The following is a 60,948-nucleotide window of genomic DNA, read 5'->3' as shown; positions in this document are numbered from 1 at the left end:
TGTTTTATATTAGTCCAAATATTTGTTTTCTTATTGTTCAGCTATTTCAAATTACATCACTGTGAACTGTAATCCAATGGAACTATCAAACAACATTCATACTCCTAAAAACATTTTCAGATAAAAAAAAAAAATGACTTTTGTTTCTCAGTTTGTAGTCAGTGAGATTATCAACTGCATTTAAAAGATTTACATGATTTATTGCTCATTGTATCTCTACTCATATCTCTCTTATTTTCTGAAATGTTTTTTTTTACATTTTGAAACATAAAAGGGTTACCTTTTATGCTTCAAAATGTTAAAAATATAATTTTTAATAGGTGTAAAAATAAATTCTATATTAATTTTAGAAAACTATTCATTAAAATTAATTATATTTAATAAAATGAATACATGCAGCTTCTGCTCCAGAACAGATGGGCTAATCTACATTCTGATCAATGATTTTCAAATGTCTGATAAACAACTGCTTTTTAACTGTTTAATAAAATATTTTTTAAAACAAAAAAATATTTCATTTTGACTATTAATGCCTCGCTATTTGTCCCTGTGGTGATGTCATCAGAGGTGAGTGGTTGCTTATTCACAAGCAGCCTGAAATAAAAGGTCACGTTCCTTTTTCAAAATAATTTCTTTTTTCCTTCTTTTCTTGCGTATTTCTGTTGTGTTTTTAATGGGAACGATTAGGGGGAAGAAGAAGACGCGAGTGACGCAGGTGAGACAATAAACATGTTGACAGGACAAGCTTCTGCATTTGTGTGCTATGACGGTTGTGTCCACTAGGTGGCGGTAGAACTCGCTGATATTTGAATCCTAATTGGAAAAAGTCCTGCAAAAGAAAAAAAAATACAGCGAAAAACATTTAAAATAGTTTGATGTCCTTTATTTATATATAAATTACAAACATAATGTCTGACATGTTTATTTGTGTAAAGCGGTGGACAAAGCTGCTCCTATGATCTATGGTTTGATATAATGTTGTGCTCTATTCAGTATTTCACATTGAAACTTCCAAGTTTGTCCATCTGATGTGTCGTCTGAATTTCCTGCGAGCCTTTAACGAGGTTAACAAGGTTGGTTTTTGATGTTCATTAATAATTTGTGATGCGGGGGCTTGTATATAGCTGTGAAGGCACCAGGTCTCAGGGTACCACGCCCGTCTTCGTCCACTTGACCCATGATGATGTAGTCTCCGCCTACCGGGAACCAAACAGCAGTGATGAGGAAAATACATGTTGGACTAACAGGAATTCATTTGCGGATGCAAATATTTGATACCTTTGCGGAACAACGGGCACTTCTTGCACAGTGATGCCAGGATCACTGAGGTGGTCTCTCCGTCCTGCATCGTGGTTAGCTGACCTGGTTTATAGTCTTTGATGATTGACACGTTGATGTTGATGGTGCCACGGGGCCCAGGAGCCAGAGAGGTAATCTTCCCAGTTATCACTGGCATAAGGAGGGTTTGATCAGAATCCAACACTTGACTGGTTAAACTTTTATCTTACTGTATGATTAGCGACAGACTTACCAAATCCACTGGAACAGAAACCCGTCTTGATCGTTCCGATCCTTTTACACGCTTTGGCACATAGTGGATGTTGAGGGACTAAAAGCATGTGACAAAAAAATATTTGATAGATAATAGATGGACAGAGAAAGACCATTTTTATAAGCTCTTACTTACTTGGTCTCTTTCCGTTTGGCCTTGTTGGTGGCGCCTTCCTGGTCTGACCACTGGTGTCCGGCACCCGGCCCCTTGCTGGCTTTTTGGGTCTATTTGTTGGTTCAGGAACAGGAGTAGCTGGGTATTTTGTGGTTGGGGCCGGTGGCTGTGCAGTGGTGACAGGGTCGCCTGGTGGAGTAGGTTTGACAGTGTTTCTTGAGGGAATGGACCGCGCTCCAGTGCCTACATCCACTACAGGTACTTGAGAACCATGTGGGATGCTGGTATAATAAGCCAGGAATCCATCATATGTCACACTGAGGTCGGACACAAACTGCACCAAAAGCACGTTGCCACTGCTAATAATTGGCCTGAAGAATGATGCACAAAAAGGTTCAGTAGAATGTTATAAAGAGTTTATTCATTCCAACAAAACTCGACAACACACTACACAAATTTCATGCATGTGTGTGTGCATGTTAATAAAATAATGTCTGTATAGTTGTTTGCACATTCAGGTCTTGTCTGGCAGGGCAAATGATCTACCGCTATAAGCAACAGGTTGGTCGTTGTCGTGCCCTAACGTTCTTGAAATGGAGCAATATCTCCACCTGGTGGACATTTGCCATTAATGTAGGTACAATAGAATTTCACAGAGAGCTCTTTTTGAAAAGTGCCCACTCCAGTAAAGAAGAATTTTGTCAGATTAAATGATAAGAGACAGCTAACATGAGAGCTTTTTCCAGTCCGCACACTAATTGCTTCTGGATCATTAAAGGGCAACCGTGCAATTTTGCCATCAGGTGAAAGTTGACCAAAGTAGAACTCAACACAACAGCAGTTGCATCTCATTACAGCAAATTGACATATGTTCAGAGAATTTGCTATAAACAGCTAGAATGACCCAATTTGGAAACATCCTCTACTTACGCCGGGGCCTGATGTCCACAGTATTTTCCAATTAGTTGAGAGTCGTCTTTCTCGCCACCATTATAGAATGCCACATAGTCATAGCGGCAGTAGGCGTCAGGCTCCGTGACAAACTTATCAAACGTCACCTGGATCACCTGATACCCAAACAGAAAGAGAACTGTGACTTGAACAGGGAAATGAGAGCACGTGCTTGTTGACGATTCAGGTTCTTCGTGCTACAGACCATATTGGGATCCACGGTGATTAGCCACGAGCAGCTGGTTCCTGCTGGGTATTTTTTATCAGGCCAGTTGGGTGTTTTGATCTCTCCCTGAGCCTTGGTTATCTTCCCCCCGCAGAACTGCTCATCTGTTAGAAGGCAACAAAAACTCTCTAACACAACTAATAAAGACACCAGCAGGCTGCACCCCAAAATATAACAACATACCATCAACATAAGGTTTGGTTCCACTGAAATAAGCCACAAATCCTCGACTCTGCGTCTCGTCATCAGACACCATCTGTAGCATCATAGAATTCGTGGTGGAAATCAGAGCGCCAGGACGGAAGGTTCCACAAAAGCGACCCAGCTTTTGCCCCGACTCGGAAAGGCCATTGTAAATGTCCAGGTAGTCGTAGCGACACTGCGCGTGAGCCTCCAAGTCAAAAATACGGAAGGAGAGCATGACCACATTCCCCTCTGGGACCTGAAAACCAAAAAGATGCAGTGAATCACAGGCTGAAGGTTCAGGAAGGTTCTGGTTCAGTGTTTCGGTGACTCACAGTGATGCGCCAGGTGCATTTACTGTTGGGTTTGTAAAAACTTGGAAATCCCTCACTGGCCACAAAGCCTGACTCTGCAACCAGGTCCCCTCCACAGTAGAACACAGGCCTGTGGGAACAGAGAGCAGAGATCAGGGACACAGAGGCGGGAAGACTCACGGGAAGGGCTGAAGACCAGGAGCCGCGATTCACACAGGACTAAAAATATGACCTCATTTACTGACCCCGTTTACTGAGGCTCAGATCACTAACGTCTGCAGCACAGCTTCCAAAGTACTGGCCAGGGGTCCCAAATTTGTACTATAAGGACATTTCATGAGACCCCATTTGTCCAGACTTTAGATTGTTGTTGATAGATTGTTTTGTGTGATTCCAACATGAGATCACATGTCATTTTGGGCTTAACCTTTGCTTTTTTGTGTGTGTGTTGATTCTATAGGTTTTAGAGCCTTACATATCCTACAGGCCGACTCTTTTTTTCGGCCTTTTCAGTCTCCAGGTCAGACGTTTTTGTCAGGTCCTTGCAGAACCTCTGACCACACGTGGAATCTGTGTTTTCCAGTCAGATGGTGAGATGACATCACTTTCTCTATCTGTTGTATTGATTGCGAGGACATTTTTAGAAGGATGACAAAGTTTGTTTTTTTTTAGGTAGTCACAGTCTTTTATGCTTTTGTTTACAGAGTGTGTTTGGCTGTTTTTCCCTATGAATTGTGCTTGTTTTGTAGTTGTTGATATATATTTTTTTATTGTTTTACAATTTTATATTGTTGCATGTAAAAAACACTTGGTCACCTGATATTTTAACTGTGAAAAATGCTATATATAAAATGATTATTATTAGTAGTAGTAGTAGTATCATTGTTGTTGTTGTTGTTGTTGTTGTTGAATGGGTGAATTAATGAATTTATTTTATTTATTTCAAACATGTAAACAGATTAAAAAGTGAAAAAACATTTTTTATTATTATGATGATGATGATGATTAGTATTATTAGGGGTGGTGACCAAGCAGTTAAGTACGCGTGTCTCTCGTGCAGAAGGTTCCTGGTTCGAACCCACCCCTGCCCACTCTCCAATAAGTTGCATCATGAATGTCATCCTGCATAAGACTTGTGCCAATTCAACATGCAGATCCACCTCTGCTCTGCTGTGGTGACCCCAAGTGAAAACAAGGGAGAAGTCAAATGGACATACTTGTATTATTGCATTAGCAGTAAAATTGTTAGTATTATTGTTGTTCTAATAATGACAATGATAATAACGTTTATTTAAGCAGACAGAAGTCCACTGAGATCAAAACCTCTTTTACAAGTATGACCTGGCCAAGAAAGGCAGCAGCACACATCACAATAGACATATTAACAGCATCATGAGAAAATTAATAACAAATAAAATGCAAAAATACAAAAAATGTGGTCTCTTTTTAAAGCCCATTTTTAATTTTTCTCAGACTTATACTTCAGAAGAAACTTTAGATCTTCCAGTTTTTTGCTCCACTTCTTCATCCCAAATCACCCATTATATTATACAAGTTTTTGGTGAAATGTTCCAGTGCAGGTTGTTCTTAAAAAGAAGATATAAAGTGGGAGAATCGAGCCTAGATTTGATCTGTTTTTGTCTTTGTCTGTTCTACTCCACCATGAACTTTATAACTAGTGATGATGCACTGTTTCGGCAATTACAGCCACAGCAACCTATAACTCCTTCACAACTGTTATGAGTGTCTTGGTGGCTCCCCTCACCCCAGACAGATTTACTACACAGTGCAATACTGTTTGTATTTCTTAATGATCGGCTGAAATTGACATGTTTTTAATCATCTAACGTGAACTTTCTACATGAAAATTTTCAAAGGAGAATGAACAGAGTAAGAATTTCATTGTGTGGTTTTTACGGTTTTTACTGTGTACATGACAATAAAAACTCTTAACTTAAATGAAGTCCAAGCTGTTTAGAATTGGAAATACTCATGTATTCATCACCAGACTTGTCTAAAGAAACATGGATGTAAAAGTGATGATTTAATTCTCTTTAGGGTTATATTAGTTTGTCCAATTACATATGGGCTGTGAAAATGGATGGACTGGACATTAACAAAATTTAACCCATCAAATTAAATGTGAAAGTCAACAGCACAAGTACGTCTTGATTATGTCATTTCAACTTCATTATTTTGGTGCAACGAAGCAAAATTGCAGACGGCATCACTGTCCAAATACTTATGGACATGACTGGTTTGTGGGAAAACTCCCCCCCTCCCCCTTTTTTTCCTCCTATAATTTTGTAGTGGAAAAACAACAATAGTAAAATAAGAGCTCAGAGAGCAGAACCCCAGCAGAGCCAGGCGCCTTCTGATTCCAGCCAAACTGCTGCTCGGGTTCAAACCCACAAACAGAAAGAAAAACATTCACAGCTGTGGCGCCTCAGCCACTGCAGAGTCAGCACGTCTCCCACAAGCCAAAAACCAACAGCAAAATTTGTGCCCAATCAAACAAAAGACTAGAAAGAAGGAAGTTAAAGCCATTTTCTTACATCACAGACAAAAAGTAAATCCTTTAAGCTGTGACAAAGTATCCTCACCACGACTCGCCTGAAAACCTCCAGAATTAAGATTTAAAGCGTTTCTTGATTGGAAGCACGCAGAATGACCTGACCTGGTGTAATTGGTCTGCTGCTGTTGGCTCTGAGCCGTCATCCATCCTAAAGTCAGAGACAGCAACACGGAGACGCAGCCCACATGCATCCTGAAGCAGCATGCACACAAACCAGCAGAGTGCTCCAGAAAAGACCAACGACAGCAGGAGGCATGAAGTGAAAGACGAGGAGGAGGAGGAGGCCTGTGAGAGTGGGCGGGGGGGACTGAAGGACGGGGAAGAGTCTGGGAGATGGAGAGAGAGATGCTGAGAGGACAGCCCGGGTGAGAAAGACACGGGAGGTGGAGGGGGTGATGACGTGAGTGCAGACGAATGGGGGGAAAAAAAAAAACACTTTAATTAAAGCCAGATGTTTGAATATCACAGAGAAGCAACTCAGCTGGATTAACATCCCGTGCAGCGAGGAATGCAACCTTCCACGTGGTCCGGAGATAAACATGGACTTGAATAGACATTAACTCTATGTGATGCACATCCAGAGTGGGTGATCAGATGGCAGCAGAGCCTGAGGCACTGTGCACCTCAACAAGTCGGGACAGAAGTCTTTACATTCCACAGGAAACCTGAGGGGAAGTCGTTCCCAAACACGGCCGCTTTTAACATCAGTTACATGCTGAAAAGACAGCGCCCCACCCCGAAGGAGCAAAACGACAACAAAAAAGTGTCCTTGCTGCAGGAAAACAAATGATCTTGCCCCAAACCATATTACCCTAAGTCCCAGGGCCTCCTCTGGCTCCACAACATGTGAGCCAGGCAACGTCCACCGAAATCCACCAAGGCAGGAATAACACTCGATGGGGGAGTATTGTGTCTCTGAGTCACTGATGAGCAAACCCGCTGGTCTGCGTTCCTGGGGCCTGCAGAGGGGGTGTAGCTGCTATAATTCTGTGCAACCAGTCACCTTCAGGAGAGCGTGCGCCCGCTTTGATAAAAGATGGGAGAACGGAGGACGCTTCGATAAAAGACAGGAGAACGGAGGATGCTTCAATAAAAGATGGGAGAACGGAGGACGGATCGGCTTCAAATGCACTTACGGGATCCAAAAAAAACAAAAAGCATTGTGTCTCCAACGGGGCTCTTGGTTACAGATACAGTCAGTCCCAGTGGCAGGTCAATATCATTCAGTCACTCTTTAATTTTATGTGTGTGTGTGTGTGTGTGTGTGTGTGTGTGTGTGTGTGTGTGTGTGGTGTGTGTGTGTGTGTGTGTGTGTGTGTGTGTGTGTGTGTGTGTGTGTGTGTGTGTGTGTGTGTGTGTGTGTGTGTGGTTGGGGGTGGGGGGGGTACCAAGGTATCAAGGTGTCTTTATTATTCTCGATGGGGCAATTTGTTGCGCAGCCAGCAGACAGAACACATTCATACATACACAGAATTAAACATAACATGAAACAAAAACACACACCAAAAAAACCCACTGCAATTTCTAATATTTAATCCCTTAATACAATACAAGTATGATCCTTGTGTTCCTCTGTATATGACCCATATTCATAGATGTCAAGTCATGAAGCGCGCCGAAGGACAGGTGTTATGTGGATCATAGCTGACATGGGTGACATGACCTTCAGATTGACCTTCAGATCGCCAGCTGAGTGTACACATGATAACACAGTCCTTTTCTCCTGGCACAGCCTGCTGATGTGCACACTCGCTCCAGGCCGTTGCAAAGGCGATATATGTTTTTATGTATTTTGACGTGAAGACAGCATGTACAAGCACGCGTCTCACGGTGGAGAGTTGTAAGGTCATGTCCGTCATAACACGGTACATGTTCTCCAGCTCTGACTTGCAGGTCACGGATCCCAACAGCTGCTGCTGTTTGTGGATATGCCCACCTTTTCGATCTGCGCACAGAACAAAGTGTCACTCTCTGTTTCTTTGTTCTGTGATTATTTATTTTATGTATTTGTGATGTACTGTATTTATGGATGTAGTTATTGTAGTATTTATTTATATTTATATACTTGTCCTGGCTCTGTTCCCTGTGTTTCAATTCAATTTATTAATTTTATATAGTGCTAGCGATCTGACAGGATCAGGCTGACACAGGGCAGACCGACTGCATTAAAAGGCACAATAAAAGAGTAAAAAAATAAAAAGCATAGTAACACAGTATGCTAGCCATAAGAGAGAGAAAACAAGTGTATCTTAAGTTTGGACTTGAAAGTCTCTACAGAATCTGACTGTTTTATGGATGGATGGATGAGATTTATTGTCATGGTCATTACAAGTGCAACAACAATGAGATTACATCCACACTCAAATTGCCACAGACAAGATACAGCAATTAATCCATAATTATTACTTGTTTACCGTAATAATGGCACACATCAGAATTAAAGACAACACATATACATTTGACATTGTTTTGAGGCGATGTGAGTGTGTGGTAGCCACAGCAACATGTCGTCGCACCACCGCTAGCCTACTGCAGTTAAAACTGCACAGCCCCCGGAGGGGGAATGGAGTGGCGTGAGCGGGGGCCAAGATGGGGTGGTGGATGGGGACAGGAGGGGGGTAGGGATGATGTGGAGCATGCTTCAGTCTCTTGTCCTTGTGTGAGTCAGTTGTTTTTCTGTCCATGTGGGAGTTAGAGAAGATAACGGGCAGCTGAATGTTCACCAAGGCCGTAGACATTCTTCTGGAGGAAAACAATGGGGCATTTTATCCTTCAGAGGCTGATAATCCTGTCATGATTGTGGTTGAGCAGTGATAAACACTTTTGCAGTCTCACATGAACAAACCAGATCCCAAATTAGGAATATTCCCCGGTCTCTGAAATCTTCATCTTCATCTGCAAGGTGTGCATTTGCTCCAAGATTTTATCCAATTTGCATCTGAGTTCAGGGGTTAACACAGTCTGAGAATGCATCGCCTTGCCCAACTCATTAATCATGATGGACAGGTGAGGGGTCATGGTTCTGGTGGCAGCCGTCTTGCCAATTTTCCGGTAGGTCAGGGCAGCACATAAGCCAATAAGTACCAGCCCTCCTACTATGAAACCAAATACAAATAAATCCTCAATGTCCTCCACAGAGAATGGCGCAAAGCACGTCTCCCAGGCGTCGAGAACATAGCCCGCAGGGTAAGTTCCATCTGGGCATGCAGGTCCCCCGGCCCTGATCTTCTTGTAGAAAAAATGGGTTCAATAGCATTCAGAGACCAGCTGATCAATTCCATGGTTAATCCAATATAGCTTGAAGAATTCACAGTCTGGTGAAGTAGGGACTTTGAAGATTGGAACAGAGATAAGGGAGAGAGGAGGAGATGCATCCGCCCTCGCCGGAGTCCCAAGCTGGGGGGTGATCGGGAAGCACGACCTCCCCAATCTGAACCCGAGTGGTGTTCAGTTGTTGGACTTCTGTGCTAGTTACAGTTTGTCCATCACAAACACCATGTTCAAGCACAAGCGTGTCCATAAGTGCATAAGGATCTCCTCAGTCCCATCGTCACGTCTTCTGAAGAGGAAGCAGAGACTGGGGACTCAGAGGCGGAGTCATCCATTACCCAGGCAGAAGTCACCAAGGTGGTCAGAAAGCACCTCGGTGGCAAGGCTCCTGGGGTGGATGAAATCTGTCCTGAGTACCTTAAATCTCTGGATGTTGTGGGACTGTCTTGGTTGACACGCCTCTGCAACATCGCATGGTGGTCGGGGACAGTGCCTCTGGATTGGCAGACCGGGGTGGTAGTCCCTCTGTTTAAGAAGGGGGACCAGAGGGTGTGTTCCAACTATAGGGGGATCACACTCCTCAGCCTCCCCAGTAAGGTCTATTCCAGAGTATTGGAGAGGAGAATTCGACCGATAGTCAAACCTTGGATTCAGGAGGAGCAGTGTGGTTTTCGTCCTGGTCGTGGCACACTGGACCAGCTTTACACCCTCCATCGGGTGCTCGAGGGTTCATGGGAGTTCACCCAACCAGTCAACATGTGCTTTGTGGATCTGGAGAAGACATTGAACCGTGTCCCTTGGAGGACCCTGTAGGGGGTGCTCAGGGAGTACGGGGTCCGGGATCCTTTGCTAAGGGCTATCCGCTCCCTGTACGACCGCAGCAGGAGCTTGGTTTGCATTGCCGGTAGTAAGTCAAACCTGTTTCCAGTGCACGTTGGCCTCCGCCAGGGCTGCCTTATGTTACCGGTTCTGCTCATTACCTTTATGGACAAAATTTCTAGGCGCAACCAGGGTGTAAAGGGGGTCTGGTTTGGGAACCACAGAATATCATCTCTGCTGTTTGCGGACGATGTGGTTCTGTTGGCTTCGTCAAATCAGGACCTTCAGCGTGCACTGGGGTGGTTTGCTGTTTGACTGTGAAGCGGGATGAAAATCAGCACCTCCAAATCCAAGGCCATGGTTCTCGACCAGAAAAAAGGTGCTTTGCCCTCTTCAGGTTGGTGGAGTGTCCTTGCCTCAAGTGGAGGAGTTTAAGTATCTTGGGGTCTTGTTCATGAGCGAGGGACGGATGGAGCGTGAGATCAACAGATGGATCGGTGCAGCATCTGCAGTGATGCAGTCGATGTATCGGACCGTCGTGGTGAAGAGAGAGCTGAGCAGGGGGGCAAAGCTCTCGATTTACCGATCGATCTATGTTCCAACCCTCACCTATGGTCATGAGATTTGGCTCATGACTGAAAAAACAAGAACGCAAGTACAAGCGGCCGAGATGAGTTTCCTCCGCAGGGTGGCTGGGTGCTCCCTTAGAGATAGGGTAAGGAGCTCGGTCACTCAGGAGGAGCTCGGAGTCCAGCCGCTGCTCCTCCATGTCAAAAGGAGCCAGCTGAGGTGGCTTGGGCATCTGTTCCAGATGCCTCCTGGACGCCTCGCTGGAGAGGTGTTCCGGGCACGTCCCATTGGGAGGAGGCCCTGGGGAAGACCCAGAACACGCTGGAGGGACTACGTCTCTCGGCTGGCTTGGGAATGCCTTGGGGTTCCCCCAGAGGAGCTGGGGGAGGTGTGTGTGGATCGGGAGATCTGGGCGGTTTTGCTTGAGCTGCTGCCCCCGTGACCCGACTCTGGATAAAGTGGAAGAAAATGGATGGATGGATGGATGGATGGACATTTCGGTGCAAGTATAAGTACCAGGCTCCAGTTCCACTTGGAAGATGTACTGGTATCGTCTGGAACAGTAGGAAACGACAGTTCACTCTTATGCGGGAATTAGAGGGCGAGACCAGCATACCTGAAGCATAAGCTGCAGGAAGCTTCAGCATCATGAGCACATGGCTGGAGATGCATTCAGGGTCAGCAGTAAGGCTTGGTCCTTCAGGCTCTGTCTTCACTTTCAGCAAGGCTGGAAGCTGGCGAGGCAAAAATGTGGAAAGCAAGGCACAGGCAGCAAAACATGCACGTCTCTGGATCTAAGGTCACAAAAGTATTTGCTGATCATCTAACAGATGCTCAGAGTATAAATCGTCTCATGGGTAATTAGTCACTCATCAGAAAACAGCTGAGGCTAGAAACTAAGGATACCATCTAGTGGGAAATAAAACACATGACACAAGTTAAAAACAGAGTCCAGTGCTGAGGCCGGGGGAAATCCTGACAAAGTTTCTAGACATCCAGCTTCTCACTGATGCACGGCAATCTTCTAAAGATTTTATGTGAATGAGATTACCAGCAGTTATTGGCATGTACAAATGAGCATTATCAGTATAGCAATGAAAGGTAATCCCAAAATGCTGCAGTATATGCCCAAGGGGTGCTATATAAAGGGAGAAAAGCAGGGGGCCTAAACAGATCCCTGTGGAACCCCAAATTTCATGTCACTAAGGTTAGAGGTAGTGTTATACAAAACACAGTGACAACGACTGGACAGGTATGATGTCAACCACACAAGGGCACTTCCAGTAATCCCAAAATAATTCTCCAGCCCACTGAGTAAAATATGATGATCCTTGGTATCAAAGGCAGCACTGAGATCTGTAGTGGTATTTGAATCCAGTGCAAGCAGAAGGTCATTCACTACTTTTGTGAGCGCTGTCTCTGTGGAGTGATATTGTCTAAAGGCAGACTGCAGTGGCTCAAAAAGATTATTCTCAGTAAGGTGGTGCACGAGCTGCCGTGAAACCACTTTTTCCAGAATTCTAGAACAAAATTATAGATTTGATGTCAGCCTATAATTTTTTCAATGCATTATTCAATTTCAATTTAATTTCAATTTATTTTTATTTATATAGCGCCAAATCATAACAGAGTTGCCTCAAAGCACTTCACACAGCTAAGGTCTAACCGTACCAACCCCCAGAGCAACAGTGGTAAGTAAAAACTCCCTCTGAGGAAGAAACCTCAAGCAGACCAGACTCAAAGGGGTGACCCTCTGCTTGGGTCATGCTACAAACATAAATTACAGAACAATTCATAGAACAATTCACGGACGAATATACAAGAAATGCTATTGGCGCACAGGACAGGAGGGTCGCCAACATGAATACAACTCCCATCTCTGGATGGAGCTGCACCTTAACAGAGAGAAAAAAACAGAATCAGGCATCAGAAAGACAAAAAATACTGTATAATTTGCCAGCATTAAACAACAAGAAAAACAGAGAAATACTAAGGTGATCGCCGGCCACTAGCCCTACAACTTCACTAAAAGACCCAGAATTTAGGTAAAGTTGAGGCCACGGCCCGCTCCAATTACTAATAAATGAATTAAAAGAGTAAAAAGCGTCAAACAAAACTGTACCAGTATGCTAGCCATATGAAAGGGAAAATAAGTGCGTCTTAAGTCTGGACTTGAAGTCTCCACAGAATCTGAACTGTTTTATTGACACAGGAGATCATTCCACAGAACAGGGGCACGATAAGAGAAGCCTCTGTGACCCGCAGACTTCTTATTCACCTTAGGGACACAAAGTAGTCCTGCACCCTGAGAAAGTAAAGCCCGGGCCGGTTATGTAAGGTTTAATTAGGTCAGCTAGGGTAGGCAGGTGCCAGTCCATGAATAATTTATAGTTTAGTAGCCAGAAACCTTAAAAATCTGATCTCACTGGGACAGGAAGCAGTGAAGAGACGTCAAAATGGGTGTAATGTCGTCGAACTTTCTGCTTCGTGTCCAAAGTCTGGCTGCAGGCATTTTGAACCAATTGGAGACCCCTAATGCTAGACTGCGGTAAACCAGAAAAATAGAACATTGCAGTTGTTCCAATCTAGACGAGATAAATGCATGGATCAGGGTCTCAGCATCAGCCATAGACAGGAGGGACGAATCTTCGCTATATTTCGCAGGTGGAAGAAAGCACAGGTCCTAGTAATATTGTAAGTGGAGGCCAAAGGACAACGAAGGATCAAAAATTACCCGAAGGTTCCTCACTTTGTCAGTGTGATGTATGACACACGAGCCGAGGCTGAGCGTTAACTGGTCAAATTGATGCCGATGTCTCACTGGACCAAGAACCATCATTTCAGTGTTATCAGAGTTTAAAAGTAGGAAGTTCTAGACATCCAACTTCCCACTGCTGCAAGGCAATCTTTAAGGATTTTATGAGATTACTAGCAGTTATCGGCATGTATAACTGAGTATCATCTGCATAGCAGTGAAAGGTAATCCCAAAACACCGCAATATGTGCCCAAGGGGTGCTATAAAGGGAGAAAGCGGGGGGCCTAAGACAGACCCCTGTGGAACCCCAAATTTCATGTCACTAAGGTTAGAGGTAGTGTTACTGTACAAAACACAGTGAGAACGACTGGTCAAGTATGACGTCAGCCATGCAAGGGCACTACCAGTAATCCCAAAATGATTTTCCAGCCTATCAAATAGAATATGATGATCCACTGTATCAAATGCAGCACTGAGATCTAACAGCAACAGAACCATAGTGGTGTCCGAATCCATTGTAAGCAGAAGATCATTCACCACTTTAGTGAGAGCCATCTCTGTGGAATGATATTTTCTAAAAGCAGGACTGCAGTGGCTCAAAGAGATTATTCTCAGTAAAATAGTCTATGAGCTGCCGGTGAAACCACTTTTTCCAGAATTTTAGAGAAAAATGATAGATTTGATATCGGCCGATAGTTTGTCATACACTAGGGTCAAGATTAGGTTTCTTAAGTAATTGTTTAATCACTGCAGATTTGAAACATTTAGGAACAGATCCAGAAGTTAAAGAAAGATTAATAATTTCCATAACAGTCGGCCCAAGAGTGGACCACAGGTCCTTAAACAGTTTTGTTGGTATAGGATCAAATAAATAGGTTGTGCTTTTTGTTGACATTACAAGTTTTGTCAGCATGCCTAGTGAGATACTGTCAAATTGTGTAAATCTAGGTAATATCTCAGTAGTGGTCAGTGAGCCGTAACGCGTTACTTAGTAACGCGTACTCTAATCTGACCCACTTTTTTAGTAACGAGTAATCTAACACGTTAATCTTTCCAAATCAGTAATCAGATTAAAGTTTACTTCTCCATGTCACTGTGCGTTACTATTATTTTTACATTGTGGGTCGATAACAGCATTAAACTTGGTCTGTGGGCAGGAGGTCGGGTTCGACTGAACTGCCCATTTAAGCGAGCTGTGAGCTTTTCATCCGCGTTTTTTTTTGCAGCTGCTCGACTCGTCCTCACCTCTTAAAGCGCGGTGATCAGCACACCTGCACTGAGCTTTACAAAGACATTTTATACTTTTTTCCCTCCTTTATTTAGAATTCTGAGCTGAGCTGCTCCGTATCGTCTCGTTAAAAACAGCTGATCCTCCGCGACGCGTCAACAACTAACACTATTTTCCACTCAAATGCACCTAAACTCTCTTTCTGAGGACCACATGATGTGGAAAACGCAATAAACTTTCTTACCTGTAAATCTGGTCCTGGTTTCTGCATAAATAAATGTTATCCATTCTTTGTGCTCAAACGCCAAAGCAGGGGCGAATCCAGATGGAATGGGGGCGTGGGGCAAGGATGTGCCCCCCACAACACCCCTAGATTAAAGGTCCAGTTTTGAAGCCGTTTTTTACTACAACTACTAATACTGCTTAAAATAATAATAATTTCGACAAGTAAAATGTTTAGAGAAAATTTAAATGTTAGAAAAGTGTTAGAATTTATAGTTTACATTTATAAACAATGTAGGTTTGAAATTGCAAGTTTTACTGTTACAGTGCTGTCAACAGTTAAATATGAGGGCAAGAAAGAGGTCTTTATTTTACTTTTTATAAAACAAGTATTTGTTTTCATTGAAGTCAAGAAAGGGTGACTATAAAGTGAGTTTGGCAAAACAGGTATCATTGTCATGTTGACGTGGGTTGTTGTCGGCAGCTGGGGAAAGTAACTAAAAAAGTAACTAGTAATCTAACTTAGTTACTTTTACATTGAGTAATCAGTAAAGTAACTAAGTTACTTTTTCAGAGGAGTAATCAGTAATTGGATTACTTTTTCAAAGTAACTGTGGCAACACTGGTAGTGGCACCCACATCAATAGCAGGGTGTAGTGGCTGGATTAAGGCATGCCAGGATATGTTTAGCCTGATGTCTTCTATTTTCTTCCCAAAGTAATCCAGGAAACCTTGTGCTGTAAAAGGAGAGCGAACTACAGGTGGCTGTCCATGCAAAAGTGTTGCCACCGTGTCGAACAAGAACTTTAAGTTATGCTTGTTTTTGTTGGTCAAATCAGTGTAGTAAGTCCGTACCAAATTCATCTAAGAATTCAGAATATGGGCCAGGAGGCCTATATACAGTGACAAAGTAATACGACTGATTTTTATTCTTCTGACCTTGGCAATGTGTAATATCCTGAGCAGAGTGGAGAATCAGATGCTCAAACGAGTGATATTTGTAACCCCCAATGGCTAATAAGCTAAACCTAAATTTATAAATAAGAGCAACACCCCCGCCTTGCTTCACATCACGAGGGACGTGACTAAATGTATATGCTGGTGGGCAGGCCTCATTTAAGGGGAGGACAGCTGTAGGTTTAAGCCAGGTTTCACATAGCCCAATCATATCTAAGTGATGATCAATAATTAGATCATTGATCAACAATGATTTTGAGGACAGTGATCTTATGTTAATGAGACCCAGTCTAAGGACCTCAGTGGGGTTGACAGTTGCACTGTTTGGGTTTAGGGGTGGTTCCAGAGTAGCATATATAAGATGCCTAGAAGTAGGTTTAAGTTTAAGACATTCCACGCGCGTTGTAGATAGCAGACACAAAATCTTTGCTCTTGCTGGAACAACCACTGGGCCATCCTCAATTTCAACATCATCCAATATAGTAATGGGTATTAAGTTTGGAGAGCATATCCCTCTACGATTTTTATGGACATGACTACGGAAGCAGGCCACAGTCTCAACTTAAATTCCCTCCCTGGCATATAAACTGCACTATCACCATTGTGGATTTTCTGCACTAAATTCCCCGCTAAGCTAATGGATTCCACACCCACATTTGTCATAAGCCTTGCAGGGTCTCTAATCACCTGCTCCGTGGCCTGCTGTAGATTCCTAATGTTACCCTCCCTGTAGAGCTCTATCTATGTTCGCAGACATGATGCTGGAGCTTTCCCCAGTAGGGTGGAGGCCGTCCGGCATCAGCAAGCCATGGTGGCCCCAGAATGAAGGCCAGTTATCAATAAAGCTAAAGCCTTGCTGTCTACAAAACTGCGCCAGCCACCTGTTTAACGATGTCAGCCTGCTAAACGGCTCATCAGTACCCCGGGAGGGGAGGGGACCAGAGACTATTAATCGATGCTGACACATCTTTCTGGCAAGGTCACAAGTCCTCTCTATGTCCATTTTTGTGACCTCTGAGTGCTTCATCCTGATATCATTGGTGCCAACGTGAATAACTATGTGACTATATCTCATGTCATGTTCCTTCGTCTGTCTTCCCTTCTGCAGCGTCAGCACCCTAAGATGAGATGCAATGTCGGGAGCTCTGGCCCCAGGAATACATTTAACGTCCGCCGGCATCTGTAACCTGACTTTGCGGGTGATAGAATCCCCTATCACTAAAGTCCGGTACACTAGGGTTCAAGATTAGATGAAAGTATTTAGAGATACACGATCCTAATTCTAATTTTGACCTAATGGGGGCACCAGAGGGAAGGTCCTAGGGTCACCACAAATCAATCGACTTCATCCTCAGAAGGTCCATGAATGTTTCCAGACAATTTTAAAAAGAATCGATGAAATCTCTTGGAGTTAGCACGCTACTGTGAAAACTCTGTTGTGGCTACACGGTGGCGGTCCATGAAAAACCATAATAGTCCCTCCCTGACGCTCATCAGTTTGGGGATATAATAATACCACTGCATTTCTCATCCTTAAAAATGTACGATTATGCACCGGGATTAGACCTGATGATTTAGAGCCTGAGCTACTAATAAAACACATGCGTGGCAGCCATCTTGGAAAATGGCCATCTCTACAATGCCCCTATAACCAAAAATTATCTTAGGGTATCTTGAGCACTGTGTCAAATTTCATGCTTTTATCGTCAAAGTCACGATTCATCACATATCTGCTCCACTATGGAGCATCTGATGAGATTCTGTTACAGCTTCTGCCCTCAAGATGAAAGATTTTTCAAATTCCCTGCAGCTCCTCACAACACCAGCGGGTGAAGCACCAACTTGTCGTGCACGGTCATGTTGATACATTTTGTTATCTACTGCTACATTCCTGCTGCTCGTAGCTGTTTATAGAACTTAGTGCAAATTATTACACCATAACATGTAGAGACAGGTTACACACCACATTTCCACTGACAGGTACACGCTGTGTGTGTGTGTGTGTGTGTGTTTGTGTGTGGTGTTGTGTGTGTTGTGTGTGTGTGTGTGTGTGTGTGTGTGTGTGTGTGGTTGTGTGTGTCATGTGCACTTTGTGTGGTCCTCCCCCTTGTTTGCACTTGTGCACTTAATCCACACTTTACCCTGTAATTGTGTGCATACCCCCCCCCCCCCCCCCACGATGTCTTTGTGGCACCGTGGTCCCTGGAGGACAGACGTCTCTGGTCTCTGCGTATGTTTGTGTTGGCTGGTATGATGTTAAAGTTGTAGTCGATCTGTAATAATTTAGCATCAGCCACATATACGATAATATAATTTAAAAGTATTTAAATGTATTTATTCACAACCTGATTCGGAGTTTATTTGTTGGGAAATTCTCTCCAAGTTGCATATTGGGAGGGTGTTAAATACATTTGCATACCAACACAGACAGTGCAGCAGATCAGCGTAAGAATCAGTCGTTGATGATAGAAGCATCAAATTTGGTATAGAGACTTCTGAGAAGTCCTTTTCTTCAAAAAACATCTTTAGCCTCATAAATCTTAATACGCGGGCTGTTTTCAACATGACCACCAAAAATAGTATGCAAATAAAACCCATTGCCAAGCAAATATGGGTGATCTTCATTTACAAAACTAAGGAGCCCTTCACACATAGTGTGAAGTTTGGACAAAGTGCACACTTAGTGCACATGACGCAGGATCGTGTGCAACCTATGTGCCTCGTACACCTGCTGCTAACAACTATTTGTGCACACAGGCACCTGAAAGACAAAGTGTGCGCTGTGCAAAACCCATCTGACCCTCTTGCAGCAGGTGCCAGCCAAATTCTAGGTGACACGCACGAACATCTAACACTGCTTGCATAGCACTTAGAAAATTGTGTGCCAATCGCACTCTTGGCACAACAGCAGACTGCAGACAACTACTGTCGTACTCACAAAGAAATTTGTCTAAGTTCCACACGAGTGTGGCTTTGGTGTGGTGCTGAAGCTGACAGGAGGTGTGTCCTCCCACTGAAGCGCTGCAGAATCTGTGGATCTGGACACTCCAGCTGGACACCACGTACTGTCTTTGGGACGGACATGGACAACAACTGCCCACTGTGATGCATGTGGTGCCTTTTTGCTGTTAAATAAATAAAAACATAGATCACTGTGGCGACGTGTTGCAGCGAGCAGCCCCACACGTTACACACATGGACAGGCTGCTCCTAGTTGAAACGGACCATCAGATCAGAACATGCAGCAGGCATTCTCACTGTCCACATCACCAACTGGAGCTTTGTTCCACATGACGCGGTGTCCTGCGGCGTGTCGTCCACAAGACACTCGCGTGTGTCCGTTGGAGATGCGCCAACAAATGTGGACATGATGAGACGAGTGAACTGCTTCTCATTCATGTCATTTCATGACTGTATGTCTGTGACCATGGTCATTGGCAGAGGAACAGACAGATCATATTTGTATTGCGTTGCTTCATAAATGTGGTGTTTTTATATGGTGTGTGATTTTATTTATTTATTTTTTTTTGCAATACTTCTATGTCCTTCCTGATATATTTTTGTGTGGTGATCCTACCTATTTAATCTACAGCAATGATAGAAAAGATTAGCTGATGCTGAACTCTGTGCTGAATTGTACATCTGTGATTGCCACCAGTGTGCCCTGGTTGTTGCTCGATACCCTCTTTTTTTTGGGGGGGGGGGGGGTATAATGTTGAAGTCATTGTTTCATCAGCTCATCAGTCCATCCTGGAAGTTTCCAGTCTTCATGTAATGATGTGGGAGCAAAGCAGATATTAGCAGAAAGAATCTCTCTGTGTGCTACCCCTACTTAATTCAGTCTGCGTGTGCCCACTGCCGGGAAAGAAGCAACTACATGGACCCTACGTGGTAAGAGTTTGGTAAGTAGGGAGGACGAGTGTTCAGCCAAAGGACATGCCTGGCTTTAAAAGTAAAAAGTACTACCTCTACTACTACTAAACCCTGACACGCCAAACACTATCACATGTTCTTCTGCATGCATGTACACTTATTAAAAACGCATACATCCATCTAGTAATTTCAATTCCTGCCTAGTCCAACAGTACAGTATTTAACAGGTACAACATTGAAATAAATTTTGTACAAATTATACGTACATGATGAAAATAGATATTTCCAAGCGCCATCTTGGAAAAAATGCTGCATCTTGAAAATTGAAAGGCTAATGTTTTGTTGTTGTTGTTGTTATTGTTGTTAGCAAGTAGACAAACAATTAGCATTATGCCAAAGTTGGTGCTGGGTATCACAGAATGAAAACTTATTATGATATATTCATTATCAATTGTGGTGTGGTGAAATTTTTAAAATTTTATGGCGCTATTCCACAGAGCATTCCTTCCCATTTAATCCCAAATAGAAAATCAGGGTGTGTTTTGAAGCAGTACAGTAACTTTGAGATCCATCTTTGTTAATCTTGAGCAAAACTTGGTATAACCCCCATTCCAATGAGTTGTGATGTTGTGTAAAATGTAAATAAAAAAGAATACAATGATACTGCAAATCCGCTTCAACCTATATTCAATTGAATACACCACAAAGACAAGATATTTAATGTTCAAACTGATACGTTTATTGTTTTTCTGTAAATATTTTCTTATTTTGAAATGGATGTCTGCAACATGTTTCAAAAAAGGCTTGGACAGTGGTATGTTTACCACTGTGTTACATCACCTTTCCTTCTAACAACACTCATAAGTTTTTGGGAACTGAAGACACTAATTGGTGAGTGTATAAAAGGAGGATCCCAAAAGGCTCAGCTGTTCACAAGCAAAGATGGGGTGAGGATCACCACTTTTGAACACTGCATGAAAAAATAGTCCAACAGTTTAAGAACAATGTTTCTCAATGTTCAATTGTAAGGAATTTAGGGATTCCATCATCTACAGTCCATAATATAATCAGAAGATTCAGAGAATCTGGAGAACTTTCTACACGTAGTGGCAAGGCTGAAAACCAACACTGAATGCCCGTGACCTTCGACCCCTCAAGCGACACTTCATTAAAACCGACATCATTGTGTAAAGGATCTTACCCGCGTGGGCTCAGGACACTTCAGAAAACCATTGTCAGTTAACAGTTTGTTGCTACATCTACAAGTGCAAGTTAAACTATATCATGCAAAGCGGAAAGTCATACATCACAACATCCAGAAACACCACCGCCCTCTCTGGGCCCGAGCTCATTTGAAATGGACAGACGCAAAGTGGAAAAGTGTGCTGTGGCTGATGAGTCCACATTTCAAACTGTTTTTGGAAATCATGGACGTCGTGTCCTCTGGACAAAAGAGGAAAACACCATCCAGACTGATACCAGCGCAAAGTTCAAAAGCCAGCATCTGTGATGGTATGTGGTTGTGTTAGTGCCCATGACATGGACAACTTACACATCTGTGAGGGCACCATCAATGCTGAAAGGTACATCTAGGTTTTGGAGCAACACATGCTGCCACCAAGCAATGTCTTTTTCAGGGATGTCCCTGCTTATTTCAGTAAAACAATGCCAAGCCACATTCTGCACATGTTACAACAGCGTGGCTTCGTAGTAAAAGAATGCAGGTACTAGACTGGCCTGCCTGCATTCCAGACCTGTCACCCATTGAAAATGTGTGCCGCATTATGAAGCGCAAAATATGACAATGGAGACCCCGGACTGTTGAACACTGAAGTCGTACATCAAGCAAGAATGGGAAACAATTCCACCTACAAACCTTCAACAATTATTGGTCCTCAGTTCCCAAACACTTATTGAGTGGTTGTTTAGAAGAAAAGGTGATGACAAACATACCACTGTCCCAGCTTTTTTGAAATGTGTTGCAGGCATCCATTTCAAATGAGCAAATATTTGCACAAAAACAATAAAGTTTATCGGTTTGAACATTACTATCTTGTCTTTGCAGTATATCAATTGAATATAAGTTGAAGAGGATTTGCACATCACTGTATTCTGTTTTATTTACATATTTCATTGGAATTGGGGTTGTATATGTAATATACAGCCTCATGACACCAATTTGACATTGGGATCCAATATTTGAACTGTAAATTTCATCCTGATTCTCAAAGTCATTGATAATATGTGGTAACGTCCTGGTATTTGTAGTCCTTTTAACAGCTTCAGTGTTATTCAAACTTCTTAACAGGGTATTCCGTCATGACTACGGAATGAAACCTGTTTGATGATGCTCTGTCGGGGTAAAATTTTGAAAGCCGATCCCGTGTCTGTTGCAGTTATTGTTCAAAGTCTGGAGATCATGCTCCTCCTTTTTCGTTTTTTCGGGTGGGCTGCCAGTTGCCAGGTCTGCACTTTATAAGCCAAGCCAGATTACGCCGTTTTATCCCGTTTCTGTGGTTTATAGTAGTAGAGCGGCGCCTTCTGGAATAGCCCTGTTAGGAGGTTACAGTAGAGTTGTGAAACTTCTGAGAGGGGGACACAGCCCCATCCCACCTCACTGTAGAGCTGCCTGTGGTAATTGTGGTCATTATCTGATCATGTTGTGTTTCTGTCAAAGCTGTGATGGGAGGCAGCAGAAACGGGAATGTTTTGGGTCGACTTTGGGGGCCGAAAATGTGCAGGAATGTGCAAAAACCTCTGTTAAAAGTGGAGTTTCAGTGACCTTCTCACTGAGCAAGAATCTGATACACAAGTGTAGGTTTCTGGAATAACTCCTGACGGTCCCCTCCATGCTGGAAGTGCATTCCTCTCCATGTCAAAGGGAACAGCAGACGGGGAGTGCACGACCGCAAATGGGGACAGATCAGGAAAAAAGAGGAAAAAGCTAATATTTTGTGAAGTATAGTTAAACAAAAAAGGGAATGTGCTTCTTTTTTTTGGCACCATGGTTTGGGGTCATGTTGTGGTCTGACTAATCCTGCAGATTATTCTTCTACATCTCTGAATCATCCACTATTTATGATTTAGGGTGTCAAACTGGTGCACAAACTGCTGCAGAGTTTACAGAGAACAGAATATGACTTATGATGACTTATAACAACTGTCCGCCCATCTGTAATTGCAGTTTCTCTCAGCGGCACTGTGCCCAGTTTTAAAAAAAGAGCAGACTTCCGCTCATGCAGGAGGTCAAATTCCATGACCTCAGAAATAACAGGAACACAAGTGTAGATGGTTCACAGCATCCTGCTGTTAATCAGAGAAACACTCCAGGCAGCACAGTAGCATGATTAACACACAACAAACTGTTTCACAGGAGGAGTCTGAAGAACACAACAACACATGAGAAGGTCCACATCACACCATGGATCAATGTGAACGTTCTTCAGGAAAAGAAATGTTTCAAAGAGCACAACGCAAGCTGCCAACAAACATCGCCCTGAGATGTTCTTCTTTAGGTGGCACTAGTGTCACTTTACCTGTGGGGTTTACTGACATTCTCAGAGCAGGGTGGGGCTCAGGGCCTCCAGGCCCACCACCACACATCCGCTCTGGGATGAACTACTGATACCTTTTTAATGCCTCCAATTTTCATGGAGATACCTGCCCACTGCTCCTGGTGTTCACAAATGATCTTACAGGCAAGTACAAATCAAACTCTACTCGGCTTCACATCCAGACACCTGACTGGATCTGATGCTCTCAGTGTGGAATTACTGCAGCAATTCCAATAAGCATATTTTTCCTTTATACAGTAGTGTTCAGAATAATAGTAGTGCTAACGTGATTAAAAAGATTAATTCAGGTTTTGAGTATATTTCTTATTGTTACATGGGAAACGAGGTACCAGTAGATTCAGTAGATTCTCACAAATCCAACAAGACCAAGGATTCAATGATATGCACACTCTTAAGGCTATGAAATTGGGCTATTAGTAAAAAAAAAAAAGTAGAAAGGGGGTGTTCACTATATAGTAGCATTTGCTGTTGATGCTACAAGCTCAAAACTATTATGTTCAAACTGCTTCTTTAGTAATCCTGTGAATCACTAAACTAGTATTTAGTTGTACGAGTATAACCAGTTTTTCATGATTTCTTCACATCTGTGAGGCGTTCATTTTGTTGGTTTGGGAACCAAGATTTGCTCGTTACTAGTGTGCTTGGGGTCATTGTCTTGTTGAAACACCCATTTCAAGGGCATGACCTCTTCAGCATAAGGCAAACATGACCTCTTCAAGTATTTTGACATATCCAAACTGATCCATGATACCTGGTATGCGATATATAGGCCCAACACCATAGTAGGAGAAACATGCCCATATCATGATGCTTGCACCACCATGCTTCACTGTCTTCACTGTGAACTGTGGCTTGAATTCAGAGTTTGGGGGTCGTCTCACAAACTGTCTGTGGCCCTTGGACCCAAAAAGAAACAATTTTACTCTCATCAATCCACAAAATATTCCTCCATTTCTCTTTAGGCCATTGATGTGTTCTTTGGCAAATTGTACCTCTTCTGCACGTCTTTTATTTAACAGAAGGACTTTGCGGGGGATTCTTGCAAATAAATTAGCTTCACACAGGTTCTTCTAACTGTCACAGCAGCTTACAGGTAACTCCAGACTGTCTTTGATCATCCTGGAGCTGATCAGTGGGTGAGCCTTTGCCATTCTGGTTATTCTTCTATCCATTTTGATGGTTGTTTTCTATTTTCTTCCACGCGTCTCTGTTTTTTTTTTTTTTTTTTGTCCATTTTAAAGCATTGGAGATCATTGTAGATGAACACCCTATAATTTTTGCACCTGCGTATTAAGTTTCCCCCTCTCCAATCAACTTTTTCATCAAACTACGCTGTTCTTCTGACAATGTCTTGAACGTCCCATTTTCCTCAGGCTTTCAAACAGAAAAGTACGTTCAACAAGTGCTGGCTTCATCCTTAAATAGGGGACACCTGATTCACACCTGTTTGTTCCACAAAATTGAAGAACTCACTGACTGAATGCCACACTACTATTATTGTGAACACCCCCTTTTCTACTTTTTTTTACTAATAGCCCAATTTCATAGCCTTAAGAGTGTGCTATCATGATGCTTGGTCTTGTTGGATTTGTGAGAATCTACTGAATCTATTGTACCTTGTTTCCCATGTAACAATAAGAAATATACTCAAAACCTGGATTAATCTTTTTAGTCACATAGCACTACTATTATTCTAAACACTACTGTATAGTAAATGAACTAACACAAAAGCTTATTGTTGGCAACTGTTTGTGCTATGTTTGAAAACTTTTTTATTATTATTATTATTATTACAACAGCACCATTCTCATGTTCGCCAACTGATCACATTGTTGTCATGGCGACACCTAGTGGTTAAAACGTAAACCTACACTTAACGTTGTGATGGAGTGATTAGCTTCATTTCCTACACTTTGTACTCACAGGGCTGGTTTGCTCCTGCAGTGGGTTGATTTGTTGGGTTGTTAACCATCACTGTGTCTGGCTGGTTGGTCAACAGCTGCTTGTCTGTCTGGAATCTGGAGTCCCACAGGTTCTTAACCCTGTCAGACTTGTGGACTTCTAATCTATATGTGGCACACATGTTCCTCTACACTATTCCCGACACTTGGTTGTGCCTCTCAGTGTTCGCTGTCCCAGCTTCTATCTTGCATCCTGCTACTAGTATGTGCTGGACTGTCTCTGGAGCACATCTGCACAGCCTGCAACTTGGGTCCTGTTGACTGTGGTAGACTGTTACCTCTATGGATTTGGTGCTTAGGGCTTGTTCTTGTGCTGATCAGAGCCTTTGTGCTGTCCTTTAAGCCAGTCTCTTCTAGCGACTGGTAGGTCTTCTTGATGTCAGCCACTTCCTCTACCTGTCAATGGAGGGGCCTGGTCTTCCATGATATCTCCTCCACTTGTTCCTTATCACCATCTGTCTTCAGCTGCCCGAGGCATTCTTGTAGCAGCTGATCTCGGGTGGGGGGCATCTTTCTTATGTATTCATGGATGCTCCTCATCTCATCCTGGATTGTGGCTCTGACACTCACGAATCCTCACCCTCCCTCCTTGCATTGCTCAAAGAGTCTCAGGTGCCGGACTTGGGGTGGAAACCTGCCTTGCAATTGTGAAGAGTTTTTGTGTCTTCTTTAAAAAACAGCATTATTACAGCTGTTATTACGGACAGCAGCTGGTGACTGGTGACTGGCAGGGTGTATGTATTGATGGCTCGGCTCTTATTCCTACCACTGAGCTGGCTTCTGAGCACCTGTCTTACCTGCTGGAGGTATTTGGCTGTGTCTGACCTTCTTACATCTTCACCATACTCATTGTAGGGATGTGTCTGGTTTCCTCCAAACATGACGCCTGGCATTCACGGCCAAAGAGTTTAATCTGTGTCTCATCAGACCAGAGAATTTTGTTTCTCCTGGTCTGAGAGTCCTTCAGGTGCCTTTTGGTAAACTCCAGGCGGGCTGCCATGTGTCCTTTTACTAAAGAGTGTCTTCCGTCTGGGCACTCTACAATACAGGGCCCAATTAGTGGATTGCTTGCAGAAATGGTTGTCCTTCTGGAAGGTTCTCCTCTCTCCACAGAGGAATGCCGGAGCTCTGACAGAGTGACCATCGGGTTCTTGGTCACATCCCTGACTAAGGTCCTTCTTCCCCGATCGCTCAGTTTAGACGGGCAGCCAACTCGAAGAAGAGTCCCGGAGGATCTGAACTTCTTCCATTTATGGATGATGGAGGCCACTGTGCTCTTTGGACCTTCAAAGCAACAAAATGTTTCCTGTACCCTTCCCCAGATTTGTGCCTCAAGATAATTCAGACAATTCCTTGACTTCATGCTTGGTTTGTGCTCTGACATGCACTGTCAACTGTGGGACCTTGTGTCCCTTTCCAAATCATGTTCATCAAATGAAATTTGCCCCAGGTGGACTCTAGTGAAGTTGGAAAGAAGGGGCACCTGAACTCAATTTTGAGATTCCTTGCAAAGGCTGTGAATACTTATGTAGCAGTGATTTCTTAGTTTTTTGTTTGTTGTTTGTTTGTTTGTTTTTAATAAAATTTGCAAAGTCTACAAAAACTTTTTTTCACATTGTCATTATGGGGTATTGTGTGTAGAAGTCTGAGGAACAAAATATTAATTTAATCCATTTTGGAAAAAGGCTGTAACATAACAAAATGTTGAAAAATGAAGCGCTGTGGAATACTTTCTGGATGCACGCGCGCGCACACACACACACACACACACACACACACATTATATATAGAGTTTTGTAGCTTTTAGTTATTGAACAGCTTTAGTTACTTACAAATGAAGATAATGGTGATGTTGTACTGGTTTTATTCTTAAACTGATCTGCTCATTATTATAACCATTTGATAATAAATGTTATATTAATTGGATACATTATTTAGTGACATTCTAATTGTTGTAGCAGAATTGTTTCATTCAAGGGTGGGTAATTTATTATTGGACAGTTAGTTAATGAACTGGTTGCACTGTTGCTTCAATGTAAGAAGGTCTGTGCTTCAAAGCCTGAAATCTGCTCATACATCAGAAACTATGTGTGTATTACTAACTCAACCACTGTTGTAATAAATGTTAGTAATATAAACCATCCCTTTTTACATGAAGATATGTGTCTGTCTATATAATATGATAATAATAACAACCAACTAGTAAGTTATCCCCAAGGTCTGTCCGGGACCCAACTGTAAGCTGATTTTTGTCTTTAGCCCGTCTTATTCTCACTGAAAGTTAACTTCTCAAATGAAACTTTGCTCCACAATTTGAGCAGCTTGTGTCACCATCTAGTGGGCACTGTAAGTATTTCAGGGCTTCTGGTACATTTCCTACTTGAAAACCCAAATTTAATTAAAAAAAGGCATTTATCAATGTCAGAAATGCATTTTTTTTTTTGGTACTCAGAGCTTTGACCTCACAGTATTAATGTAAAAATTTAGATTTTGAGCGTTTTATGGTTCTTTGAGTTTAAGATGTGAAAGGTTGCCAGAAGGACACATGGAAGGGTGGAATTTCTCCTTCCAAGCACAACTTACATTTGTTAATAATCATAAAAATAAATCATTCATTCATTTTCTATCCCTGCCTATTCTAATTAAGGGTCACAGGGGGCTGGAGCCAGTGGTCATTGGGTGGGAGGTGAGATACACCCTGGGCAGGACGCCACTCCATCACAGTAATAATGTATTGACACTTTAAGTTGAAAACTTTTCTAAGTGTCCAACATAAAAAATATAACATCAAAACAAGTCTGTAGATTTATAATCAGTTAATCACGTTCTTAATCATTTTGACAACTGCGATTTCCTGTGCAATGTGCATGAAAGCAACTTTTATCTGACTGTGGATCTGTAGACAGACTCCTGTATTCACGGAAAACAGCTTTAGTGACATTTCTCACAGTTATTACAAGAGTGGCTGAGTTAGCTGTGCGTAATAAGTACACATATTACAACACTGATAGTGGTTGCAACATATAACGTGTGCCGTATCATCTTTGCATCACGATGACCACAAATGAGCAAAATGGGCGGAGCCAGAAGAACCACAGTTTATGACAAACATCACAAAACATTGCTTTTAAGTCACATAAACTTAAAAAGGTTGTTAGTAACTGAAGTACCACGTACTCACAATAAACAGGCTATTCTTCCTCACCATCTTAAATGGACGTTATCTAATTTTTCTGAGCCCATGAGTTTGCATATGATTTATAAAATAAATTATTTTTCTGTGTGGACTTTTTTTAATAACCAACATCCACATGTGTTTACTTAATTGAAGTAATAATAAACTATGGAAGCTGATGACTTGTTTTAGCTATGACTAGACACACCCACAAAACACAAGAATCACACACGGCAAAGTTGTCACTGTTTTTCCAATATACATATATTTCATGATGTTCATCAGTATAATAAGACATTGATAGATTTACACTACAATTATTTTATGTACTTTAGTCTTTCTTTCAGTTTCCTCTCCATTGCATCGAATCAACCTGTAGTTTCTAATCCCAGACCAAATGACAACACACCACAAAAAAAGAAAGAAATCTATCAATAAATAAATCAAAGAGGAAAAACAAAAACTAAATCAGCACATTTCCCATGATCCTCCAGTCGAGTCCCTCCTGTCAGGCCAGAGGATCAGGGGCAATGTCGGCCTTCGTCCCGGAATCCCCAATCCCTGAATAAAGCAAAATCTTTCTTCAAAAACAAACACATTTAAACAAAAAATAGCGTAGATACAAACTGTAAAGCTGCTCTATACGTTCTGGACAACTGAAGGTAAAAATACTTTTCTCCCATGAATGTCCTGTTTTCTTCACTTTTACCTGTCAGTGTGTTTACACACAAACAAATCTGTGACACTTAAAATCTGAAGTGATGCAAAAGAAAACATTTGGTGTAAAAAGTAGAACAAGTTAACATTAAGCGGAATACATTTACAGCCATCCGCTGATCGTTCAGAGACTCAAACGTTTCCCTCCTTTTGCCGCATTCATTCCATCTGGAGGTGACGGCGTTTTGTCCCAGTTCACCGAGTCGCCGCTAACTAACCTTCCTCCCGCTGGTCCGATTCTATGCCCGGTTACAAGTCAAACATGAAAAAGGCTTTCTTTTGTTTCACCCCCAAATGTCTTGAATGCAGTGTAAGTTGAGATTCCTGAACAATTCTTGAGGTTGGCATAAAACAATATTCGCCACTGAGTCGTGTTTTCATCCCCGGAAAAAAAACACACACACACACCAAAAAAAAGTGAAATATATATATATATATATATATATATCAAGAATCGTCACAGAAAAAAATGCAGTGGTGTTAAAATATCACACATTTCTGTTCATACAGACAATAAAGCAACAGGAAAAAAAGAGCGCTAACTTCTTTTTCACTTTTGTGACCGCATCGTTTAAGCGCTCGCGGGACGATGGCTGAATTTATGGAGAACACAGAAATCCTACCCCAGTGTTGGCGTCATTTCAGCCCACTGCGTCATTGGCTCCTGCACAATGGCTAAAAGGACCAAATCTCTACCGTGGTTATATATTGGCAAAAAAACCAATTTTAGAATTTGATATATGATTAATATCGTGAACCTGAGGATATAGGACCCCCGACCCCCCAAAACACCCCATCTTATAAGACCAAACAAAGTTTTTTTAATGTATATATATATATATATATAATTTCTTTCTTGGCTTACACCTAACAGCTATAGTTCATATGTCATGTTGTTTTTAAATCCGGCAGCACTATAGAGACAGAAAAGGAATAGTTGTGCTATTAGCTGCAGGATCGGGTTTGGAAAAACAGATCAAATAAGATTCAGGCCAAACTGCAACTTCCAATGCATGAAGTCGTCATGTTTTGGTTTAACTTGCATATGTCAGAACGGCGCACTCACAAGCCAAAACAACACACCGAACAGATGCCGTACAGGAGTTCTGAAGGATACGCGGTGAAAGAGTACAACCCACTAAAACCGAGACCGGATCATCTTTTGTCCCTCTGCTTGTTTTTGATGGCAACTGGCAGCATAAGCTTGGAATTCTGGTCTTTGGTTATCACCTGCATGTCACGTTTGCTGTTTGTAGGAAAACATGCGGGGTTCTTTAAGGTCGACGACTGACTAGCTGATCTGCAACTTCACAAGGAGACAACGTGCCCTCATACGCTGAGATTTAAGCCACCTAATCTGTCAGGATAAACTGGGGATATTCCCAAGAAAGAGCTTTTCCAACACACACACATACACACAACACACACGGTCAGTCAGAGAAAAAGGGAGGAGCTTGGTCTGTTCAGCTGGTGCAGAGAATGAAAGAGACGGTAAGGCTGAAGATGCACGCGTCGTCTCTGCAGACATTATTGTTCCAAAAGGTCAAAACGCTTCCAAATCACCGCCTATGCCCCCCCCCCCCCCCCCCCCCCCCCCCCCGCCCAGACAAAACCCCTTTGCAGAATTAGTCCATTTTAAGGTTTGTCCAAATGTTGTGTGCAAGGTTCGACCGAGCATTTCTGAATCCAAAATGCAAATGTGCAGAGCGCTCATAAAGGGCCGTTTAAATAAGAAGCGTTTGCTTGAGAACAAACCACTGAGGGCATCGAGGAAAACAATAAGTGCAACAATAAACGTCCCTCTGGCGTTGCTTGGCAGTGCTTAAATACAAAAAAACAGAGCAGACGGAGGAAAAAACCCAAAAAGGTACGAATTACACACTTCTACTTTCCCCCACGCTTTCACACAAAAATATATCTAATAAAAATAGAATCTGTTATATTATAAAAAGAAAAAGGCCTTGACTATGAGGGAGAAACTGATGGGGAAAAACAGCTCACTTCTTCGGAATGCTATTGTTAGTGAAGGTTGGACTGACTTCTCTGTTTCTTTTCTGTTTTTTTTTTCTGTGTTCTTCACATGGAGATGCTGCGCTGCACGAAGATCTCCTCCGGCAGTGGAGCAGCCAAACGGCGCCATCAAAAACAAGGTTGTTAGGGGTTTTTTGTGCATTTTATGCAGATATCTGTTTTGCATCTGCACAAATTCAAAGGGTTTTGCTTGATAACCAAAGACAAGCGATTGGACACCTTTGGGCATCCATGTAGGCCAGGAATAGCATCATTTCTCAAGTCCATGTCACTGTTTTTAATGACATGTCCACTTTATGCTTCAGTGTTAATATTGAAAAGAATTTGGAGAGATTCTCGTCCTATCAGATATTCATCCTTCCACCTGTCAGTATTTTATCTCATGGCTCACAGGAGCGACACTTTTAAAAACATTTGCTTACACCTACGTGTGCTACAGTAAGAGCGTTTGCACTAGACTGCAATGAGGAATGTTTTCGAAATAAGACACTACATAATTTCTTAAATAAAAAAACATCTACAGACATTGGTCCAACTGTACTATGGCAGTTTTGAAATCATCAGCAGGAATCGAGGCGTCAAAGCATGCCGGGAGACGTTGAAGAGACAGCGGAAAACTGCTTAGTTTAACCATTCATGCATTATTTGTACAGTCAAGCAACATCAATGGCCATTAGTCGTCTCGGAAAGCCGGCAAAGAAACAAGCATCAAGTTAAACAAAACCAGAGCCAATGGAGTAATGTGGAAGATTTTCAACAGCAGATTTGTTTCCATTTACGCAGACTTGACGATGTTACTGCTCCAACTTTTAGCACAAAAGAACGTCAGGGTTTCCTCAACATCGCCGCTGTGAAAAAATACACCAAAAGTCATTAAAAAGAAGCGTGCAAGCAAGTGACGGACAGATGATGAGAACATGCAAGAGACACGCTTTGATTAATAGGCAGTAGTTAACGCTGAAGCGTACGTCAAATGAATACAAAAATAAAAAATACAAAATGCACACGCACGCACACGCACACACACACCTACAAAAACAGTATATATATATATATATATTATATATATATATATATATATATATCAGAATAAAACTCTACAAAGAACTATATATATATTACTTATGTAACAATTATCGCCAGTTGTGGTTTCCGTTTGTCTCATTGTTATCGTCATGTTTGGTTCTCAGGACGGCAGGTTAGAAAAGCCAATAGTACCCAGGAAGAAGACAGGGCCACACACTCACAGGACAAATATTGACAAGGGTCCAGAGGCGAGGTGATGGACGTGTGGGAGCCACGGGTCCCTGAAGGGTTTAGGGGTGTTATATCGAGGCTAACTGGGGAAAGACATATGCTAAAGTAATTATCAGTGATTTGTTTTGTCATCAATTTCTGCATTTTTCTGTAGCAAGGTAGTCAGGATCAAACTGGGGTAGGCGGAACTCTTCTTAGGTGCTGAAGTACACTGTTGAGACAAAGAAAATGGCGAGACAAACTTTATCAGAGACATTGCTGCAAGAACATTTGCCAAATGCTTTGTTATATTTTAGGAAAATAATCTAATTCTGCTCTCAAGTAGACTTTTTTAAATAAATAAAAGAGGTTAGGTACATCTTTTTTTTTTTACTTTATTTTGCAATGATTAATGCATTTATTCCACACTCTGGTTCCACAAAGTACTAACAAAGTCTAGCCGCTATTCTAAGCTGCAGGTGATTTACACAAAGTATTTATCAGGAATCTTACCAATAATGACGATGAGGACAATCACACATATCACACCCAGGATAATCATCATCTACAGTCAGAAGAAAGTTAGGAATGCAGTCAAAAAGATCATTGATTATTAAAATACAGTTTTAATAGCACAATTGTAATGCAATTATTAATGTATATTTAACAACAAAACAAAGTGAATGTAGCACAGCAAAAAGTCTGCAAGGAAGACTCAGATTTTAAAGCTTTCATTCAACTTCACTGAAACAATAACAGCTGTAATTTCAAATATGAAGCAGCTGCCCCCTGTCACCCCATTTCAGTTATCATGTCATAGCCAACAGAGAATATGCACGTTATTTTAAAAATGTCAGTTCTAATTCATCGCTCTGCTTCTTGCAGTTGCTGACCTGGACGCTACCTCCTCCAGCCCACCATCACCAGTCAGTCCCTGTCTGACACCCATGGGAAAGCTCCACCCCTGCCTTAATCCAATGGCAAAATCTGCGATTACGCACTCCTACACACCAAAGACTGTTCTAACATTCTGTATGTTATCACTATGAATTAACATCTTCATTTTATTTATTTTCTCTTCTCTCCAGAGTCTTTATGGTAGAACAGGTACAGCAACAAGATGTTTCTTTGAGATCTGTTTTTTTTTTTTTTTTATGTTTTTATTGTTGTTTTGTTGGGCAGCATGGAGGCTTAGTGGTTCACACTGTTGCCTCACAGCGAGAAGGTCATGGGATTGATTCCCACCTGTTGCCTTTTTGTGTGGAGTTTGCATGTTCTCTCTGTTTGTGAGGGTTCCCTCCAGGTACTCTGGCTTCCTCCAACATCCAAAGACATGCGGGTTGGGTGAACTGAAAACTTTAAATTGTCCATGGGTGTGCATGCAGGTGCAAATGTGTTTGTTTCTCTGTATGTGGCCCTGTGACAAATTGGCATCCTGTCCAGGGTGTAGCCCGCCTTACGCTCTATGACTGCTTTGACAGGCTCCAGCCCCCTGTGACCCGATCTTGGATAAGCGGTTGAAGATGAGTGTGTTGTTTTGTTTTGGGAATGCATAGTATTATTTTTACAATTTTTATATAAAAACCTTTATAAAAGAAAACATGTCAAGTGAAGGTACAGAAATAAATCATTAGCAGCTACCATTATTTTTTTTTTACATTGAGAATGATGGGCTGCAATTGTTTTAGTGCCCACTTGATAGACTTGCAGATGTTTTTCACCTAAAAATGTTGATGCCAATGGAAAAAAAAAATTGTGCAGTCTACATAGCACAGTCTAATGCTGCCTTAAAGATCTCTAAATGCCATTCAAGTAAACTTTCTCACCTTTGCATTTTTCCACCAGTATTTATTCTTCAGTTTTGCAGCACTCGTCTCAAACTGAGAAGCTCCAGCCTGCAGGGCATCAGCCCGATCATCCAGTTCTGACAGCTTCTGATCACGCTCCAGAACCTTATCCACATTTACACGCATGATGTCCACCACCTGGAGAAACACAACGTCAGACACCAGTCAGGCTTTTTCTACACCATTTGACTTTTCAAACACTTTGGAAAGTTATTAAATGAAGATATATTAAATTTCAAATCAACACTTTTTGACCTATTGTGAAGATTACTTTGTCATTTGTGAGTGATTATACTGTACAAGGGCTCGATGACGTCTTACGTCACATGACTCACCTCATCCACCTGCGCCTGCGTCTGCTGCAGACGACGGTTGCTGGTGAGGTTGGGAGGGGGCTGATTCCCTCCCTCTGGTGCAGGAGCTCCAGTGGCTGGGGCAGACCTATTGGTAAAACAACAACAAACAAACCAATGAACAACCGTAAGAAGTATTCAGTGCCTATTTAAAAAGGCAATCAACAGTTTATAAAATTTATTGCAAAGTACATGGCATGTGATCAGACTTTGTACACAATATATATATGCACTTACTTCATTTTAATACAATTAATGCTTTATGTTAAATGGATTTCATAGTTAATTTTCTTTGTCCTTGTTTAATTATATTGTTTTAAATTATGGTAAGTTTTACATGTAATTGTTGATGTTAAAGTGCTTATATTTAATAACATATAATATATAAATATAGAAATGTGTACAAGATAGCGCTATATGTTTTGTTGCCATTATTATTATTATTATTATTATTATTATTGGTGGTAGTAGTAGTATTAATTAATGCATTCATTTTCTGTTGCCTATGTGGGTTCTGGACAGTGTAAGTGTAAGCAGACTAAGAAGCTCATCCCACACTTCCCTATCCTCAGCCAAGCCTTCTAAATCTTCCCGGAGGATCCTACGGTGTTTCCAAGCCAGCTGGTAAATATGATCCCTCCAGTTTCTCCTAGGTCTTCCCTCCTCCTTCTCTCCCACCTCTTCCCAGTTCAAAGTGCCTGGAAGACCTCCCTAGGCAGACCACCGGGGGCATCCTCACCAGATGCCCAAAGCACCTCAGCTGGCTCCTTCTGACGCAAACAAGCAGAGACTCAGAGCCTCCCAGATATTCAAGCTTCTCACCCTGTCCATGAGTGTAAGCCCAGATACTTGATGGAGGAAATGCATTTCAGCACCTTGCATGCTTAACCTTAATGTTTTGTTCATTACCTAAAGATTGTTGAGCACAGGTGAGTGTAGGAGCATAAACTGACTGGTAAGTCGAGAGCTTCACCTTCTCACTCATTATTATTATTATTATTATATATTATTATTATTGTTATTATTATTACAACCTGCACCTTGAACAACAACAACAAAATTAAGAGATCTGCATCTTCAAAAAATGCAAATGTTTCAATGCACTGAGAGTTATAAAAGACCTTTCAGAAATATATGGTTTTCATTATAACACGTGTCCAACAGGTCAGGCCTGGTGCAACATATAACCACACCCACCAAACCACAGAGCCACTCCGACACACAACTATCCATCCCCTCATCTCCAAAGTATCCATCTATTTGCTGCAGCCAGTTTAAACAGTGGTGTGTCCTTGGTCTTCTTCAACCACTGGGGTCCTCAACACCGAGGCACCTGCATGCTGGATCATGGAGAGAAGAGCACCACATGGCCAAAATGTCATAGCTGACATTCCCTCACAATTCAATCGTCCTCATCTGAGTCTAACTAAGTAACCATTCATTTGACACAAAGTCATTCCAGCACTATGTATGAATCCTTCCAAGAGGTCGAGTATCAAAAACATCCAGGTGTCACCTTAGGTCACTGGTTACCATCCAGGTCTTATAACCATATAGTAAGACTGGAAGTGCCAGCACAAAATAGAAGAGGAGCCAGAACAGATCCCTGATGAATACCAGAATTCATTTGGAAAGCTCAGGAAGCTGAAGAACATCTTCAACAAAGTCTCTGAAATGATTTTAACACTTTCAAAACTCACTCCTTCATATAGATCAACCACGGAATTTAATGACATCTATTTGGAGTTTTATCACTAAATTTTATTAAAACAGATTTTTATTTCTTTTTTTGTAACAATTCAAGCATTTGGGTAAAAGAAATATGTGACCCTTGGCAAAAGTAAGAAATAAGAAAACTCACAAAGTGTATGGCGTTTTAATTTATAATAATATATAATAATACCTTCATTGTAGAGCTGTTTACAGAAGGACTAGTTCAAACAAAAACAGAAGAGGGCTCGGCTCGAGTCGCCCACCTGTCTTCTGGTAAACTGCAGCTCAAATTACACATTTCCTTTTCAACCAAGTCTGTCTTTTGCCTGCATTACCATGAAACTGGAGCTGGTGCAGGAACAATCAAAAGTTGTCTTACGACTAATTTCTTCAATCACATCCATGCAGTTAAAAAATAATACTGTGCAAGCCATCTGTTCTCCGGTGTCTGAGAAATACTGAATGGAAAGTCACAGTTTACATCCACACAGCTAGAGGACAATTTGTGCTGAACAATTAAAAATAAAAGAAGCTAAACACAGACAGACTCATAAGCTAAAAGTATATCAGCCCTGTTGCCCTGTCCCATCAGCGGACATTTAACCCTTATAAACAAAAAGTTGGAACCATGACAAAACAGTTAAAATAAATCTTAAACATTCGGTAACTCAAAGCGACACCAGCTCAGTGAAAATGCTTAAAATGTGATTGTGGTCATTTTATCATGTTGTAATCGTGTCAACAAGTGTGAAGCCAAAAATGGTGTAAAGGTGAGCTTTACGCACTCTATTATGAATCTAATAGCAACAACAAATCTTTCAGAAAAAATTTCTCCTGATGATAAACAAGGCCTTTTAGTTCTAAAACAACCTAAATAGAAACTTCAGCATAAATGGCAATATTATTATTATTAATAAGCAGTTGAAGATGAGCAGGGGTGGTGGCCAGTGGTTAATGCACTTGTTTCAGTTCAGAAGGCTCCGGGTTCAAATCCCACCACTGCCACATTTCTCCATGTAATGTGGAGTTGCGTCAGGAAGGGCATCCGGCGTAAAACCTGTGCCAATCCAACATGCAGATCCAACTTGGATTTGCTGTGGCAACCCCGAGTGCAAACAAGGGAGCAGCCGAAGGGACTTACTATAAGCAGTTGAAGATGAGATGGATTGCAAAGTTTAATCACATTTGAAAAAAAAAAAAGACCAGTTATGAATTTCAATTGTGAATCTGGAAGTTAATGTTGTCTAATTTTGTTTGTTTCTTTGTTTGTTTCTTTTTTAAGGGGGCGGGGTTCTTCTTGTGTACTGCAGTTTTTCTAGGCTGACATATGTACTCTATAAATGCAGTGGTTGAACAGACAGATGAATGATAGAGTCCATTCTCTCCACATTCTTAACATAATAAATAAAAAAAATAATAAATGCTATAATCTGCTACATTTCTAAATTAAAAGGGAAAACATTAAAATTTGATTAACTTTGATACACCAAAGTGTAATGAACCATACGTAGACCTTCCTGCCATCTGCTTAATACTTCCACATGCTGGACGGCCAGTGGATGCCGGATGGACCATAGAAATTAGGAGCATGTGTGGTTGTCAGTGATGCAGAAAAGTATTAAATCAAAGGAGTCAACAGTTACTGTGTGTCCGGAAAGTATTCACAGCACTTCACATTTTCACATTTTGTTATGTTACAGCCTTATTACAAAAAGAGATTAAACTGTTTTTGATCAAAATTCTACACACAGTACCCCATAATTTTTTTTTTTTTTTTTTTTTAGATTTTGCAGATTTATAAAAATAAAAAGCAAGAAATCACATGTATATATACTTTTGGTTTTGCTCCCATTTTGTATGCGATGAACTCAAAGATCTAAAACTTTTTCCACATACACAATATCACCATTTCATCTCTCAAATATTGTTCACAAACCAGTCTAAATCTGTGATAGTGAGCACTTCTCCTTTGCTGAGATAATCCATCTCACCTCACAGGTGTGCCATATCAAGATGCTGATTAGACACCATGATTGTGCACAGGTGTGCCTTAGACTGCCCACAATAAAAGGCGCCACTCTGAAAGGTGCAGTTTTATCACACAGCACAATGCCACAGATGTCGCAACATTTGAGGGAGCGTGCAGTTGGCATGCTGACAGCAGGAATGTCAACCAGAGCTGTTGCTCGTGCATTCATTTCTCTACCATAAGCCGTCTCCAAAGGCGTTTCAGAGAATTTGGCAGTACATCCAACCAGCCTCACAACCGCAGACCACGTGTAACCACACCAGCCCAGGACCTCCACATCCAGCATGTTCACCTTCAAGATCGTCTGAGACCAGCCAATCGGACAGCTGCTGAAACAATCGGTTTGCATAACCAAAGAATTTCTGCACAAACTGTCAGAAACCGTCTCAGGGAAGCTCATCTGCATGCTCGTCGTCCTCATCGGGGTCTCGACCTGACTCCAGTTCGTCGTTGTAACCGACTTGAGTGGGCAAATGCTCACATTCGCTCGCGTTTGGCACGTTGGAGAGGTGTTCTCTTCATGGATGATGCACTGCATGAGGCAAATGGTGGTCACACCAGATACTGACTGGTATCCCCCCCAATAAAACAAAACTGCACCTTTCAGAGTGGCCTTTTATTGTGGGCAGTCTAAGGCACACCTGTGCACTAATCATGGTGTCTAATCAGCATCTTGATATGGCACACCTGTGAGGTGGGATGGATTATCTCAGCAAAGGAGAAGTGCTCACTATCACAGATTTAGTCTGGTTTGTGAACAATATTTGAGGGAAATGGTGATATTGTGTATGTGGAAAAAGTTTTAGATCTTTGAGTTCATTTCATACAAAATGGGAGCAAAACCAAAAGTGTTGCGTTTATATTTTTGTTGAGTATAAGTATCCACAGCCTTTGGCATGAAGCTCAAAATTGATCTTAGGTGCATCCTGTTTCCACTGATCATCCTTGAGATGTTTCTACAGCTTAACTGGAGTCCACCTGGTGTAAATTCAGTTGATTGGACATGATCTGGAAAGACACACCTGTTTACATATAAGGTCCCACAGTTGACAGTGCATGTCAGAGCACAAACCAAGCATGAAGTCAAAAGAATTGACTGTAGACCTCAGAGACAGGATTGTCTGGAGGCACAAATCTGGAGAAGTGTACAGAAACATTTCCGCTGCTTTGAAGGTCCCAATGAGCACAGTGGCTTCCTTCATCCATAAATGGATGAAGTTCAGATCCACCAGGGCTCTTTCTAGAGCTGGCCGAACGTCTAAACTGAGTGATCGGGGGAAGGACCTTAGTCAGGGAGGTGACCAAGAACCTGATGGTCACTCTGTCAGAGCTCCAGCATTCCTCTGTGGACAGAGGAGAAACTTCAACAAGGACAACCATCCCTGCAACAATCCATGAATCGGGCTTTCTCATCCTTAAAAATGTACGTTAGGCACCGGGATTAAGACCTGATGATTTAGAGCCTGAGCTACTAATAAAACAACAATGCGTGGCAGCCATCTTGGAAAATGGCCATCTCTACAATGCCCCTATAACCAAAAATTATCTTTAGGGTATGCTTGAGCACTGTGTCAAATTTCATGCTTTTATCGTCAAAGTCACGATTCATCCACATATCTGCTCCACTATGGAGCATCTGGATGAGATTCTGTTACAGCTTCTGCCCTCAAGATGAAAGATTTTTCAAATTCCCTGCAGCTCCTCACCACAACCAGCGGGTGAAGCACCAACTTGTCGCTGCACGGTCATGTTTATACATTTTGTTATCTACTGCTACATTCCTGCTGCTCGTGCTGTTTTATAGAACTTAGTGCAAATTATTACACCAGAACATGTAGAGACAGGTTACCACCACATTTCCACTGACAGGTACACGTGTGTGTGTGTGTGTGTGTGTGTGTGTGTGTGGTGTGTGTGTGTGTGTGTGTGTGGTGTGTGTGTGTGTGTGTGTGTGTGGGTGTGTGTGTGTGTGTGTGTGTGTGTGTGTGTGTGTTGTGTCATGTGCACTTTGTGTGGTCCATCCCCCTTGTTTGCACTTGTGCACTTAATCCACACTTTACCCTGTAATTGTGTGCATACCCCCCCCCCCCCCCCCGATGTCTTTTGTGGCACCGTGGTCCTGGAGGACAGACGTCTCTGGTCTCTGCGTATGTTTGTTTGGCTGGTATGATGTTAAAGTTGTAGTCGATCTGTAATAATTTAGCATCAGCCACATATAACGATAATATAATTTAAAAGTATTTAAATGTATTTATTCACAACCTGATTCGGAGTTTATTTGTTGGGAAATTCTCTCCAAGTTGCATATTTGGGAGGGTGTTAAAATACATTTGCATACCAACACAGACAGTGCAGCAGATCAGCGTAAGAATCATTCAGTTGATGATAGAAGCATCAAATTTGGTATAGAGACTTCTGAGAAGTCCTTTTCTTCAAAAACATCTTTAGCCTCATAAAATCTTAATACGCGGGCTGTTTTTCAACATGACCACCAAAAATATATGCAAATAAAACCCATTTCCAAGCAAATATGGGTGATCTTCATTTACAAAACTAAGGAGCCCTTCACACATAGTGTGAAGTTTGGACAAAGTGCACACTTAGTGCACATGACGCAGGAATCGTGTGCAACCTATGTGCCTCGTACACCTGCTGCTACAACTATTTGTGCACACAGGCACCTGAAAGACAAAGTGTGCGCTGTGCAAACCCATCGAACCCTCTTGCAGCAGGTGCCAGCCAAATTCTAGGTGACACGCACGAACATCTAACACTGCTTGCATAGCACTTAGAAAATGTGTGGCCAATCGCACTCTTGGCACAACAGCAGACTGCAGACAACTACTGTCGTACTCACAAAGAAATTTGTCTAAGTTCCACACGAGTGTGGCTTTGGTGTGAGTGCTGAACTGACAGGAGGTGTGTCCTCCCACTGAAGCGGCTGCAGAAATCTGTGGATCTGGACACTCCAGCTGGACACCACGTACTGTCTTTGGACGGACATGGACAAACAACTGCCCACTGTGATGCATGTGTGCCTTTTTGCTGTTAAATAAATAAAAACATATATCACTGTGGCGACGTGTTGCAGCGAGCAAGCCCGCACACGTTACACACATGGACAGGCTGCTCCTAGGTTGAAACGGACCATCAGATCAGAACATGCAGCAGGCATTCTCACTGTCACATCACCAACGTGAGCTTTGTTCCACATGACGCGGTGTCCTGCGGCGTGTCGTCCACAAGACACTCGCGTGTGTCCAGTTGGAGATGCGCCAACAAATGTGGACATGAATGAGACGAGTGAACTGCTTCTCATTCATGTCATTTCATGACTGTATGTCTGTGACCATGGGTCATTGGCAGAGGAACAGACAGATCATATTTGTATTGCTTGCTTCATAAATGTGGTGTTTTTATATGGTGTGTGATTTTATTTATTTATTTTTTTTTTGCAATACTTCTATGTCCTTCCTGATATATTTTTTGTGTGGTGATCCTACCTATTTAATCTACAGCAATGATAGAAAAGATTAGCTGATGCTGAACTCTGTGCTGAATTGTACATCTGTGATTGCCACCAGTGTGCCCTGGTTGTGCTCGATACCCTCTTTTTTTTTGGGGGGGGGGGGGGGTATAATGTTGAAGTCATTGTTTCATCAGCTCATCAGTCCATCCTGGAAGTTTCCAGTCTTCATGTAATGATGTGGGAGCAAAGCAGATATTAGCAGAAAGAATCTCTCTGTGTGCTACCCCTACTTAATTCAGTCTGCGTGTGCCCACTGCCGGGAAAGAAGCAACTACATGGACCCTACGTGGTAAGAGTTTGGTAAGTAGGGAGGACGAGTGTTCAGCCAAAGGACATGCCTGGCTTTAAAAGTAAAAAGTACTACCTCTACTACTACTAAACCCTGACACGCCAAACACTATCACATGTTCTTCTGCATGCATGTACACTTATTAAAAACGCATACAATCCATCTAGTAAATTTCAATTCCTGCCTAGTCCACAGTACAGTATTTAACAGGTACAACATTGAAATAAATTTTGTACAAATTATACGTACATGATGAAAATAGATATTTCCAAGCGCCATCTTGGAAAAAATGGCTGCATCTTGAAAATTGAAAGGCTAATGTTTTGTTGTTGTTGTTGTTATTGTTGTTAGCAAGTAGACAAACAATTAGCATTATGCCAAATTTGGTGCTGGTATCACAGAATGAAAACTTATTATGATATTCATTTATCAATTGTGGTGGTGGTGAAATTTTTAAAATTTTATGGCGCTATTCCACAGAGCATTCCTTCCCATTTAATCCCAAATAGAAAATCAGGGTGTGTTTTGAAGCAGTACAGTAACTTTTAGATCCATCTTTGTTAATCTTGAGCAAACTTGGTATAACCCCAATTCCAATGAAGTTGTGATGTTGTGTAAAATGTAAATAAAAACAGAATACAATGATCTGCAAATCCTCTTCAACCTATATTCAATTGAATACACCACAAAGACAAGATATTTAATGTTCAAACTGATAAAGTTTATTGTTTTTCTGTAAATATTTTCTTATTTTGAAATGGATGTCTGCAACATGTTTCAAAAAAGCTTGGACAGTGGTATGTTTACCACTGTGTTACATCACCTTTCCTTCTAACAACACTCAATAAGTGTTTGGGAACTGAAGACACTAATTGTGAGTGTATAAAAGGAGGATCCCAAAAAGGCTCAGCTGTTCACAAGCAAAGATGGGGTGAGGATCACCACTTTTTGAACAACTGCATGAAAAAAATAGTCCAACAGTTTAAGAACAATGTTTCTCAATGTTCAATTGTAAGGAATTTAGGGATTCCATCATCTACAGTCCATAATATAATCAGAAGATTCAGAGAATCTGGAGAACTTTCTACACGTAAGTGGCAAGGCTGAAAACCAACACTGAATGCCCGTGACCTTCGACCCCTCAAGCGACACTTCATTAAAAACCGACATCATTGTGTAAAGGATCTTACCGCGTGGGCTCAGGAACACTTCAGAAAACCATTGTCAGTTAACAGTTTGTTGCTACATCTACAAGTGCAAGTTAAAACTATATCATGCAAAGCGAAAGTCATACATCAACAACATCCAGAAACACCACCGCCCTCTCTGGGCCCGAGCTCATTTGAAATGGACAGACGCAAAGTGGAAAAGTGTGCTGTGGTCTGATGAGTCCACATTTCAAACTGTTTTTGGAAATCATGGACGTCGTGTCCTCTGGACAAAAGAGGAAAAACACCATCCAGACTGATACCAGCGCAAAGTTCAAAAGCCAGCATCTGTGATGGTATGTGGTTGTGTTAGTGCCCATGACATGGACAACTTACACATCTGTGATGGCACCATCAATGCTGAAAGGTACATCTAGGTTTTGGAGCAACACATGCTGCCATCCAAGCAATGTCTTTTTCAGGGATGTCCCTGCTTATTTCAGTAAAACAATGCCAAGCCACATTCTGCACATGTTACAACAGCGTGGCTTCGTAGTAAAAGAATGCAGGTACTAGACTGGCCTGCCTGCAGTCCAGACCTGTCACCCATTGAAAATGTGTGGCGCATTATGAAGCGCAAAATATGACAATGGAGACCCCGGACTGTTGAACAACTGAAGTCGTACATCAAGCAAGAATGGGAAACAATTCCACCTACAAACCTTCAACAATTATTGTCCTCAGTTCCCAAACACTTATTGAGTGTTGTTAGAAGAAAAGGTGATGACAAACATACCACTGTCCCAGCTTTTTTGAAATGTGTTGCAGGCATCCATTTCAAAATGAGCAAATATTTGCACAAAAACAATAAAGTTTATCGGTTTGAACATTAACTATCTTGTCTTTGCAGTATATTCAATTGAATATAAGTTGAAGAGGATTTGCACATCACTGTATTCTGTTTTTATTTACATATTTCATTGGAATTGGGGTTGTATATGTAATATACAGCCATCAATGACACCAGATTTGACATTGGGATCCAATATTTGAACTGTAAAAATTTCATCCTGATTCTCAAAGTCATTGATAATATGTGGTAACGTCCTGGTATTTGTAGTCTTTTAACAGCTTCAGTGTTATTCAAACTTCTTTAAACAGGGTATTCGTCATGACTACGGAATGAAACCTGTTTGATGATGCTCTGTCGGGGTAAAATTTTGAAGCCGATCCCGTGTCTGTTGCAGTTATTGTTCAAAGTCTGGAGATCATGCTCCTCCTTTATTTCGTTTTTCGGGTGGGCTGCCAGTTGCCAGGTCTGCACTTTATAAGCCAAGCCAGATTACGCCGTTTTATCCCGTTTCTGTGGTTTATAGTAGTAGAGCGGCGCCTTCTGGAATAGCCCTGTTAGGAGGTTACAGTAGAGTTGTGAAACTTCTGAGAGGGGGACACAGCCCCATCCCACCTCACTGTAGAGCTGCCTGTGGTAATTGTGGTCATTATCTGATCATGTTGTGTTTCTGTCAAAGCTGTGATGGGAGGCAGCAGAAACGGGAATGTTTTGGGTCGACTTTGGGGGCCGAAAATGTGCAGGAATGTGCAAAAACCTCTGTTAAAAGTGGGAGTTTCAGTGACCTTCTCACTGAGCAAGAATCTGATACACAAGTGTAGGTTTCTGGAATAACTCCTGACGGTCCCTCCAGGCTGGAAGTGCATTCCTCTCCATGTCAAAGGGAACAGCAGACGGGGAGTGCACGACCGCAAATGGGGCAGATCAGGAAAAAAGAGGAAAAAGCTAAATATTTTGTGAAGTATAGTTAAACAAAAAAGGAATGTGCTTCTTTTTTTTGGCACCATGGTTTGGGGTCATGTTGTGGTCTGACTAATCCTGCAGATTATTCTTCTACATCTCTGAATCATCCACTATTTATGATTTATGGGTGTCAAACTGGTGCACAAACTGCTGCAGAGTTTACAGAGAACAGAATATGACTTATGATGACTTTATAACAACTGTCCGCCCATCTGTAATTGCAGTTTCTCTCAGCGGCACTGTGCCCAGTTTTAAAAAAAGATCAGACTTCCGCTCATGCAGGAGGTCAAATTCCATGACCTCAGAAATAAACAGGAACACAAGTGTAGATGGTTCACAGCATCCTGCTGTTAATCAGAGAAACACTCCAGCAGCACAGTAGCATGATTAACACACACAAACTGTTCACAGGAGGAGTCTGAAGAACACACAACACATGAGAAGGTCCACATCACACCATGGATCAATGTGAACGTTCTTCAGGAAAAGAAATGTGTCAAAGAGCACAACGCAAGCTGCCAACAAACATCGCCCTGAGGATGTTCTTCTTTAGGTGGCACTAGTGTCACTTTACCTGTGGGGTTACTGACATTCTCAGAGCAGGGTGGGCTCAGGGCCTCCAGGCCCACCACCACACATCCGCTCTGGGATGAACTACTGGATGACCTTTTTTAATGCACTCCAATTTTCATGGAGATACCTGCCCACTGCTCCTGGTGTTCACAAATGATCTTACAGGCAAGTACAAATCAAACTCTACTCTGCTTCACTCCAGACACCTGACTGGATCTGATGCTCTCAGTGTGGAATTACTGCAGCAATTCCAATAAGCATATTTTTCCTTTTATACAGTAGTGTTCAGAATAATAGTAGTGCTACGTGATTAAAAAGATTAATTCAGGTTTTGAGTATATTTCTTATTGTTACATGGGAAACGAGGTACCAGTAGATTCAGTAGATTCTCACAAATCCAACAAGACCAAGGATTCATGATATGCACACTCTTAAGGCTATGAAATTGGGCTATTAGTAAAAAAAAAAGTAGAAAAGGGGGTGTTCACTATAATAGTAGCATTTGCTGTTGATGCTACAAGCTCAAAACTATTATGTTCAAACTGCTTCTTTTAGTAATCCTGTGAATCACTAAACTAGTATTTAGTTGTACGAGTATAACCAGTTTTTCATGATTTCTTCACATCTGTGAGGCGTTCATTTTGTTGGTTTGGAACCAAGATTTTGCTCGTTTACTAGTGTACTTGGGGTCATTGTCTTGTTGAAACACCCATTTCAAGGGCATGACCTCTTCAGCATAAGGCAACATGACCTCTTCAAGTATTTTGACATATCCAAACTGATCCATGATACCTGGTATGCGATATATAGGCCCAACACCATAGTAGGAGAAACATGCCCATATCATGATGCTTGCACCACCATGCTTCACTGTCTTCACTGTGAACTGTGGCTTGAATTCAGAGTTTGGGGGTCGTCTCACAAACTGTCTGTGGCCCTTGGACCCAAAAAGAACAATTTTACTCTCATCAATCCACAAAATATTCCTCCATTTCTCTTTAGGCCAGTTGATGTGTTCTTTGGCAAATTGTAACCTCTTCTGCACGTCTTTTATTTAACAGAAGGACTTTGCGGGGGATTCTTGCAAATAAATTAGCTTCACACAGGCATCTAACTGTCACAGCACTTACAGGTAACTCCAGACTGTCTTTGATCATCCTGGAGCTGATCAGTGGGTGAGCCTTTGCCATTCTGGTTATTCTTCTATCCATTTTGATGGTTGTTTTCTATTTTCTTCCACGCGTCTCTGTTTTTTTTTTTTTTTTTTTGTCCATTTTAAAGCATTGGAGATCATTGTAGATGAACACCCTATAATTTTTTGCACCTGCGTATTAAGTTTCCCCCTCTCCAATCAACTTTTTCATCAAACTACGCTGTTCTTCTGAACAATGTCTTGAACGTCCCATTTTCCTCAGGCTTTCAAACAGAAAAGTACGTTCAACAAGTGCTGGCTTCATCCTTAAATAGGGGACACCTGATTCACACCTGTTTGTTCCACAAAATTGAAGAACTCACTGACTGAATGCCACACTACTATTATTGTGAACACCCCCTTTTCTACTTTTTTTTTACTAATAGCCCAATTTCATAGCCTTAAGAGTGTGCATATCATGAATGCTTGGTCTTGTTGGATTTGTGAGAATCTACTGAATCTATTGGTACCTTGTTTCCCATGTAACAATAAGAAATATACTCAAAACCTGGATTAATCTTTTTAGTCACATAGCACTACTATTATTCTAAACACTACTGTATAGTAAATGAACTAACACAAAAGCTTATTGTTGGCACTGTTTGTGCTATGTTTGAAAACTTTTTTATTTATTATTATTATTACAACAGCACCATTCTCATGTTCGCCAACTGATCACATTGTTGTCATGGCGACACCTAGTGGTTAAAACGTAACCTACACTTAACGTTGTGATGGAGTGATTAGCTTCATTTCCTACACTTTGTACTCACAGGGCTGGTTTGCTCCTGCATGTGGGTTGATTTGTTGGGTTGTTAACCATCACTGTGTCTGGCTGGTTGGTCAACAGCTGCTTGTCTGTCTGGAATCTGGAGTCCCACAGGTTCTTAAACCCTGTCAGACTTGTGGACTTCTAATCTATATGTGGCACCATGTTCCTCTACACTATTCCCGACACTTGGTTGTGCCTCTCAGTGTTCGCTGTCCCGCTTCTATCTTGCAATCCTGCTACTAGTATGTGCTGGACTGTCTCTGGAGCACATCTGCACAGCCTGCAACTTGGGTCCTGTTGACTGGGTAGACTGTTACCTCTATGGATTTGGTGCTTAGGGCTTGTTCTTGTGCTGATCAGAGCCTTTGTGCTGTCCTTTAAGCCAGTCTCCTTCTAGCGACTGGTAGGTCTTCTTGATGTCAGCCACTTCCTCTACCTGCAATGGAGAGGGCCTGGTCTTCCATGATATCTCCTCCACTTGTTCCTTATCACCATCTGTCTTCAGCTGCCCGAGGCATTCTTGTAGCAGCTGATCTCGGGTGGGGGGCAATCTTTCTTATGTATTCATGGATGCTCCTCATCTCATCCTGGATTGTGGCTCTGACACTCACGAATCCTCACCCTCCCTCCTTGCATTGCTCAAAGAGTCTCAGGGTGCCGGACTTGGGGTGGAAACCTCCTTGCATTGTGAAGAGTTTTTGTGTCTTCTTTAAAAAACAGCATTATTACAGCTGTTATTACGGACAGCAGCTGGTGACTGGTGACTGGCAGGGTGTATGTATTGATGGCTCGGCTCTTATTCCTACCACTGAGCTGGCTTCTGAGCACCTGTCTTACCTGCTGGAGGTATTTGGCCTGTGTCTGACCATTCTTACATCTTCACCATACTTCATTGTAGGGATGGTGTCTGGTTTCCTCCAAACATGACGCCTGGCATTCACGCCAAAGAGTTTAATCTGTGTCTCATCAGACCAGAGAATTTTGTTTCTCCTGGTCTGAGAGTCCTTCAGGTGCCTTTTGGTAAACTCCAGGCGGGCTGCCATGTGTCTTTTACTAAAGAGTGTCTTCCGTCTGGGCACTCTACAATACAGGGCCCAATTAGTGGATTGCTGCAGAAATGGTTGTCCTTCTGGAAGGTTCTCCTCTCTCCACAGAGGAATGCCGGAGCTCTGACAGAGTGACCATCGGGTTCTTGGTCACATCCCTGACTAAGGTCCTTCTTCCCCGATCGCTCAGTTTAGACGGGCAGCCAACTCTAAGAAGAGTCCCGGAGGATCTGAACTTCTTCCATTTATGGATGATGGAGGCCACTGTGCTCTTTGGGACCTTCAAAGCAACAAAAATGTTTCTGTACCCTTCCCCAGATTTGTGCCTCAAGATAATTCAGACAATTCCTTTGACTTCATGCTTGGTTTGTGCTCTGACATGCACTGTCAACTGTGGGACCTTGTGTCCCTTTCCAAATCATGTTCAATCAAATGAATTTGCCCCAGGTGGACTCTAGTGAAGTTGGAAAGAAGGGGCACCTGAACTCAATTTTGAGATTCCTTGCAAAGGCTGTGAATACTTATGTAGCAGTGATTTCTTAGTTTTTTGTTTGTTTGTTTGTTTGTTTGTTTTTAATAAATTTGCAAAAGTCTAAAAAAACTTTTTTTCACATTGTCATTATGGGGTATTGTGTGTAGAAGTCTGAGGAACAAAATATTAATTTAATCCATTTTGGAAAAAGGCTGTAACATAACAAAATGTTGAAAAAAATGAAGCGCTGTGAATACTTTCTGGATGCACGCGCGCGCACACACACACACACACACACACACACACATATATATATAGAGTATTGTAGCTTTTAGTTATTGAACAGCTTTAGTTACTTTACAAATGAAGATAATGGTGATGTTGTACTGGTTTTATTCTTAAACTGATCTGCTCATTATTATACCATTTGATAATAAATGTTATATTAATGGATACATTATTTAGTGACATTCTAATTGTTGTAGCAGAATTGTTTCAATTCAAGGTGGGTAATTTATTATTGGGACAGTTAGTTAATGAACTGGTTAGCACTGTTTGCTTCAATGTAAGAAGGTCTGTGCTTCAAAGCCTGAAATCTGCTCATACATCAGAAACTATGTGTGTATTACTAACTCAACCACTGTTGTAATAAATGTTAGTAATATAAACCATCCCTTTTTACATGAAGATATGTGTCTGTCTATAATAATAATGATAATAATAACAACAACTAGTAAGTTATCCCCAAGGTCTGTCCGGGACCCAACTGTAAGCTGATTTTTGTCTTTTAGCCCGTCTTATTCTCACTGAAAGTTAACTTCTCAAATGAAACTTTGCTCCACAATTTGAGCAGCTTGTGTCACCATCTAGTGGGCACTGTAAGTATTTCAGGGCTTCTGGTACATTTCCTACTTGAAACCCAAATTTAATTAAAAAAGGCATTTATCAATGTCAGAAATGCATTTTTTTTTTTTTGGTACTCAGAGCTTTGACCTCACAGTATTAATGTATAAAAATTTAGATTTTGAGCGTTTTATGGTTCTTGAGTTTTAAGATGTGAAAGTTTGCCAGAAGGACACATGGAAGGGTGGAATTTCTCCTTCCAAGCACAACTTACATTTGTTAATAATCATAAAAATAAATCATTCATTCATTTTCTATCCCTGCCTATTCTAATTAAGGGTCACAGGGGGCTGGAGCCAGTGGTCATTGGGTGGGAGGTGAGATACACCCTGGGCAGGACGCCACTCCATCACAGTAATAATGTATTGACACTTTAAGTTGAAAACTTTTCTAAGTGTCCAACATAAAAAATATAACATCAAAACAAGTCTGTAGATTTATAATCAGTTAATCACGTTCTTAATCATTTTGACAACTGCGATTTCCTGTGCAATGTGCATGAAAGCAACTTTTATCTGACTGTGGATCTGTAGACAGACTCCTGTATTCACGGAAAACAGCTTTAGTGACATTTCTCACAGTTATTACAAGAGTGGCTGAGTTAGCTGTGCGTAATAATTACACATATTACAACACTGATAGTGGTTGCAACATATAACGTGTGCCGTATCATCTTTGCATCACGATGACCACAATGAGCAAAATGGGGCGGAGCCAGAAGAACCACAGTTTATGACAACATCACAAAACATTGCTTTTAAGTCACATAAACTTAAAAAAGGTTGTTAGTAACTGAAGTACCACGTACTCACAATAAACAGGCTATTCTTCCTCACCATCTTAAATGGACGTTATCTAATTTTTCTGAGCCCATGAGTTGCATATGATTTATAAAATAAAAATTATTTTCTGTGTGGACCTTTTTTTAATAACCAACATCCACATGTGTTTACTTAATTGAAGTAATAATAAACTATGGAAGCTGATGACTTGTTTTAGCTATGACTAGACACACCCACAAAACACAAGAATCACACACGGCAAAGTTGTCACTGTTTTTCCAATATACATATATTTCATGATGTTCATCAGTATATAAGACATTGATAGATTTACACTACAATTATTTTATGTACTTTAGTCTTTCTTTCAGTTTCCTCTCCATTGCATCGAATCAACCTGTTTTCTAATCCCAGACCAAATGACAACACACACACAAAAAAAGAAAGAAATCTATCAATAAATAAATCAAAGAGGAAAAACAAAAACTAAAATCAGCACATTTCCCATGATCCTCCAGTCGAGTCCCTCCTGTCAGGCCAGAGGATCAGGGGCAATGTCGGCCTTCGTCCCGGAATCCCCAATCCCTGAATAAAGCAAAATCTTTCTTCAAAAACAAACACATTAAACAAAAAATAGCGTAGATACAAACTGTAAAGCTGCTCTATACGTTCTGGACAACTGAAGGTAAAATACTTTTCTCCCATGAATGTCCTGTTTTCTCACTTTTACCTGTCAGTGTGTTTACACACAAACAAATCTGTGACACTTAAAATCTGAAGTGATGCAAAAGAAAACCATTTGGTGTAAAAAGTAGAACAAGTTAACATTAAGCGGAATACATTTACAGCCATCCGCTGATCGTTCAGAGACTCAAACGTTTCCCTCCTTTTGCCGCATTCATTCCATCTGGAGGTGACGGCGTTTTGTCCCAGTTCACCGAGGTCGCCGCTAACTAACCTTCCTCCCGCTGGTCCGATTCTATGCCCGGTTACAAGTCAACATGAAAAAGGCTTTCTTTTGTTTCACCCCCAAATGTCTTGAATGCAGTGTAAGTTGAGATTCCTGAACAATTCTTGAGGTTGGCATAAACAATATTCGCCACTGAGTCGTGTTTTCATCCCCGGAAAAAAAAACACACACACACACCAAAAAAAAGTGAAATATATATATATATATATATATATATATATATATCAAGAATCGTCACAGAAAAAAAGTGCAGTGGTGTTAAAATATACACACATTTCTGTTCATACAGACAATAAAGCAACAGGAAAAAAAGAGAGCGCTAACTTCTTTTTCACTTTTGTGACCGCATCGTTTAAAGCGCTCGCGGGACGATGGCTGAATTTATGGAGAACACAGAAATCCTACCCCAGTGTTGGCGTCATTTCAGCCCACTGCGTCATTGGCTCCTGCACAATGGCTAAAAGGACCAAATCTCTACCGTGGTTATATATTGGCAAAAAAAAACCAATTTTACAATTGATATATGATTAATATCGTGAACCTGAGGATATAGGACCCCCCGACCCCCCAAAACACCCCATCTTATAAGACCAAACAAAGTTTTTTTAATGTTATATATATATATATATAATTTCTTTCTTGGCTTACACCGAACAGCTATAGTTCATATGTCATGTTGTTTTAAATCCGGCAGCACTATAGAGACAGAAAAGGAATAGTTGTGCTATTAGCTGCAGGATCGGGTTTGGAAAAACAGATCAAATAAGATTCAGGCCAAACTGCAACTTCCAATGCATGAAGCGTCATGTTTTGGTTTAACTTGCATATGTCAGAACGGCGCCTCACAAGCCAAAACAACACACCGAACAGATGCCGTACAGGAGTTCTGAAGGATACGCGGTGAAAGAGTACAACCCACTAAAACCGAGGACCCGGATCATCTTTTGTCCCTCTGCTTGTTTTTGATGGCAACTGGCAGCATAAGCTTGGAATTCTGGTCTTTGGTTATCACCTGCATGTCACTGTTTGCTGTTTGTAGGAAAACATGCGGGGTTCTTTAAGGTCGACGACTGACTAGCTGATCTGCAACTTCACAAGGAGACAACGTGCCCTCATACGCTGAGATTTAAGCCACCTAATCTGTCAGGATAAACTGGGGATATTCCCAAGAAAGAGCTTTTCCAACACACACACATACACACACACACACACGGTCAGTCAGAGAAAAAGGGAGGAGCTTGGTCTGTTCAGCTGGTGCAGAGAATGAAAGAGACGGTAAGGCTGAAGATGCACGCGTCGTCTCTGCAGACATTATTGTTCCAAAAGGTCAAAACGCTTCCAAATCACCGCATATGCAACCCCCCCCCCCCCCCCCCCCCCCCCCCCCCCCCCCCGCCCAGACAAAACCCCTTTGCAGAATTAGTCCATTTTAGGTTTGTCCAAATGTTGTGTGCAAGGTTCGACCGAGCATTTCTGAATCCAAAATGCAAGCGCTCATAAAGGGCCGTTTAAATAAGAAGCGTTTGCTTGAGAACAAACCACTGAGGGCATCGAGGAAAACAATAAGTGCAACAATAAACGTCCCTCTGGCGTTGCTGGCAGTGCTTAAATACAAAAAAACAGAGCAGACGGAGGAAAAAAACCCAAAAAGGGTACGAAATTACACACTTCTACTTTCCCCCACGCTTTCACACAAAATATATCTAATAAAAATAGAATCTGTTTATATTATAAAAGAAAAGGCCTTGACTATGAGGGAGAAACTGATGGGCAAAACAGCTCACTTCTTCGGAATGCTATGTTAGTGAAGGTTGGACTGACTTCTCTGTTTCTTTTCTGTTTTTTTTTTTCTGTGTTCTTCACATGGAGATGCTGCGCTGCACGAAGATCTCCTCCGGCAGTGGAGCAGCCAAACGGCGCCATCAAAAACAAGGTTGTTAGGGGTTTTTTGTGCATTTTATGCAGATATCTGTTTTGCATCTGCACAAATTCAAAGGGTGTTTGCTTGATAACCAAAGACAAGCGATTGGACACCTTTGGGCATCCATGTAGGCCAGGAATAGCATCATTTCTCAAGTCCATGTCACTGTTTTTAATGACATGTCCACTTTATGCTTCAGTGTTAATATTGAAAAGAATTGGAGAGATTCTCGTCCTATCAGATAAGTCATCCTTCCACCTGTCAGTATTTTATCTCATGGCTCACAGGAGCGACACTTTTAAAAACATTTGCTTACACCTACGTGTGCTACAGTAAGAGCGTTTGCACTAGACTGCAATGAGGAATGTTTTCGAAATAAGACACTACATAATTTCTTAAATAAAAAAACATCTACAGGACATTGGTCCAACTGTACTATGGCAGTTTTGAAATCATCAGCAGGAATCGAGGCGTCAAAGCATGCCGGGAGACGTTGAAGAGACAGCGGAAAACTGCTTAGTTAACCATTCATGCATTATTTGTACGGTCAAGCAACATCAATGGCCATTAGTCGTCTCGGAAAGCCGGCAAAGAAACAAGCATCAAGTTAAACAAAACCAGAGCCAATGGAGTAATGTGGAAGATTTTCAACAGCAGATTTGTTTCCATTTACGCAGACTTGACGATGTTACTGCTCCAACTTTTAGCACAAAAGAACGTCAGGGTTTCCTCAACATCGCCGCTGTGAAAAAATACACCAAAAGTCATTAAAAAGAAGCGTGCAAGCAAGTGACGGACAGATGATGAGAACATGCAAGAGACACGCTTTGATTAATAGGCAGTAGTTAACGCTGAAGCGTACGTCAAATGAATACAAAAATTAAAAAATACAAAATGCACACGCACGCACACGCACACACACACCTACAAAAACAGTATATATATATATATATATATATATATATATATATATATATATATATCAGAATAAAACTCTACAAAGAACTATATATATATTACTTATGTAACAATTATCGCCAGTTGTGGTTTCCGTTTGTCTCATTGTTATCGTCATGTTTGGTTCTCAGGACGCAGGTTAGAAAAGCCAATAGTACCCAGGGAAGAAGACAGGGCCACACACTCACAGGACAAATATTGACAAGGGTCCAGAGGCGAGGTGATGGACGTGTGGGAGCCACGGGTCCCTGAAGGGTTTAGGGGTGTTATATCGAGGCTAACTGGGGAAAGACATATGCTAAAGTAATTATCAGTGATTTGTTTTGTCATCAATTTCTGCATTTTTCTGTAGCAAGGTAGTCAGGATCAAACTGGGGTAGGCGGAACTCTTCTTAGGTGCTGAAGTACACTGTTGAGACAAAGAAAATGGGCGAGACAAACTTTATCAGAGACATTGCTGCAAGAACATTTGCCAAATGCTTTGTTATATTTTAGGAAAATAATCTAATTCTGCTCTCAAGTAGACTTTTTTAAATAAATAAAAGAGGTTAGGTACATCTTTTTTTTTTTTACTTTATTTTGCAATGATTAATGCATTTATTCCACACTCTGGTTCCACAAAGTACTAACAAAGTCTAGCCGCTATTCTAAGCTGCAGGTGATTTACACAAAGTATTTATCAGGAATCTTACCAATAATGACGATGAGGACAATCACACATATCACACCCAGGATAATCATCATCTACAGTCAGAAGAAAGTTAGGAATGCAGTCAAAAAGATCATTGATTATTAAAATACAGTTTTAATAGCACAATTGTAATGCAATTATTAATGTATATTTAACAACAAAACAAAGTGAATGTAGCACAGCAAAAAGTCTGCAAGGAAGACTCAGATTTTAAAGCTTTCATTCAACTTCACTGAAACAATAACAGCTGTAATTTCAAATATGAAGCAGCTGCCCCCTGTCACCCCATTTCAGTTATCATGTCATAGCCAACAGAGAATATGCACGTTATTTTAAAAATGTCAGTTCTAATCATCGCTCGGCTTCTTGCAGTTGCTGACCTGGACGCTACCTCCTCCAGCCCACCATCACAGTCAGTCCCTGTCTGACACCCATGGGAAAGCTCCACCCCTGCCTTAATCCAATGGCAAAATCTGCGATTACGCACTCCTACACACCAAAGACTGTTCTAACATTCTGTATGTTATCACTATGAATTAACATCTTCATTTTATTTATTTTCTCTTCTCTCCAGAGTCTTTATGGTAGAACAGGTACAGCAACAAGATGTTTCTTTGAGATCTGTTTTTTTTTTTTTTTATGTTTTTATTGTTGTTTTGTTGGGCAGCATGGAGGCTTAGTGGTTCACACTGTTGCCTCACAGCGAGAAGGTCATGGGATTGATTCCCACCTGTTGCCTTTTTGTGTGGAGTTTGCATGTTCTCTCTCTGTTTGTGAGGGTTCCCTCCAGGTACTCTGGCTTCCTCCAACATCCAAAGACATGCGGGTTGGGTGAACTGAAAACTTTAAATTGTCCATGGGTGTGCATGCAGGTGCAAATGTGTTTGTTTCTCTGTATGTGGCCCTGTGACAAATTGGCATCCTGTCCAGGGTGTAGCCCGCCTTACGCTCTATGACTGCTTTGACAGGCTCCAGCCCCCTGTGACCCGATCTTGGATAAGCGGTTGAAGATGAGTGTGTGTTGTTTTGTTTTGGGAATGCATAGTATTATTTTTACAATTTTATTAATAAAAACCTTTATAAAAGAAAACATGTCAAGTGAAGGTACAGAAATAAATCATTAGCAGCTACCATTATTTTTTTTTTACATTGAGAATGATGGGCTGCAATTGTTTTAGTGCCCACTTGATAGACTTGCAGATGTTTTTCACCTAAAAATGTTGATGCCAATGGAAAAAAAAAAATTGTGCAGTCTACATAGCACAGTCTAATGCTGCCTTAAAGATCTCTAAATGCCATTCAAGTAAACTTTCTCACCTTTGCATTTTTCCACCAGTATTTATTCTTCAGTTTTGCAGCACTCGTCTCAAACTGAGAAGCTCCAGCCTGCAGGGCATCAGCCCGATCATCCAGTTCTGACAGCTTCTGATCACGCTCCAGAACCTTATCCACATTTACACGCATGATGTCCACCACCTGGAGAAACACAACGTCAGACACCAGTCAGGCTTTTTCTACACCATTTGACTTTTCAAACACTTTGGAAAGTTATTAAATGAAGATATATTAAATTTCAAATCAACACTTTTGACCTATTGTGAAGATTACTTTGTCATTTGTGAGTGATTATACTGTACAAGGGCTCGATGACGTCTTACGTCACATGACTCACCTCATCCACCTGCGCCTGCGTCTGCTGCAGACGACGGTTGCTGGTGAGGTTGGGAGGGGGCTGATTCCCTCCCTCTGGTGCAGGAGCTCCAGTGGCTGGGGCAGACCTATTGGTAAAACAACAACAAACAAACCAATGAACAACCGTAAGAAGTATTCAGTGCCTATTTAAAAAGGCAATCAACAGTTTATAAAATTATTGCAAAGTACATGGCATGTGATCAGACTTTGTACACAATATATATATGCACTTACTTCATTTAATACAATTAATGCTTTATGTTAAATGGATTTCATAGTTAATTTTCTTTGTCCTTGTTTAATTATATTGTTTTAAATTATGGTAAGTTTTACATGTAATTGTTGATGTTAAAGTGCTTATATTTAATAACATATAATATATAAATATAGAAATGTGTACAAGATAGCGCTATATGTTTTGTTGCCATTATTATTATTATTATTATTATTATTATTATTATTGGTGGTAGTAGTAGTATTAATTAATGCATTCATTTTCTGTTGCCTATGTGGGTTCTGGACAGTGTAAGTGTAAGCAGACTAAGAAGCTCATCCCACACTTCCCTATCCTCAGCCAAGCCTTCTAAATCTTCCCGGAGGATCCTACGGTGTTTCCAAGCCAGCTGGTAAATATGATCCCTCCAGTTTCTCCTAGGTCTTCCCTCCTCCTTCTCTCCCACCTCTTCCCAGTTCAAAGTGCCTGGAAGACCTCCCTAGGCAGACCACCGGGGGCATCCTCACCAGATGCCCAAAGCACCTCAGCTGGCTCCTTCTGACGCAAACAAGCAGAGACTCAGAGTCCCTCCCAGATATTCAAGCTTCTCACCCTGTCCATGAGTGTAAGCCCAGATACTTGATGGAGGAAATGCATTTCAGCACCTTGCATGCTTAACCTTAATGTTTTGTTCATTACCTAAAGATTGTTGAGCACAGGTGAGTGTAGGAGCATAAACTGACTGGTAAGTCGAGAGCTTCACCTTCTCACTCATTATTATTATTATTATTATTATTATTATTATTATTATTGTTATTATTATTACAACCTGCACCTTGAACAACAACAACAAAATTAAGAGATCTGCATCTTCAAAAAATGCAAATGTTTCAATGCACTGAGAGTTATAAAAGACCTTTCAGAAATATATGGTTTTCATTATAACACGTGTCCAACAGGTCAGGCCTGGTGCAACATATAACCACACCCACCAAACCACAGAGCCACTCCGACACACAACTATCCATCCCCTCATCTCCAAAGTATCCATCTATTTGCTGCAGCCAGTTTAAACAGTGGTGTGTCCTTGGTCTTCTTCAACCACTGGGGTCCTCAACACCGAGGCACCTGCATGCTGGATCATGGAGAGAAGAGCACCACATGGCCAAAATGTCATAGCTGACATTCCCTCACAATTCATCGTCCTCATCTGAGTCTAACTAAGTAACCATTCATTTGACACAAAGTCATTCCAGCACTATGTATGAATCCTTCCAAGAGGTCGAGTATCAAAAACATCCAGGTGTCACCTTAGGTCACTGGTTACCATCCAGGTCTTATAACCATATAGTAAGACTGGAAGTGCCAGCACAAAATAGAAGAGGAGCCAGAACAGATCCCTGATGAATACCAGAATTCATTTGGAAAGCTCAGGAAGCTGAAGAACATCTTCAACAAAGTCTCTGAAATGATTTTAACACTTTCAAAACTCACTCCTTCATATAGATCAACCATGGAATTTAATGACATCTATTTGAAGTTTTATCACTAAATTTTATTAAAACAGATTTTTATTTCTTTTTTTGTAACAATTCAAGCATTTGGGTAAAAAGAAATATGTGACACCCTTGGCAAAAGTAAGAAATAAGAAAACTCACAAAGTGTATGGCGTTTTAATTTATAATAATATATAATAATACCTTCATTGTAGAGCTGTTTACAGAAGGACTAGTTCAAACAAAAACAGAAGAGGGCTCGGCTCGAGTCGCCCACCTGTCTTCTGGTAAACTGCAGCTCAAATTACACATTTCCTTTTCAACCAAGTCTGTCTTTTGCCTGCATTACCATGAAACTGGAGCTGGTGCAGGAACAATCAAAAGTTGTCTTACGACTAATTTCTTCAATCACATCCATGCAGTTAAAAAATAATACTGTGCAAGCCATCTGTTCTCCGGTGTCTGAGAAATACTGAATGGAAAGTCACAGTTTACATCCACACACAGCTAGAGGACAATTTGTGCTGAACAATTAAAAATAAAAAGAAGCTAAAACACAGACAGACTCATAAGCTAAAAGTATATCAGCCCTGTTGCCCTGTCCCATCAGCGGACATTTAACCCTTATAAACAAAAAGTTGGAACCATGACAAAACAGTTAAAATAAATCTTAAACATTCGGTAACTCAAAGCGACACCAGCTCAGTGAAAATGCTTAAAAATGTGATTGTGGTCATTTTATCATGTTGTAATCGTGTCAACAAGTGTGAAGCCAAAAATGGTGTAAAGGTGAGCTTTACGCACTCTATTATGAATCTAATAGCAACAACAAATCTTTCAGAAAAAATTTCTCCTGATGATAAACAAGGCCTTTTAGTTCTAAAACAACCTAAATAGAAACTTCAGCATAAATGGCAATATTATTATTATTATAAGCAGTTGAAGATGAGCAGGGGTGGTGGCCAAGTGGTTAATGCACTTGGTTTCAGTTCAGAAGGCTCCGGGTTCAAATCCCACCCCTGCCACATTTCTCCATGTAATGTGGAGTTGCGTCAGGAAGGGCATCCGGCGTAAAACCTGTGCCAATCCAACATGCAGATCCAACTTGGATTTGCTGTGGCGACCCCGAGTGCAAACAAGGGAGCAGCCGAAGGGACTTACTATAAGCAGTTGAAGATGAGATGAGATTGCAAAGTTTAATCACATTTGAAAAAAAAAAAAGACCAGTTATGAATTTCAATTGTGAATCTGGAAGTTAATGTTGTCTAATTTTGTTTGTTTCTTTGTTTGTTTCTTTTTTAAGGGGGCGGGGTTCTTCTTGTGTACTGCAGTTTTTCTAGGCTGACATATGTACTCTATAAAATGCAGTGGTTGAACAGACAGATGAATGATAGAGTCCATTCTCTCCACATTCTTAACATAATAAATAAAAAAAATAATAAATGCTATAATCTGCTACATTTCTAAATTAAAAGGGAAAACATTAAAATTTGATTAACTTTGATACACCAAAGTGTAATGAACCATACGTAGACCTTCCTGCCATCTGCTTAATACTTCCACATGCTGGACGGCCAGTGGATGCCGGATGGACCATAGAAATTAGGAGCATGTGTGGTTGTCAGTGATGCAGAAAAGTATTAAATCAAAGGAGTCAACAGTTACTGTGTGTCCGGAAAGTATTCACAGCACTTCACATTTTCACATTTTGTTATGTTACAGCCTTATTACAAAAAGAGATTAAACTGTTTTTGATCAAAATTCTACACACAGTACCCCATAATTTTTTTTTTTTTTTTTTTTTTTAGATTTTGCAGATTTATAAAAATAAAAAAGCAAGAAATCACATGTATATATACTTTTGGTTTTGCTCCCATTTTGTATGCGATGAACTCAAAGATCTAAAACTTTTTCCACATACACAATATCACCATTTCTCTCAAATATTGTTCACAAACCAGTCTAAATCTGTGATAGTGAGCACTTCTCCTTTGCTGAGATAATCCATCTCACCTCACAGGTGTGCCATATCAAGATGCTGATTAGACACCATGATTAGTGCACAGGTGTGCCTTAGACTGCCCACAATAAAAGGCCACTCTGAAAGGTGCAGTTTTATCACACAGCACAATGCCACAGATGTCGCAACATTTGAGGGAGCGTGCAGTTGGCATGCTGACAGCAGGAATGTCAACCAGAGCTGTTGCTCGTGCATTCATTTCTCTACCATAAGCCGTCTCC

At 41.3% G+C, this 60,948-nt stretch overlaps 3 protein-coding genes and 1 long non-coding RNA gene across 7 annotated transcripts in view; 1 reads left to right on the top strand and 3 right to left on the bottom strand.

Moving 5' to 3' along the window:
* Positions 1–949: 949 nt before the first annotated feature.
* On the bottom strand, positions 950–6,179 carry pcolcea (procollagen C-endopeptidase enhancer a). The gene is made up of 9 exons (XM_034177726.1): positions 6,018–6,179; positions 3,362–3,470; positions 3,027–3,285; positions 2,823–2,947; positions 2,597–2,733; positions 1,688–2,037; positions 1,532–1,609; positions 1,279–1,449; positions 950–1,196 (listed from the first exon to the last, which is right to left on the bottom strand). The coding sequence occupies exons 1-9, from the start codon at positions 6,104–6,106 to the stop codon at positions 1,066–1,068; spliced, it is 1,449 nt and encodes a 482-aa protein (XP_034033617.1). The 5' UTR covers positions 6,107–6,179; the 3' UTR covers positions 950–1,065.
* Positions 6,180–32,261: 26,082 nt separating this feature from the next.
* LOC117517904 (vesicle-associated membrane protein 2-like) lies at positions 32,262–34,643 on the bottom strand (the record flags this gene model as incomplete). Its single annotated transcript, XM_034179039.1, has 4 exons — positions 32,262–32,537; positions 32,819–32,870; positions 34,132–34,290; positions 34,488–34,643. Coding segments are annotated over 4 exons (384 nt in total), but the record flags the coding sequence as incomplete, so codon positions are not given.
* A 16,453-nt stretch (positions 34,644–51,096) lies between these two features.
* Positions 51,097–60,948, top strand: part of LOC117516853 — an 18,477-nt gene continuing 8,625 nt past the window's right edge. Inside the window, exon 1 of the long non-coding RNA XR_004562554.1 lies at positions 51,097–51,116. This is a non-coding gene — a long non-coding RNA (uncharacterized LOC117516853). The remainder of the gene's footprint in view (positions 51,117–60,948) is intronic.
* LOC117516852 (vesicle-associated membrane protein 2-like) overlaps positions 54,880–60,948 on the bottom strand; it is a 14,690-nt gene continuing 8,621 nt past the window's right edge. For 2 of the 4 annotated variants that reach the window (XM_034177725.1, XM_034177724.1), the window contains 4 exons: positions 56,978–57,083; positions 56,623–56,781; positions 55,307–55,358; positions 54,880–55,023 (listed from right to left, as the gene is read on the bottom strand). In XM_034177725.1, coding sequence (XP_034033616.1) covers positions 55,007–55,023; positions 55,307–55,358; positions 56,623–56,781; positions 56,978–57,083 — 334 coding nt within the window. In that variant the 3' untranslated portion in view covers positions 54,880–55,006. Of the gene's footprint in view, positions 55,024–55,306; positions 55,359–56,622; positions 56,782–56,977; positions 57,084–60,117; positions 60,121–60,270; positions 60,274–60,948 lie in introns of those variants that run through there. The other 2 variants (XM_034177721.1, XM_034177722.1) reach the window with 2 other exon arrangements.

This window comes from Thalassophryne amazonica, chromosome 9, assembly GCF_902500255.1.
Source record: "Thalassophryne amazonica chromosome 9, fThaAma1.1, whole genome shotgun sequence".
Classification (NCBI taxonomy): Eukaryota; Metazoa; Chordata; class Actinopteri; order Batrachoidiformes; family Batrachoididae; genus Thalassophryne; species Thalassophryne amazonica.
Note: the sequence above shows the minus strand (reverse complement) of the source record. Positions and strands in the feature narration are given on the sequence as shown.

Excerpts from the sequence above, each read along its gene's own strand:
- pcolcea (XM_034177726.1), bottom strand. The coding sequence starts at position 6,106 with ATGCATGTGGGCTGCGTCTCCGTGTTGCTGTCTCTGACTTTAGGATGG. Across the intron at positions 2,948-3,026 it reads AACCAAACCTTATGTTGATG|ATGAGCAGTTCTGCGGGGGG; the intron begins GTATGTTGTTAT and ends GCCTTCTAACAG. Across the intron at positions 1,450-1,531 it reads TTTCTGTTCCAGTGGATTTG|TGATAACTGGGAAGATTACC; the intron begins GTAAGTCTGTCG and ends TCCTTATGCCAG.